The sequence below is a fragment of the Ahaetulla prasina genome, chromosome 9 (genome assembly GCF_028640845.1).
Source record: "Ahaetulla prasina isolate Xishuangbanna chromosome 9, ASM2864084v1, whole genome shotgun sequence".
In the NCBI taxonomy this organism is placed as follows: Eukaryota; Metazoa; Chordata; class Lepidosauria; order Squamata; family Colubridae; genus Ahaetulla; species Ahaetulla prasina.
The window spans coordinates 26,229,528-26,301,616 of NC_080547.1; the positions used below are offsets into that span (position 1 = coordinate 26,229,528).

The 72,089-nt window shown below is 42.1% G+C and overlaps 1 protein-coding gene and 2 long non-coding RNA genes across 6 annotated transcripts; 2 read left to right on the plus strand and 1 right to left on the minus strand.

The window, feature by feature from the left end:
• The first annotated feature begins 7,575 nt into the window (after positions 1-7,575).
• LOC131203663 (interleukin-36 alpha-like) lies at positions 7,576-18,407 on the plus strand. 2 transcript variants are annotated; one of them, XM_058194091.1, is made up of 6 exons: positions 7,622-7,707; positions 9,536-9,645; positions 10,904-11,023; positions 13,241-13,374; positions 13,908-16,366; positions 18,322-18,407. In XM_058194091.1, the coding sequence occupies exons 2-5, from the start codon at positions 9,576-9,578 to the stop codon at positions 14,121-14,123; spliced, it is 540 nt and encodes a 179-aa protein (XP_058050074.1). In that variant the 5' UTR covers positions 7,622-7,707; positions 9,536-9,575; the 3' UTR covers positions 14,124-16,366; positions 18,322-18,407. The 2 variants fall into 2 exon arrangements, with proteins under 2 accessions (XP_058050073.1, XP_058050074.1); XM_058194090.1 differs by lacking the exon at positions 9,536-9,645 and having other exon boundaries at positions 7,576-7,707.
• Positions 18,408-21,324: 2,917 nt separating this feature from the next.
• LOC131203664 (uncharacterized) lies at positions 21,325-28,745 on the plus strand. Of its 2 annotated transcripts, XR_009156444.1 has the most exons (4): positions 21,325-21,592; positions 23,546-23,631; positions 24,443-24,608; positions 25,196-28,745. It is a non-coding gene; the product is annotated as an uncharacterized LOC131203664 (long non-coding RNA). The 2 variants fall into 2 exon arrangements; XR_009156443.1 differs by having other exon boundaries at positions 21,331-23,631; positions 25,196-28,744.
• Positions 26,947-35,873, minus strand: LOC131203665 (uncharacterized). 2 transcript variants are annotated; one of them, XR_009156446.1, is made up of 3 exons: positions 35,790-35,873; positions 29,742-29,877; positions 26,947-27,037 (listed from the first exon to the last, which is right to left on the minus strand). It is a non-coding gene; the product is annotated as an uncharacterized LOC131203665 (long non-coding RNA). The 2 variants fall into 2 exon arrangements; XR_009156445.1 differs by lacking the exon at positions 35,790-35,873 and adding an exon at positions 30,733-31,319.
• Positions 35,874-72,089: the final 36,216 nt, after the last annotated feature.

Sequence of the window (72,089 nt, forward strand, 5' to 3'; positions counted from 1 at the left end):
ACAATGTATACACTTTATCTCACGTGGTTATCATATACATGCCTTTACAAATGTATTTCCTTTTAACAAAAGTAATAACACTTTTATTCCCAAATAGGTTCACTCATTCAATTATGTTTCTCATAACAGGTTTGTTCACAATTTGCAATCCCTCCTTTTTTATCCATTTATCATCTACCTGTTTCACCCCTTTTTCCACCATTTGTTTTTTCTTCCTCATCCGTGAATACAGATTTCACATCAAAGTCCAAAGCAGGAATTAAGATCATCAATTCCTCCCGTAATGATGCTGCTTTCTTTGCAGCTTCATTCGCTAATCTATTCCCCTATTTCCGCTAATCTATTAGTTTAGAAGCCCCCTTATTATGTGCATCAATGTGCGTTATAGCCAGCCATCCTAGGCCTTCGGCCGCCTTTAATAAAGCTATTATAAAATTCACTTGCTTCAGTTCTAACCAGATTTTCCAAAGGTATGTAATATTCCATACACATACTTTGAAAGTATAAATATTACCCACTTCATTTGTTAACAACTTTCACTCTTGTAATAAAGCAAACACTGCACTGCACACAAATAAAGCAACCATTCTGCTTCCAGTACTCCCGTAGTATCTCCATTCACCACTGCATAACCATTCAGTCTCTTCCCCTTCTCCACCCGGGAAGACCAATCAATGAATACATTGATACCACCCACTATAGGACTATCTTCCAAATCCTCTTGGACTTCTGCTTGTAAATCTATTGCTTCCACACAATTGTGTTCCACATTGTCCCATTCTTTTCTTTCCCTTGATAGGAATTCTGCTGGATTTCAATTCCTATCAGTTGAGAGAACTAAGTTCTCTTGAGACAATACAATAACCTCATATTTCAAAAGCCTAGCATTGGACTTTCTGTATCAAAATTGTCTGCACCTGATGGGGACTATTCACCACCAATGCCACCAAAGGTTGATTTTTTTTATTGAAAAAGTTTTTACAAAAATTTTCACCCCCCTTTTTCTTCCCCTCACCCCCACTCCATCCTCTCCCCCCTCCCTCCAAAACCACCCTCCTCCCGCCCCCCTGACTTCCCAGAACAAACACAAGGTATAGTTCAAGGTATGGGGGACATAGAAGGAATTTCTGTATGTTCCCTTCTGTAAATTTCTCTCCTTTGTATTAACAACTCCCCCAAGGGAGAGAGAAGGGGAAAGGAGGGTATTTCACTACTAGTAGTATTCTTAGGATCCTCAACTAACTTCCCATTATGGAGCCTTATGATTGCTTATCCCGTATTCTATTTTTATATTGTTCCAATTAGGTCAAATCACAAATGCCGACACCACCTTCCTTGAATTCCTTTTCCCTTAAAAAACACATTCAACACGCTTAGCCTCTTGTCACTCCAGTCACCCAGATTATAGAACCTCAGAGGAAAGCTCGAATTAGCGGTTTTGACCTATGTACTAACCACAGCTACCGCACCTCAACTTGCACACAGCACCAGACATTCAAGGAGTCAGACCACCCCAGAGAAGCTTAACTTATACTCACTCTGAGACAGTGCACTGTATTCCTGGTCCCTCATGGCACCGGCTTTCCTGCCCAGTTGTTCAGGCTTCCATCACAACAGGTTAGAAAGAGAGCAATCCACCTGGAAGAAAAAAGGTTTCCTGCCCGGAACGCTAAAATCAGTGCTGGTACCCCTGCCCGCAGGTAAACCCCCCTCCAGTTAGAGTCTCCAAGCCCCACGTTGGGCGCCAATTGTGAGAAATACAATAATGGTAAATCCCATAAAAAGGTAATGGCAACCATGAACAAGTGTAAAGCAAGTTTATTTCAAAAAGGTATATTTCAAAAAACTTTTGCAAAAGGGTTTTCTTCAAGGGAGAGAATGTCCGACAGCTCCAAATACATGATTTAAATACATTTTCAGACAATCAGCAGGACAGTTACAATGCCTCCACCTATCATTGTTTTTCACACATTACATAACATTTTTGGCTTATTCAGCTGTGGCTTCTTCCTCTGGAAAGTCTCCCAAAGTTCATACTTTCCCCTTATCTCATTTACAGAAACAATGATTTTACTTGAATCAGCTTGTCCTAGTTGAAGGGTACAGAAATATTTTTGTAGTTTATTTCCACAGAATAGGCATTATACAAACTTCCCCTCATAAATGTCTTACACTGCTAAAATAGCTCAGGTTATCTCAGGTTATAAGAGTACAATATGGTGTTAATTCGGCTATGTTCTTTACCGGAATAATTCCAGGAATAATTCCATTTCTCACAGGGGCCATTGCATACATTTTAGGCTTAGGGAGCTTAGCCCCTGGCAAGATCTCAGTTGCACAGTCTGTCAGCCTCTGCTTCTTATTGATTGATTGCTTTGCTTGTTATAGCTGCCATTGTAGTGGGAGAGGGGGGAGTTGACTTGATTATGGAGGAGGGGGGAAGCGAGCTGGTGGAGATGTCTTGTAACAGAGAGAAAATTGGAGAAACTTTCCCTCAGCATTCTCTCTGCAGCTGGGAGGTGTGATGATAACCAGTCAAGGTCAACCGTTCGGGCATACCAGAAGGATGGGGCCATTTGAAGCTGCACCCCACATGACCCCCTGGAGGAATGTGGATTGGATAATCCTGACTGGACCCTTGGGGGAGGGATTGGGGGACATTTCCTATATGATTTTTGCCCCTATTGCTTTTCTTTGATCGCATTCAGTTCATACTCAGTAAAAGTACCTTTCTCTATGAAAATGGAGTCAGGGTTTTTCTTTCTTGAGTACTGAAAGGAGGCATATCTGACACAGTCCATAGGATGATGTGGGGGGGAGGGGCAGGACATCAGATTCCTTCTCGCTAAACACTTCCATGAGGTCTCTGTACTCCTTGGGGATAATGGTCTCCTGGGGCACAGTTTTGTAGCCATCCTTGTGCACTTTGACCCTTCCTTTCCTCCTGATTGGGGCCAGGGCTCACTACATTTCTTCCCTCTAGGTTTTGGGTTTTCTGGGGCCATGATTAAGCTCCCCCGGTCCCTTCCCCAGTATATTGTTGGGCTCAGTAGTGGGTTCCACTTACCTTCACTACCGGTTTGGAACTAGGAGAGTGTGCGCGCTTGCTTCGCTTGTGTGCAGTGCTTCTGCGCATGCATAGAACCTTCTGCGCATGTGCAGAGCATGCGTGATGGTGTCCGGGTGGGTGGGTGGAGCCTCCCGCCACTGCCACTACCAATTCATCCGAATCGCGGCAAACCAGTAGAAACCCACCACTGGTTGGGCTCCACTTCTTCAGCCATGCCAACCCCAATATTACGGTTTCTGCCATTTTTGGGACCACCACAAATCACATAGTCTCTTTGTTATTCCCAATTCTCAGGCTCATTGACTTGGTCAACTAGGAAGTGGGCAGCTCTCCTACAACTGAGCTATCAACCTGTTTGAACTTCATGAGCTGGGGGAGCTTCATTACTCTCAATCCTAAACTCCTCACTGTCTGCAGGCTGACCAAACATTGGCTGCATCCTGAGTCTATCAGGGCCATTGTGACTCCTCTCATCCATGAATGGGGCACTATGATCGCCACCTGGGCAGAAAAAGTGGTGACAGTTCTATTGGATTACATTGTCCAATTAAGAATCAGCCTTTTGTTTTGATAACAGTCCACATCTTGGCAGACACCTGCAGAAGTGTCCTTGGCTCTTACAGTTGAAGATTGTAGTTTCCACATTCCATTTCACCTTTCCCTCCCCCCAGTTCTTTGGCAAGTTGAAAAGCAATAAGAATCACAGGAAGCTTAAGTGTTTTTCATTCTTGACACTATGTTTTTAGGGCCATTTGGGAATAGGGTGAAGGCCAACTGTACCTTGGGGCAAATGAAGTTCTATAATGAAGGGGCCACCAGTGAGAAGGCCTTTTTTCGTGTCTCCACCAAATGTACATCCCTAATTGATGGGATCCTTTAAATCCCTTCTCTTCCCCACTTGGGGTGGGTGGCTGGGTAGATGTACCAGAGGAAAGGCAGTCCTTGAAATAGCCTGGACCCAAGCCATGTAGGGCTTTAAAGGTGATATCCAACACCTTGAATTGTACCCAGAAACATACTGGCAACCAGTACAATTTCTGCAGAAGAGGTGACACGTGTGTAAGTCTAGACTTCTGCAAAACTGTTTGGGCCACTGAATTCAGAACTAACTGAAGCTTTTGAATGCTTTTCAGGGGTGCCCCCAAGAATCTATTACAATAGTCTGGATGGGAGGTGACTAAGGTGCCTTAGAGAAGGACACATGGTCTAAAAATGGGCATAACTAACACACAACACAAAGTTGTGCAAAGGCCCTCTTGGAGATGACTGCCATTTACTCCCCAAATAAGAGCCTCAAGTCCAGGAGAACCCTGGATTATACACTGGGTCAGCCTGGATACACCCCATCCATGACCAAATACACCAGATACATCTGGTGGGACTCAGAAGAAGGGCCTTCTCCATGATGGCTCCCTCTCTCTGGAACATCATTCTCCCAGAGATTAGAACAGCCCCCACTCTAATACACTTCTGGAAGGTGCTGAAGACCTGGTTCTGCCAGTGGGTCTGGGGAACCCAGAGTGGGATGGAGCCCATTAAATGGCTCATGTGATCTGCTGCCGCCGGAGTGGGTGAGAGTGGGGGTGGGTGATTTATATTATATTATATTATATTAATTATATGATACGATACGATACTATTAATTTATTTGATTCTTTTTATTAGTTTTATTGTTTTAAATGAGGTTTTATATTCTGTAAACCACCTTGAGTTGCCATGGGCGAATAGGCAGCAATATAAATTCAACAAACAAACAAACAAACAAATAAATATGATATTTAGCTATCCAAGAGCCAAACAACTCCATATTGCCAGGGTTCAGTTTTAGACTAATGTTCCCCCACTAGACCTCAAAAGCCTCCAGATACAGGGGAAAGGCAAAACAAAGCGTTGCTTAACTCATCATGGGCAGAGATGTACAGTATCATCAACATACTGATGAGATCTCACCCCCTGGTGACGGATGACCTCCCCCAGCAGTTTCATGTAGGTGTTAAACAGCAGCAGAGAAAGAAGCAAAGGCCAGGGATCTGACCTCTCTCCTCCGATTAATGCTGACTGAGAGTGGCCCCAGAGGAAGAAATGAATGAGGACAACACAGTGACCTCCATCCCTGATCCCTGAAGCCATTCCAGAGGATGTCATAATTGAAATCAAAAGCCACTGAGAGATCAAGTAGAGTGAGAATGGATGCACTACTCTCCCATCTCATTTCTATCAGGTTATTGCCATTAGTACTTTCCCCCATTTAATCGTCTCCTGCTCGATTCCCAAGTGGCATCAATAGATTCCTGTAATCTCCCACTACTGGAGATGCATTTGTGTGAAAGAAGGAGAAAACAAACCAGCCATTGGGGAAAAGAAAGCTGCGGTTTGTCTATCTGGTTAGGTTGCATTCCACCCACTTTCTCTTCTCCAAAGTGAGAAGCAGGATCTGGGGCGGAGAAGGAAGAGAGTGTAATTGGGTAACACTCTGAAAGACACATGCTATAGATGGTTGCAGTTCCAGGAAAAATTGGGCGTCTCCAACTGTGACCTCGATTTGCATGTCTTGGCTGCTTTCAACATCTAATTGCTAGATTGTCAGTGGAAGCATGAAAGGAGGGTAAGAATTTCCTGCAGTAGGTGCAGCATTTTCCACGAGTATCATGAAACTTCATCTTGGAGAAAATCTGGCAGAATTGTAGGATGATGCTCATACAGATATGAAGCATCTCTTTCCTATTTGTCATTAAGAAGACTCATTAGGTACAGTATCTCTTGGTGCCCACATTTTATGGCTCTTTGATCAGAAAGACATGTTTCATTGTGTTGATAGTTAACTACTGTTTGATCAATGAAATTCCATTTGAGAGAAAGAATCTCAGTTCTGATTCAATGCCAATTTCTTTTAATTCTTGCATTGACAAGTTTTGCGGCCCCCAGGGGTAGGGCCTTCTCTGTTGGAGCTCCTACTCTCTGGAACGAACTTCCCCCTGGTTTACGCCAATTGCCTGATCTTCGGACCTTTCGCCGTGAGCTGAAAACGCATTTATTTATTCAAGTGGGACTGGCTTAAAAGTTTTATTAAATTTTTAAATTGGGGTTTTTATGTATCTTAGGGTTTTAAATTATTTTAAATTTTGGCCATTTAAGTTATATGCTTGGTTTTAAGTTTTGTTTTAATGTGTATATTGTGGGGTTTTTACTATTTTGGCTGTACACCGCCCTGAGTCCTTCGGGAGAAGGGCGGTATAAAAATCTAATAAAATAAATAAATAAATAAAATTGCTCCAGTACACTTGAAATGTTTGATTTATTTTAGGAAACATGGAAGCAAAAAGCACTCAGGAAGAAAGAGCAGTTTGCTAGTAACTGAAGGGAAAGGGAAAATTTAGGAACATTTATGAACAAGAAGGTTAAGACGAAGAGGGTCTGCATAACATAAATTGAATCCTCAAGAAAACAAATCTCAAGCCAGTAAACTCAAAGTCAGTGAATTAAGAAATGCAGTTGGAAGACTTCTACCTATTTGTGACCATTTTATTTTAGGTAATATCATCTCCAGTTCATGTGGAACTTGCAGTGCCCCATATTTAAAGCCCTTTATTTCATATGTTAAGGAGAAATTTAACCTTTTCCCTCAAATCACTCCTAAATGTGGAAAAAAATAATAAGATATGCTCCTTGTGTGCCCTATAATAATCTAAATAAGGCTTTGGTATTGGGGTGTAGCTTAGAGTGGCATGAATTAAATAATTGCTTTCAGACTGAATGCTTTCATCATATCAATCCATCCTGACTAAGTTTCAATCCTAATTAAACCCTTCATCATCTTCTCTTCTAATTGTTCCCATCACCCATCTCCTTCCACTTATGACTGTAACTTTGTTGCTGGTATCCTTATGATTTATATTGATATTGATTGTTTCCTGATTGCTTATTTGTACCCAGTGACTATCATTAAGTGTTGCAAATGTTGTACCTTGATGAAGGTATCTTTTCTTTTATGTACACTGAGAGCATATGCACCAAGACAAATTCCTTGTGTGTCCAATCACACTTGGCCAATAAAATTCTACTCTGTTCTATTCTATTCATGGACATGAATGTTCAGATTTATTGTTTGTGACCAAACCATAGGAAAACCTTCTCTGAAGGTAAAATGAAACATTGCTTTTGGACAATAAGAGCTAAATTGAAGTATATGAAGCTGGGGAGGTTAGGGGCTGGATTGTGACTCTTGGCCCCACCTGAACCCTCAAGGGACAAAAGTGTCCTCTATGGTTCAGAAGATGTTGTACTGCATTACAATTTGAAATGGAGTGCAGCAGACCCTGGGTTGTTTACTCAACTCTTGTGAGTAATTTGAGCAAGACGGATGTGATCTCATACATTAGTTGAAGCAAGATCAGGGTGTGTTAATCTTGATTAGGAGACATCAGGCATTGGGGATAAGCAATACTGCAGATATTGGGAACTTTGGATAGTGGGATGTAGTGATAGATGATCTCTTACAGTAGTCATGAGGTAATTCCCAAAATATTCCATGGGCATGTCAGGAAACACCCTCTTTAGATCTTATGTCAGTTCCAGAGATGATCAAACAGAAGGAACCTCCAGCCCAAGAAGGAACATCTCCGCAGGTGTTGTCACAGGTACTGATTTATAGGGTTAGACTACCTACTCCTAGGACCAACTATCTATAGAGCAGACGGCATTTCATTTTCTGTCCAAGAGTCATTGATCTTTTGGTACATTGGGACTAGATGATAACAGCTAGATCTCCTTTTAAGAAAATTACTTTGGAGAAACCCTTGTATTTACTGGTTTAACTATATTTAGCTTGCTTTTCCATTTAGCACTTTTTAAAAACACCTGTATGGCTTGCTTATATTTGCTCTGATTCCATTTTCCTTTCTTATATTTCAAGAGTTATTTTTTAAATTAAAGCAATTTATTAAAACCATGAATGAAGTTGAATATACATGTCCCAAGATAATGTTGCAGCATCCAATCTGGGTCAATCAACGGGACTAGAGGTTTTCCAAGTCATGCTTGGAAGCCCAAAACTCTGGTCTTGGTGACCAACCCAGATTGGATCTCTATTAAAACCATGTAGGTTTAGAAAAAGAAGAAGAGAATAAGTTAAAAAAAATTCAGCCACAACACATTTTATAGTAAGTCAACACACACTGTCTTCTAGAAATCATAAGAAAAATTATTTATGACACCAAAGTTTCCAAATGTATTAGACTGGTGCTGAAATCTGAAGTGTCTTGCCATCAAGTTAAAAGAACTTTGAATATTTTTATTCTGGAATGGCAGGATTCAAAATGTCTTAATAAACTCTCATTCACTACTCTCAAAAAAATTGCTGTAGTGAATAAACCTAGTTTGAATGTTTTTTTACAGATATTTGCTGTAAGTCTACTATAAAGAAAAATAATCAGCAATAATTAATAATCCTAATTTTGATGGTGGCAATGGTTTTATTTGGTTTGGATTTTGTCCATTCAGAAAATGGGAAATTGTAGCACTAGATTTGGAATTTGGAATTTGGAAGGGAAGTACGTCTTTTTCAGCAGGCTACTAGGATGCTATACACTTTCCTAAATTCCTATAAGTCTCCCTCTTGATCACTGATACCTACCTTCTATTCCCTAATCAGTAGAATGACTTGCTTCCAGAAGTCGTAGGTGCTCCAACATTGGTGTTTTAAAGAAGAGATTAGACAACCATTTGCCTGAAATGGTATAGGATTTCCTGCCTAAGAAGGGGGTTGAACTAGAAGACCTCCAAGATCCCTTTCAACTTTGTTATTCTGTTATTCCTACTTTCATCATATGCTGTATGGCTCCCAGCCCAGAAGGAAGGCATTTAGGTTTTCCACTTAGCTTTTCCATTAAGCAAGCAGCTTCAAGAAAGCTAAAACACATTTAAAGATGCAGCAATAAGCAAATATGTAATTTAAAGGAAAACTATCTATAGATTAAAAAAGATTTAGGCCAAGAATTCAGTCAGTGAAACAAAACGCAGCCACAAAGGTTTTCGTAGACCAGGAGTTTCCAAACTTGGTAACTTTAAGTCTTGTGGACTTCAACTCCCAGAATTGCCCAGCCAGCATCACTTAAATCTTAAAGTTACCAAATTTGGAGACCCCTGACTTAGACCCTTCTCTGATGGTGGAAAGACAAAAATTCATGGTTGAATGCTTCTAGCCTATGTGAGTGTTCCCTGTATCTGTGGCTGGTCTTCCATGTTGTCTTTTCCTCAAGTGTTCAAGCATGAGGATAGGTCTCATTTTCAAAACTCCAGTCATACAGAACTGTTTCTTTGTGTTTTTTTTTATTTTTTTGCCGTTTGTGGATACTTTATTTGCCCTTTTACACTGTATTTGAGGAAATCAATCAACCAACATTGTTTGATATTTTCTACCTTTTGTTTGCAAGGAATTTTAACTTAAAATATTCCCTTCTTCTGAAGAACATAGAGAAAACAGAAAAAAGGTAGAAAGGTTGGGGAGATGGCAAGTATGCCTCATAAGAAGACTTGGGATGAAGAAATGGCAGATTTATTTCATGAATCTGAATCAGGTGAGAAAAATGTAGTTCTGTTCATTTGCTGCTTTGGAAATATTGCCCAGTCATACAGGAATCCTGAATTATTTGGCCATTGTAAAAATGAGCTTCATTTGTTCAATCCTGCACAAATAACAATATTCAGTTTTTTACCCTCTGAAGGAAGTTTTCCTATGGCTGAACAAATGTTGTGTACCTATAAATACAGAAAATGTTCACTTTATTCTTTACTTCACTCAGGAGGTATCAAGTATAGATAGTCCTTGACTTACAACAGTTCATTTATTGACTGTTTGAAGTTACAACAGCACTGAAAAATGTGATTTATGGCCATTTTTTCACACAACCATTACAGCATCTCTATGACCACATGATCAAAATTTGCATACTCTGGCCATTGCATCACAGTTTATGATGGTTGCAGTGTTCTGGGGTCATGTGATTCCCTTTGGACAAGCAAAGTCCATGGGAAATCCAGATTCACTTAACAACCATGTTACTAACTTAACAAATGTAATGATTTACTGAAGAATGGTGGCAAGAAAAATAATGAAATGGGGGAAACTCACTTAACAAATGTTTTATTTAGTAACATAAATGTTAGGCTCAATTGTGGTCATAACTTGAGGGCTACCTGTAGATGGTCCATGGATTATTCCACTCATGTACTGTGATCAAATCTGGATTCTAATCTCTCTCTCTCTCTCTCACACACACACACACACATATACACACACACTCTTCTCTATTTAAAAAAATACCTGTACAGCAATTATGTTTTTTAAAGCTTCCATTGATGATGATCTTCTTAAAAGTCCAATTATGGCACACATTTTTAAAGCCCACTCTAAAAAAAGGCCTTTCTTATTTCAAAACTGAATTGCAAAGTTATGCTGGTTTATGATTACAGTATAGATTTGACTGACTGGCTGATTGATTGACTGAATATCAGCAAGGTGAAGATAAAATGGGAGGAGGGAAGAAGTCCCTTGATACTTTGTCAGTTGTTTTCATGTTTACATTCCATAAGACTATTTCCAAGGATTCTCTCCTGCCTCTTGGTATGATATCCACCAAGACCAAACAGCTTTTGATAGACACCGTTGTTTAGTAGACTTGTGCAAATCATTTGAAAAAGGGGAAAATCATTTGTAATTAATTTTTCAGTGAGATATGTATCATTCTAACCTTCTCTGATTGTTCTTTAGAATGTTTCCTTTGTTTGCACATATAATATATGTAATGCATATTTATATTCCTTCCACAAATCCAGTATGGAAGCCTTTAAAAGAAGATAATCCCCGATTGTTTAAATTTTGGGATCTTAATCAGAAATACTTATATTTGGTGGAGAATACATTAGTGGCAGATGTGAAAACTTCTGGTTCACCAGGTACAAATTAAGCTTCTTAGCTTGTGCTTAAAAATTGCAGTCTTCTCTTGGCCAAAATTATTGATGGGATGCCTTGAATGGTGAAAAGCTGATGGTGGATATATCAGGACTCATTACCACATTTAACATTATTGCATTATTAAAGTTGGTTTTTTTAAAAAAATGACTTGTTGCATATTCCATTCTTTAATCCTGGGTCCTCAACATTCTTGCCCTAAGCATCAATGTACCAACAGACATAGCACCTTGCCTTCTGTGGTATTTTAGGGAAAAAGATTTAATTCAGAAACAATAAAGGGAAAGTATTACATGCAGTATTTAAAAGATCCTCCTGCTTTCATATACAGGTAGTCCTTACAACCATTTGTTTAGTTCAAAATTACAATGGCACTGGAAAAAGGGACTCACACCAGTACTCACATTTGCAATAATTGTAGCATTCCCTTGGTCACATGCCAAAATCAGGCATTTTGCAATTGACATATATTTATGACATTTGCAGCATCCCAGGCTCATGTGATCACCATTTGCCACTTGCCCAGCCAGCTTCTGACACGGAAAAACAATAGGGGAAGCCAGATTTACTAAACAACTGTGTTATTAACTTAACAACTACCCATGATTTGCTTAACAACCATGGCAAAAAAGGTGGTAAAATTGGATGTAACTTACTGAATAACTGTCTTGCTTAACTACAGAAATTCTGGTCTCAATTGTAATCACAAAGACCACCTGTATGTCTTAAATATTGGGGATCCTTGGGGCTCTCTGAGCTTGCTTATTTTCTTGCAGACATTTCATTACCCAGACTAGGTAACATCATCAATGCGAGAGGAGAATGGGTTCCCCTCTAGAGGTTCCTCTCTAGCATTCCCCTCTAGTCCTGGTGATATTACCTAGTCTGGGTAATAAAACATCTGAAAGAAAACAAGCAAGCTTAGAGAGCACCAAAGATCCCTCATGTCAATCCTGAACTACAAATATTCTCCTTTATTAGTCTTAGATATTGTTCGAATAAACCATTGTAACTGACTTTTGCCCAATGCTTTGTTTGTAAAACTGACCACCAGCCTAGAAAAGAGACAAAGCTAAACTACTATGACAGATATCAAACTAGGAAGCTATCTGGTTTGAATTCCATAATTTCAGTGTTTACTAATATCTAGAGTGCAAAAGTTGGCTTGAAATTCAATATAAAGAAAACTAAGATCATGGCATCTGGCCCCCTTATTTCCTGGCAAATAGATGGGGAAAAAATAGAGGTAGTGACAGATGTTATTTTCCTGGGCTCCAAGATCACTGCAGATGGGGACTGCAGTCAAGAAATTAAAAGACGATTGCTCCTGGGGAGGAAAACTAAGGCAAATCTAGACATACTAAAAAGCAGAGACATCACTCTGCCAACAAAAGTGCGTATAGTCAAGGCTATGGTTTTCCTAGTTGCAATGTATGGCTGTGAAAGTTAGTTCATAAGAAAGGCTGAGCACCAAAGAATTAAGGCCTTTGAACTATGGTGCTGGAGAAGACTCCTGAGAGTCCCTTGGACTGCAAGACAATCAAACCGGTCTATCCTAGAGGAGATCAAGCCTGACTGCTCTTTAGAAGGCCAGATCCTGAAGATGAAACTCAAATACTTTGGCCACCTAATGAGAAGGGACGACTCCCTGGAGAAAAGCCTAATGCTGGGAAAGATTGAGAGCAAAAGAAGAAGGGGACAACAGAGAATGAGGTGGCTGGAGTCCCTGAAGCAGTAGGCATGAGTTTAAATGGACTCCAGAGGATGGTAGAGGACAGGAAGGCCTGGAGGAACGTTGTCCATTGGGTCGCGATGGGTCGGACACGACTTCGCAACTAAAAACAACAAAAATTTACTAAGTGGAAATGTGAACTATTTTGGTTTTTGTTGTTGTTGTTGTTGTTGATGTACATAGGCTCAGTACAATTTCCTCCAGTTCTCAATATGACAAAACTAGTCAAAATAGGTTGAAGACCACTAAATTACCTTCTGATGAGCTTCAGTCCCTCCCATTGCAAATCATTCCTCTTATATGAAGGCTTATATTTTTTCCCCAGAGGCCTTTTGCTTTTATAAATCATATCCTTAATCAGATACCTGTGGTTCCTCATCCCAAACATCTCCATCAACAGAAAAAAAACCCACCCTTTTATTCTTTCTTAACTCCTTGACCTTGTTTCTCATTTTTTATTCTTCTCCAGAGCAGTTAATTGCCATGCTTCCTAATAAATCTCTAGCTATGGCACAACAACCCTTTTTTATGGGCCCTGAACAGAAGAAGAGCTGCTTGTCTTGTGTGAAGTCTGAGAATGGCCAATATCAGATAGAGTTAAAAGTGAGTGTTTGCCTTACATTACAAACATATTTTGCTTTCTCTAGGGAAATTGTCCTTTTTTATTTATCCTTTTATTCTCAGTGATATATTCTGTACTATTATTGTATGTTAGAAAGACTTCTAGAAGCTTTAGCTGATGGAATGAAATAACATACAATAAAATAGGACCATAATTTACCTGGTAATGATCCCATTTCACTGGCTCATTTTATAGAGAATCCTAATGACACATTTACTGATCGATCATATTTTATATATTTCTTGATACATGGTTTCTCTTGACAAGATTGATGAAAGAGGTTTTTTCATTTTTGGTTTTGCAAGAGAATCTCTTTCAGGACACTTGACACTAAATAAAGTTTAATGGCTGACTTGTGTTATTTTATAAGTAAAAACGGAAAACATGAATCCCATCTTGATAGACCGAAAAATCTTCTAAGGGGCTGCTAATGATCATTTATGCAACTTGCAACCAGGTTGCCTTACTGTTCCTATATAATTTTTTTCTCATGGTCTCTCCCTTTTTTTCCCAGGAGAAAGATATTAAGGATCTTTACCACGATCCAAAAAATGGCAAAGCTTTCACTTTTTATTGTAAGAGCGCAGGCAACGGTAATACCTGCTCTTTTGAATCTGCAGAGTTCCAGGGTTGGTTCCTCAGCACTTCTTCAGAAGCAAAAAAGCCTATTGGTTTGAGTCAAAAAGGAGGACCTCAGAACATCCTGTTCTACTTTGAAAGAAAATCATGAGTCAGAAACACTGTTCTGCATCTATGCTTCTAATAGACCTTGTGTCTTGTGTATACAAATTGGAATGGAGCCAGAATGTATGATTAGGCTGATGAGTAGACTTAGATAGTATCCTTCTTGCAATCAGAAAACTTTGGAAGAACTATGTCATATTTGGGGGAAGGTGCAATACATCTCATGGATGAAATGGACTTGGTTGTATGGCCTTTATTTCTGTAAAACAACATGCTTTCGAACAGTAGGTTTGTTGCCCACGTGAATTAAGTTGGCTGGCTGAGAGTAAAGAGAGTGATCTTTTGGTATCGAGATACCAATAGCTCTTAAATTTATGTACCACTTCATAGTGCTTTACAGCCTCTCTAAGCTGTTTACAGAGTCAGCATATTGCTCCCAACAATCTGGCTCCTCATTTTACTGATCTCAGAAGGATGGAAGGCTGAGTCAACTTTGAGCTTCTCAGGATCGAACTTCTGGCTGTGGATAGAGTTACAGTACTAGTTACAGTACAGTAACATGTTATTCAAGGAGGGTCCAAACTTGGGGACGTTAAGATTGTAGATTTCAATTCTCAGAATTCCCCAGCTAATCAGTCAGAAAAGTCTTAAATTTGCCAAGGTTGGGAACATCTGTGTTATTTCATACTGTTATGAGAATCAGTTTTCTCCATTACCATTTGGTCAGTGGTGAAATCTAAAAATTTTCCCTACCGGCTCTGTGGGCATGGCTTGGTGGGCATGGTTTGCTGGTCATGTGACCGAGTGGCATGGCTTGCTGGGCATGTGACCAGATGGGCGTGGCCAAGTTGCTGTCACTCCGTTGCCCTTATGACCTACAAAAAGAAGATATACCAATTATTTTGTGCATTTAATACTTAAATAAGAATAAATGAAGTACACAAAACAATAAGAGGTAAACAAATACTTACATAAGAGCAATAAAAGTGTTGTCTTCGGCGCCACTTCTTTGCGCCAATGATAATAATTACCTACAAAAAGAAGATATACCATGATATACAAATTTAACCATTTAATACTTAAATTTTATTTATTTATTTATTTATTTTATTTGATTTTTATACCGCCCTTCTCCCGAAGGACTCAGGGCGGTGTACAGGCAGAAGTAAAAAAGACAATACAATGTACAATTTAAAATGTAAATTAAAAAACTTATTATAATTAGCCCGAAACTTTAAAATATATAAAAACTAAAATCCCATTTAAAATTGATATTAAAAATTTAAGAAATTTAAAAAGCCAATAAAATTCAATAAAATTCAAGCCAGCCCCGCGCGAATGAAAAGATGTGTCTTCAGTTCGCGGCGGAAGGTCCGAAGGTCAGGTATTTGGCGTAAACCCGGGGGAAGCTCGTTCCAGAGTGTGGGAGCCCCCACAGAGAAGGACCTTCCCCTGGGGGCCGCCAGCCGGCATTGCTTGGCGGACGGCACCCTGAGAAGTCCCTCTCTGTGAGAGCGTACGGGTCGGTGGGAGGCATGAGGTAACAGCAGGCGGTCCCGTAAGTACCCAGGCCCTAAGCCATGGAGCGCTTTAAAGATCATAACCAAAACCTTAAAGTGCACTCGAAAGGCCACAGGCAGCCAGTGCAGTCTGCGCAGGAGCGGTGTTATATGGGAGCTACGAGTAGCTCCCTCTATCACCCGCGCAGCTGCATTCTGGACTAACTGAAGCCTCCGAGTGCACCTCAAGGGGAGCCCCATGTAGAGAGCATTACAATAATCCAAGCGAGAGGTAACGAGCGCATGAGTGACTGTGCACAAGGCATCCCGATCAAGGAAGGGGCGCAACTGCCGAACCAGGCGAACCTGGTGGAAGGCCCTCCTGGAGACGGCCGTCAAATGATCTTCAAACGACAGCCGTTCATCCAGGAGGACACCTAAGTTGCGCACCCTATCCTTTGGGGCCAATAACTCGCCTCCAACAGTCAGCTGCGGCTGCAGCTGACTGAATCGGGATGCCGGCATCCACAGCCACTCCGTCTTGGAGGGATTAAGCTTGAGCCTGTTTCTCCCCATCCAGACCCGTACGGCCTCCAAACACCGGGACAGCACTTCAACAACTTCATTGGGGTGGCCCGGGGTGGAAAAGTACAGCTGGGTGTCATCAGCGTACTGATCAGCGTACTGCTGGTATCTCACCCCGAAGCCACTGATGATCTCACCCAACGGCTTCATATAGATGTTGAACAGAAGGGCGAGAGAATCGAAACTACACAAGACAATAAAAGCGGTACACAAATACTTACATAAGAGCAATAAAAGTGTTGTCTTTGATATAACTTCTTTGCACCAATGATAATTACCTACAAAAAGAAGATATACCGTGATATACAAATTTAACCATTTAATACTTAAATAAGAATAAAAGAAGTACACAAGACAATAAAAGAGATACACAAATCTTACATAAAAGTGTTACTCTTTAACTTTAAGATGTTTCCACCTCATTTTTTTCATTAGCACTCTCCTCATTTCCACGTTTCTTGATCTTGATTCTCGGATCATTGGCTAAGCAATGGTGTTCTCTTCACCACTTTTTTACTGCAGGAATTGAGTCTCATTTTGGAAGAGCTAGTCCAATAACATTGATAGTCATGATGTTGGTTAAATTAGAAATAGTTAGGTGACTTCTGCTCTCTGAACATATGATGTTCATTTTTGAAAAACCCCTTTCCGCTTCTGCAGAATTTACAGCAATTGTTCTGACAATATCTTTAGCTTTTTTAATACTGTCAGGAATTGCATAGTTCTTTGAATCTTTTAACACATTCTCCACAAAATCTCAATGGTCGTTGATGTTAATGTTGTAATTGAAAATGTCACCAAATGTGCGCAGTTGTTCTTCAGCTGCTGTCCATGGAACTACTACTTCTTCAAAATCCCAGTACTCTGGCACAAAAAAATATAGAAATTGTAATTTATTTGTGGTGTCTTGCAATCGGCTACCTGTTTTTAAAAATTCACAGTCCATTAGTCTTTTCTGCAAATTTGTTACGATGCTTCCTAAAAGTCTTTCCCGATGAAGTCCAACAAATCGATGATTTTCTACAAAGTTTATATTTTTGAAGGTTTCTGAAGTAATTAGTTTGTCAACTTTTCTTTCGTATGGACCCTTTCCCTTTGTAAGCTGTTCAAATGCTTTCATTGATCTACTCACCAGCCTTTATGAGGTCTGTATTGCTTGCCTGCAGTGCAGTTGAAAGAAGTGAGATTTCTTCCAGAATAGCGATCATCAATCCCAAATCATTTAGAAAATATTTATTTTTGGACTTCAAGTTTGATGTCGTGGCAGGAACGAAGTGGAAAATAGCGGGCTCTGATGAGCCTCATGATATCCAGCCGGACAAACCACTGCCAGGAGGCTTTCGGCTATAGCTGTCTTGAAGGGATGGTGAAGAAAGGAGAGGCATTTCGTGGACCGCGAGGAATTGGCTATTTCTTTGCTGGAACAGAAAAAAGCTCTCCTGATAAGCAATGTGGGTGGTGGCCATCTTCTGGTGGCCACCTTGAAGCTGGGACAACCGGACCCAAGAATTGAGCTGGAGTGATGTTTGGATGGAGTGCTGGAACTGGGTGAGATAATTGCCAATCTATACTTAAAGGAAAACTTGAAAGTGGAGTTTTAAAAGAAATTTGGAGCTTGGATTAGTGGCTATCTGGCACTTGGAAAAAATAAAGCACATGCGGAAAAAAATGTGGAGATTGTAGTACAAACAGCCCAAGAAGAAATTCTATACTTGGAAAATTGGGGAAAGCCGAACATTTTAGAAGGAAAAAAAGTGATTTTCAGGAGAAAATAGTATTTTGTATGAGTACCTTAAAATTCCTGGATATTTCAACAATTAGCTGGTTTTAATCGACTATTTTGTATGGAATGGAAATGGAGAGTGCCATCTGCTGGAGGAAAGAAAAGGTACTGTAATACTTTAGTTAAATAGACAAAAGAAGCAGCAACAGCTGGAAGACCTGACCTTGGCCATATAGAAGAAGATAATTTGGACACTGTGAGAACTATTAAGGAGTAATTGTGTTTTCATTTTTTCATTTCTCTCTTTTGGAAGACAGCCTTTTAATTGGATTTGATTATTTCTGATAATTATTATTTATTTATTTATAATTATATATTATTATTATATATGAAAATTATTATTATTAACAACTGAGGACAATATTTTCCTTCTGCAGAAAAGAGGAATAATTGAAAAAAAAGGAAGAAAAGAGGAGAAAAAAGAAAATTAAATAGACTCTAAATTTTGGCTAACTGTGAAGAGGTATAATTGGGGAGTTTTTAATAATTTTTTAAATTGTTCTAAAATGGAGTTGCAGATTTATGGAGAGTTATTTCTGATGTTTCAAAATATATGTGAATCCTTAATAGGCAATTCTTTGAAATTTGTTGAAATATATAGAAAAAGAAACTGACGAGGATTTGGAAGGGGAAAATTTAAATTCACCCACAACTAGGAAACAGCTCTGCCTGACCTAAAATGGCCCCCCGGAGCAAGCAGGAGCAGCTCACAGCCCCAAAAAGCCAAAAAAAAGAAAAAAAAAGAGAAAAAAGCACTTTCACACTTAACACACAACACAACACCACACCACATCACAGACTCACCCACAACTAGGAAACAGCTGTGCCTGACCTAAAACGGCCCCTGAAGCAAGCAGGAGCAGCTCACAGCTCCAAAAAGCCAAAAAAAGAGAAAAAAGCACTTTCACACTTAACACACAACACAACACAACACCACACCAAAGACTCACCCACAACTAGGAAACAGCTGTGCCTGACCTAAAATGGCCCCTGCAGCAAGCAGGAGCAGCTCACAGCCCCAAAAAGCCAAAAAAAGAGGGAAAAAGCACTTTCACACTTAACACACAACACAACACTGACACACACACACACAAAATGCCACATACAGCTTTGTGAGATAGTGTGTGTTTGTGAAACACTACAGAAACACACCAAATCTCAGAAAGCTCTCACAAATATTTATTTTATTTTATTTTTAGATAAAAGCAGCTAAATTTAAAACTTCCTAAACTACAAATAAAAAAAACCCGTCAGTTAACTGTTTTTTTTTAAATCTCCCACCAAAAAAGAAAAAAAACGTAACCAGTTGAAGGATCAGAACAGGCAGAATCAGCAGCTCACAGCCTCCCTGATGAAGAAAGCCTGCTAGCCGATGCAATTGATCACAGGGCTCTCAGGAAGCGAAGGAGGCAGACGTTGTAAGCAGCGGCTGGGGATTTCCTCTCTTCAGAGAAGGTAAGCAAGCTGGAGGCTGGGGGGAGGAAAGGGGGGTGGTTAGCCAGGCCAGGCAGGCAGGCAAGGGGACCAAGGGACCCGGGGGTAGCCCATGGCCGCAAATCATCCCCATGATGGGGACGGCACGCTAGGCCTCAACCGCGATCCTTACCTTTTTCGGTGAGGCATCCAGGCGAGGTCCGAGGCAAGGCAGTGAGGTCCGAGTGGCCAGCAAACGCCTGGGTGAAGTAGCTAGGCCTCAACCGCGATCCTTACCTTTTTCGGTGAGGCATCCAGGCGAGGTCCGAGTGGCCAGCAAACGCCTGGGTGAAGTAGCTAGGCCTCAACCGCGATCCTTACCTTTTTCGGTGAGGCATCCAGGCGAGGTCCGAGGCAAGGCAGTGAGGTCCGAGTGGCCAGCAAACGCCTGGGTGAAGTAGCTAGGCCTCAACCGCGATCCTTACCTTTTTCGGTGAGGCATCCAGGCGAGGTCCGAGTGGCCAGCAAACGCCTGGGTGAAGTAGCTAGGCCTCAACCGCGATCCTTACCTTTTTCGGTGAGGCATCCAGGCGAGGTCCGAGGCAAGGCAGTGAGGTCCGAGTGGCCAGCAAACGCCTGGGTGAAGTAGCTAGGCCTCAACCGCGATCCTTACCTTTTTCGGTGAGGCATCCAGGCGAGGTCCGAGTGGCCAGCAAACGCCTGGGTGAAGTAGCTAGGCCTCAACCGCGATCCTTACCTTTTTCGGTGAGGCATCCAGGCGAGGTCCGAGTGGCCAGCAAACGCCTGGGTGAAGTAGCTAGGCCTCAACCGCGATCCTTACCTTTTTCGGTGAGGCATCCAGGCGAGGTCCGAGGCAAGGCAGTGAGGTCCGAGTGGCCAGCAAACGCCTGGGTGAAGTAGCTAGGCCTCAACCGCGATCCTTACCTTTTTCGGTGAGGCATCCAGGCGAGGTCCGAGGCAAGGCAGTGAGGTCCGAGTGGCCAGCAAACGCCTGGGTGAAGTAGCTAGGCCTCAACCGCGATCCTTACCTTTTTCGGTGAGGCATCCAGGCGAGGTCCGAGTGGCCAGCAAACGCCTGGGTGAAGTAGCTAGGCCTCAACCGCGATCCTTACCTTTTTCGGTGAGGCATCCAGGCGAGGTCCGAGTGGCCAGCAAACGCCTGGGTGAAGTAGCTAGGCCTCAACCGCGATCCTTACCTTTTTCGGTGAGGCATCCAGGCGAGGTCCGAGGCAAGGCAGTGAGGTCCGAGTGGCCAGCAAACGCCTGGGTGAAGTAGCTAGGCCTCAACCGCGATCCTTACCTTTTTCGGTGAGGCATCCAGGCGAGGTCCGAGTGGCCAGCAAACGCCTGGGTGAAGTAGCTAGGCCTCAACCGCGATCCTTACCTTTTTCGGTGAGGCATCCAGGCGAGGTCCGAGGCAAGGCAGTGAGGTCCGAGTGGCCAGCAAACGCCTGGGTGAAGTAGCTAGGCCTCAACCGCGATCCTTACCTTTTTCGGTGAGGCATCCAGGCGAGGTCCGAGGCAAGGCAGTGAGGTCCGAGTGGCCAGCAAACGCCTGGGTGAAGTAGCTAGGCCTCAACCGCGATCCTTACCTTTTTCGGTGAGGCATCCAGGCGAGGTCCGAGGCAAGGCAGTGAGGTCCGAGTGGCCAGCAAACGCCTGGGTGAAGTAGCTAGGCCTCAACCGCGATCCTTACCTTTTTCGGTGAGGCATCCAGGCGAGGTCCGAGTGGCCAGCAAACGCCTGGGTGAAGTAGCTAGGCCTCAACCGCGATCCTTACCTTTTTCGGTGAGGCATCCAGGCGAACCTGGTGGAAGGCCCTCCTGGAGACGGCCGTCAAATGATCTTCAAACGACAGCCGTTCATCCAGGAGGACACCTAAGTTGCGCACCCTATCCTTTGGGGCCAATAACTTGCCTCCAACAGTCACTGAATCGGGATGCCGGCATCCACAGCCACTCCGTCTTGGAGGGATTAAGCTTGAGCCTGTTTCTCCCCATCCAGACCCGTACGGCCTCCAAACACCGGGACAGCACTTCAACAACTTCATTGGGGTGGCCCGGGGTGGAAAAGTACAGCTGGGTGTCATCAGCGTACTGATCAGCGTACTGCTGGTATCTCACCCCGAAGCCACTGATGATCTCACCCAACGGCTTCATATAGATGTTGAACAGAAGGGCGAGAGAATCGAAACTACACAAGACAATAAAAGCGGTACACAAATACTTACATAAGAGCAATAAAAGTGTTGTCTTTGATATAACTTCTTTGCACCAATGATAATTACCTACAAAAAGAAGATATACCGTGATATACAAATTTAACCATTTAATACTTAAATAAGAATAAAAGAAGTACACAAGACAATAAAAGAGATACACAAAAACTTACATAAAAGTGTTACTCTTTAACTTTAAGATGTTTCCACCTCATTTTTTTCATTAGCACTCTCCTCATTTCCACGTTTCTTGATCTTGATTCTCGGATCATTGGCTAAGCAATGGTGTTCTCTTCACCACTTTTTTACTGCAGGAATTGAGTCTCATTTTGGAAGAGCTAGTCCAATAACATTGATAGTCATGATGTTGGTTAAATTAGAAATAGTTAGGTGACTTCTGCTCTCTGAACATATGATGTTCATTTTTGAAAAACCCCTTTCCGCTTCTGCAGAATTTACAGCAATTGTTCTGACAATATCTTTAGCTTTTTTAATACTGTCAGGAATTGCATAGTTCTTTGAATCTTTTAACACATTCTCCACAAAATCTCAATGGTCGTTGATGTTAATGTTGTAATTGAAAATGTGCGCAGTTGTTCTTCAGCTGCTGTCCATGGAACTACTACTTCTTCAAAATCCCAGTACTCTGGCACCAAAAAATATAGAAATTGTAATTTATTTGTGGTGTCTTGCAATCGGCTACCTGTTTTTAAAAATTCACAGTCCATTAGTCTTTTCTGCAAATTTGTTACGATGCTTCCTAAAAGTCTTTCCCGATGAAGTCCAACAAATCGATGATTTTCTACAAAGTTTATATTTTTGAAGGTTTCTGAAGTAATTAGTTTGTCAACTTTTCTTTCGTATGGACCCTTTCCCTTTGTAAGCTGTTCAAATGCTTTCATTGATCTACTCACCAGCCTTTATGAGGTCTGTATTGCTTGCCTGCAGTGCAGTTGAAAGAAGTGAGATTTCTTCCAGAATAGCGATCATCAATCCCAAATCATTTAGAAAATATTTATTTTTGGACTTCAAGTTTGATGTCGTGGCAGGAACGAAGTGGAAAATAGCGGGCTCTGATGAGCCTCATGATATCCAGCCGGACAAACCACTGCCAGGAGGCTTTCGGGCTATAGCTGTCTTGAAGGGATGGTGAAGAAAGGAGAGGCATTTCGTGGACCGCGAGGAATTGGCTATTTCTTTGCTGGAACAGAAAAAAGCTCTCCTGATAAGCAATGTGGGTGGTGGCCATCTTCTGGTGGCCACCTTGAAGCTGGGACAACCGGACCCAAGAATTGAGCTGGAGTGATGTTTGGATGGAGTGCTGGAACTGGGTGAGATAATTGCCAATCTATACTTAAAGGAAAACTTGAAAGTGGAGTTTTAAAAGAAATTTGGAGCTTGGATTAGTGGCTATCTGGCACTTGGAAAAAATAAAGCACATGCGGAAAAAAATGTGGAGATTGTAGTACAAACAGTCCAAGAAGAAATTCTATACTTGGAAAATTGGGGAAAGCCGAACATTTTAGAAGGAAAAAAAGTGATTTTCAGGAGAAAATAGTATTTTGTATGAGTACCTTAAAATTCCTGGATATTTCAACAATTAGCTGGTTTTAATCGACTATTTTGTATGGAATGGAAATGGAGAGTGCCATCTGCTGGAGGAAAGAAAAGGTACTGTAATACTTTAGTTAAATAGACAAAAAAGAAGCAGCAACAGCTGGAAGACCTGACCTTGGCCATATAGAAGAAGATAATTTGGACACTGTGAGAACTATTAAGGAGTAATTGTGTTTTTCATTTTTTTTTCATTTCTCTCTTTTGGAAGACAGCCTTTTAATTGGATTTGATTATTTCTGATAATTATTATTTATTTATTTATAATTATATATTATTATTATATATGAAAATTATTATTATTAACAACTGAGGACAATATTTTCCTTCTGCAGAAAAGAGGAATAATTGAAAAAAAAGGAAGAAAAGAGGAGAAAAAAGAAAATTAAATAGACTCTAAATTTTGGCTAACTGTGAAGAGGTATAATTGGGGAGTTTTTAATAATTTTTTAAATTGTTCTAAAATGGAGTTGCAGATTTATGGAGAGTTATTTCTGATGTTTAAAAATATGTGTGAATCCTTAATAGGCAATTCTTCGAAATTTGTTGAAATATATAGAAAAAGAAACTGACGAGGATTTGGAAGGGGAAAATTTAAATTCACCCACAACTAGGAAACAGCTCTGCCTGACCTAAAATGGCCCCCCGGAGCAAGCAGGAGCAGCTCACAGCCCCAAAAAGCCAAAAAAAGAAGAGAAAAAAGCACTTTCACACTTAACACACAACACAACACCACACCACACCCCAGACTCACCCACAACTAGGAAACAGCTGTGCCTGACCTAAAATGGCCCCTGCAGCAAGCAGGAGCAGCTCACAGCCCCAAAAAGCCAAAAAAAAAGCACTTTCATACTTAAGACACAACACAACACAACACCACACCAAAGACTCACCCACAACTAGGAAACAGCTGTGCCTGACCTAAAATGGCCCCTGCAGCAAGCAGGAGCAGCTCACAGCCCCAAAAAGCCAAAAAAAATTGAAAAAAGCACTTTTACACTTTACACACAACACAACACTGACACACAAACACACAAAATGCCACATACAGCTTTGTGAGATAGTGTGTGTTTGTGAAACACTACAGAAACACACCAAATCTCAGAAAGCTCTCACAAATATTTATTTTATTTTATTTTTAGATAAAAGCAGCTAAATTTAAAACTTCCTAAACTACAAATAAAAAAAACCCGTCAGTTAACTGTTTTTTTTTAAATCTCCCACCAAAAAAGAAAAAAAACGTAACCAGTTGAAGGATCAGAACAGGCAGAATCAGCAGCTCACAGCCTCCCTGATGAAGAAAGCCTGCTAGCCGATGCAATTGATCACAGGGCTCTCAGGAAGCGAAGGAGGCAGACGTTGTATGCAGCGGCTGGGGATTTCGTCTCTTCAGAGAAGGTAAGCAAGCTGGAGGCTGGGGGGAGGAAAGGGGGGTGGTTAGCCAGGCCAGGCAGGCAGGCAAGGGGACCAAGGGACCCTGGGGGGGGTAGCCCATGGCCCGCAAATCATCCCCATGGTGGGGGGGGGGGGGGACGGCACGCTAGGCCTCAACCGGCGATCCTTACCTTTTTCGGTGAGGCATCCAGGCGAGGTCCGAGGCAAGGCAGCGAGGTCCGAGTGGCCAGCAAACTTCTGGGTGAAGTAGCTAGGCCGCGTAGAAAGGGGACCTTATATAGGCCGGGGGTATAGTGGGTGGTGCCTGAAGTGCCGAGTGGCGGGAAAAAAGCACTGAGTGATTGGGAAGAAAAGTGAAAAATAGGCAAGCAGGCGACTGGCGATTGGGGGGCCGATGAGCGGAGGGGGGATGTACGGGGGAATGAGCGGAGAGGTGGGGCCACAGATTTTTGCTACCGGATCGGGGAACCAAAACCAATTTCCGCTATCTACTCGTGCGATCCCGTCCAATCCGGTAGCATTTCACCCCTGCTCTGTGACCTTCTGGTGGCTTCCTCTCTTTGAAATTAAATTGTCCTGTCTTTCTCCAGGGCCTGTTTCCACATTCTCCCTGCCAGGTCCCGTTTCCACGACGATGTAAGAATCCTCTTCGTGCTTCCTTGCTTTCCCTGAAGACCAGCTGGAAGGGAGGTGTCACCCATCAGGTGAAGTTAGGATGTGGGTGAAAGAAGCCAACATGGCAGCTGCAATCGCCTGCTCCTAGACATTGTGGGGGATGGATATCCACCCTCCTGCCTTTGGAGCATGCCGTCCCCACTCTGATATTGACTTTTTTGAGTTTCTCCACTCAAGAGGAGGAGAGAAAGGAAGATCAACAAGGAGCCAGGCAAATTGCTGCACTAAAACATACCGTAGCCATTTTGGAGACGTTATTACAAAACATTGTTGGGCCCGAAATGAAGAAGTCCTCCCTCAGCAAAACTTCTTCAATTTTTCTGGAAGTCACCACATCTGGTTTCATGTATTGTGCACAGCAGCCTAGGCACATAAAAAGAAAAGGCAGCGTCGATGGTTGATGGTTTTTATCACCCTTCTCCATTGGCACCTGTGGCTCTGTGACTTTCTGGTGGCTTCCTCTCTTTGAAATTAAATTGTCCTGGCTGATGGAAGTGACCAGCCTCCTCCAGGACCCCTAAAATTTGTGGCAGGTGGCAATAGGCAACGATGTGAATGCTTTCCGAGATTCCCTAAGCAAAGCAATGTTTGTGAATTAGGACATTTGCACATTTCCTTTTTCTTTATCTTCTGCTTTCTCCTTCCCTTCTGCACCTCCTCTTGCTCCTCCTCCTCTCTTCAAACCCCAGGCCCATCTAGCACTGATGAAATTACCTAGCTGGCTAATGAAATGTCTGCAACAAAACAACCAAGCACAGAGACCACCAAGGGCCCCACAGTCCTCCTCCTCCTCCACCTCCTCCTCTTCCTCCTCCTCCTCCTCCTCCTCTTCCCTGTAACCCCCATTATCTTCTAGTACTGATGATGTTACCTACTTGAGTAATGAAACATCTACAAGAAAACAATCAAGTTAAGAGAGCACCAAAGACCCCACAATTCCCCTCCTTCTCCTCCTCCTCCTCCTCCTCCTCCTCCCTTCACCTCCACTCTGCAAAATCTGTTCCCTTCTAGCACTGATGACATGACCTAGTTGGGTCACTAAACATCTGCAAGAAAACATCCAAGCTCAGAGAGCACTAAGGACCCCACAAAGATAGAAGTCTCAGCCCCCGCAGGCATCCCACTCCCACTCACCTCTCTGTCTGTTTCTTCCTGTAATGAAAAACTTAGAAGTTTTCTGAGCTCCTCCGTCACTAAATCTTTCTGCCTTGATTTTTGCAGCTTCACCCCATAATATTTATATAGCATAATCTGAAGGTGGGAAAAAGAGTCTGTGAGTCCTAGGGAGCTCCACCAATTGGCCAGGAAAAGGAAATATTGGATAAATTATAATCAAAAATGGACTCCCTGCGGTCAAGCACAGGGAAAGTGGTTCCGGGTGACCTGATTGGGCAACATATAAATCTAATAAGTCAAGAATTGCCATTCTTCTTCTTAAAAAGCTACTTTAAACCCCCATTCCCATAGGAGGGTCCAAATGAAATGTGAATGACAAACGTTAAAATGATTTTTAACATTATTGGAAAGAAGGATATTGCTGAATTAACTCATGGCGAGTCTGCCATGGCTTGTGGGCATCGGTGAGTCGGCCACGGCAAGCTGTCTTCTTCTGACATTGCATCTAAGACAATTGCGGCCCTAAAAGTGTAAAACCTCAGCATATTTACCTTGTCTTTAGATGAGAAGTGGGATGTGCTTTGCTGGATGGGGGGCAATCTAGTTGTTTTCTTCCTGGGCAGTTTTTGGTCTGAAGGAATCTGCTTTGACAACAACAACAAGAACAACAAAAATGAAGTTGTGAGAAAGTGAAGGAGCAAAGGAAGGAACAGTTTTATTTTTTTTAATAAAAAAGTTTTATTTTTACATTCATATCCAACAACTCATCCAATGTACAGTTATATACAATTAGTCGGGCTTGCCCAGTCACCACCCCCTCCTTTTAACTCTCTTCCCTCTTCTACCTTCTTCTACTTTCCAGACCTTCCTCCCCTTCTCTTATCTACGTCCTCTCCTCCCTCCGCCCTACACCTTCCTCCTCCCTCTTCTACCCTCTTCCTTCCTCTTCTCCCTCCTCTACCCGTCTTCTCCTCTTTCCTATCTCCTACTCTCTCCTCCTTTCTCCCTCTCCACCATTCTAAAATGGTACCTGGGCAGACCCGACCCTACATTAATTAGCAATTAGATCAACAGATGATGCTGTTAATATGGCTCTGCACTACATCCTACAACATCTTGAGTCTCCAAAGACCTATGCAAGGGTCCTTTTTGTAGACTTTAGTTCAGCATTCAATACCATCATTCCAGACATTCTTCTAACTAAGCTAAACCAGCTACAGGTACCGGAACAGACTTGTAAGTGGATCACAAGCTTCCTAACAAACAGGAAGCAGCAGGTGAAGCTAAGCAAGATCACATCAAATACCTGTACAATTAGCACAGGGGCCTCCCAAGGCTGTGTGCTCTCCCCACTTCTCTTCTCTCTGTATACCAATGACTGCATCTCCAATGATCCATCTGTTAAGCTACTGAAGTTCGCAGATGACACAACAGTGATTGGTCTCATTCGAGACAATGACGAATCCGCATATAGACGAGAGGTCGAACGACTAGCCTTGTGGTGCAACCAAAATAATCTGGAACTGAACACACTCAAAACCGTAGAAATGGTGGTAGACTTTAGGAGAAACCCTTCCATACTTCCACCTCTCACAATACTTGACAACACAGTATCAACAGTAGAAACCTTCAAATTTCTGGGTTCTATCATATCGCAAGATCTCAAATGGACAGCTAACATCAAAAACATCATTAAAAAAGGACAACAAAGAATGTTCTTTCTGCGCCAACTCAGTAAGCTCAAACTGCCCAAGGAGCTGCTGATCCAATTCTACAGAGGAATTATTGAGTCTGTCATTTGCACCTCTATAACTGTCTGGTTCGGTTCTGCAACCCAACAAGAAAAACACAGACTTCAGAGGATAATTAGAACTGCAGAAAAATAATTGCTACCAACTTGCCTTCCATTGAGGACCTGTATACTGCACGAATCAAGAAGAGGGCCGTGAAAATATTTGCAGATCCCTCGCATCCTGGACATAAACTGTTTCAACTCCTACCCTCAAAACGACGCTATAGAGCACTGCACACCAGAACAACTAGACACAAGAACAGTTTTTTCCCCGAAGGCCATCACTCTGCTAAACAAATAATTCCCTCAACACTGTCAGACTATTTACTGAATCTGCACTACTATTAATCGTTTCATAGTTTCCATCACCAATCTCTTTCCACTTATGACTGTATGACTATAACTTGTTGCTGGCAATCCTTATGATTTATATTGATATATTGATCATCAATTGTGTGTTGTAAATGTTGTACCTTGATGAATGTATCTTTTCTTTTATGTACACTGAGAGCATATGCACCAAGACAAATTCCTTGTGTGTCCAATCACACTTGGCCAATAAAATTCTATTCTATTCTATTCTATTATATTTATACATCTTCAATAATCCCTGTACCATCACTCCATCCTCTACCCTCATCCCCCCCCCAGTTCCCCTCCCCCTTACCCCCCACCCACCCCGACTTCCCCGAACAAAATGCAGGGTATCAAAACTAACAATCATAATCCAAAATAAACCTTAAATTATAATCTCTAGTCACTCCACACATAATCACACTCTCAATTCCCCTCTCTTTCAAAGATATCCCTAATACAAAATATTTCCTAAATTTACTCATATGCTATTCGATATTTTTTTATCTGATACTTATTTTGAATATAATCAATCCACATTTTCCATTCTAAAATATATTTTTCTTGTGTATAGTCTTTCAAATAAGCAGAAATTATTTGAATGGTGTCATTTGTGATGTGGTCGAGAAGGGAGGTGTCTGATATCCAATGGATCCTTTTCATTTCTATGGCACGCCAATAGCTTTCGATCCTTGTTGTTGCTGCCCAGCATTTAGTGCCATACAGTGTAACAGGGTGGATGGTTTTTTTGTAGATCTTAGATTTCAGATGGGTTGGCATTCATCTGTCCAGTAACACAGCTCTTGCCAACGCATCCTGGCTGCATTCACCTTTGCTCACACCTCCCCACTGATGTCACTATTGCTTTGAAGGTGGGATCCCAGATACCAAAAAATGTCCATCTTCTTTAGGTTTTCTCCATTGATTTGAAGCATTCCAGGGGTGGTGACAGTCTCTAAGTACCCAGTTGTCTTGATGTTGAGGTGGAGTCCGAAATGGTTGAGGTGATCATTCTATGGTCATTCCATGATCCTTCCACCAAGGGCAACAGAGTTCAGCAAATTCTTGATAATCACATTTGTCTACTTTTGGGATAAAAGTAGACAAATGTGATTTGTCTACTTTTGTCTACCGGCCACTGAGGCAGGCCGAGCTTCTGCAACCTCTGGGCCCACCGCAACATAAATCAAGCTGCTTACCTGGAAAGGACAAAGATTGTCCAAGATGGTCTCCAACATTTCTCTCTCATCCATCAAGTCCAGGAGTTCTTTGACTGGTCTCCTTTCAGTGGCTTCTTTCTCTCCCATAAATGTCGAAAGCATTCATCGGAGAGTTCTGAGAAAAAGAGACAGACTGAGATTGATGGGCAATTCAATGGGAAAAGCCTTCTCAAAGCAGAGAGACACAAGGTGTGTATGGTGGATAACCAGGCTGAGCCAGAGGGAGGGGTCAAATGTGTCATAAGTCTCGAGTTCCTGATCTTCATCTTTTTAGACAACCATCTTATATATGGAATTGGAATTTTCTATTGCTTTGAAATTTCACAGTGTTGTAATTTTATAACTTATTTATAGTCTTTGAAAAAGGCTAAGAGGGAGGAGGTCTTTCCTCACCTCTGAGGGCAAGATGTTCCCTTTTACAGTGGCAGTGGTAGAGAAGACCCTATTCCTAGACCCACCAGTCGAAACCTTTTGACTGATGGAGTCTGCACCATAACTCCCCTGCCGGATGAAGGACGGTTGCAGGATTTGGATTTGGCTAGTCTAGAGAAAAGAAGGAAGGGTGTGTGTGACATGAGAGCAGTCTTCCAGTATTTGAGGGGTTGCCACAAAGAGGAGGGAGTCAACTTCCTGCACCAGAAGGCAGGAAGATAAACAATGGATGGAAGCTGCTCAAGGAGACAAGCAAAATGGAATTCAGGAGAAACTTTCTAACAGTGAGGACAATCAACCAATGGAACAGCTTGCCACCAGAAATCATGGGGGCTTCATCACTGGAGGCTTTTAAGAAGAGACTGCATAGCCATTTGTCTGGGATTGTATAGCATCTCCTGCTTGAGCAGGAGGTTGGACTGGAAGACCTCCAAGGTCTTTTCTGGCTCTGTTGATTGATTGATTGATTGTGTGGGATGGGCTGATGTGATAGGACAAGGCTGGTTCCATAGGTAGCCCAGCCCTGTAGCATCTATACCTGGATATAAAGGCCGGCCAGCATCTGTAGAGCCTTTTCTCATCGGAGCCCTTTCCCTCTCGGGAAAACCCCTTGGCAAGGGAGGGGGCTCTTTCAGGCCAGGCTTGATCTCCCCCTGAGGAGCCCTCAGAGGGGTCCTGAAGGTTGTTCTCTGGGTGAAATCAGGCAGCACCAGCGCTGAAGGCTGAACCTTCTTCTTGACCTCCATTGGAGCTGGGGAAGACTTCAGAAGCAAAGGCAAGACCTGCGTGGCTCTCTGAGTGACTGAGGAACTGGATGGGCGGGAGCCAGAGAAGTCGGCTTCTTGGTTGTCCCACCGCGTGGGTCATTATTGGTGATCTCTGGATGGGACTCCTTGCTGTCCTTCTTCTTCAGAAAGGGCAGCTTTCTCAGCGAATGATCCATCTTGTAGTGCTGAAACTGGAAGGAGATCCTGTCCATAAAGGAGAAGGTTTGTAACTATAGGTTGAAAGGAGGGGTCCGTGGTTTTCCCGTCTGTCTGTCTTTCTATCTCTTTGCCTATCTGTATCATCTATCTATCTATCTATCTATCTATCTATCTATCTATCTATCTATCTATCTATCTATCTATCATCTATCTATCATCTACCTATCTCTCTGTCTACATCATTTATCTATTTCCTTCCCTATCTATCATCTATCTATCTATCTGTCTATCTATCTATCTATCTATCTATCTATCTATCTATCTATCTATCTATCTATCATCTCCTGTCTATCTATTTATCACATGTTCTTCCTGAGTCAACTCAGAAAGCTCAGATTGCCCAAGGAACTGCTGAGCCAGTTCTACAGAGGAATTATGGAGTCTCTCATTTGCACCTCTACAACTGTCTTATTTGGCACAGCAACCAAAGTAAAAGTTCATTAAAGAGAGAAGACAGCAAGGAAGTTGAAGGCAGCAGAGAGAAAGCAGAGCTGCTTAACTCCTTCTTTGCATTGGTCTTCACCCAAAAAGAAACTATAGCCCAACCTACCAAAAAAGAGTGGAAAAGAGTGATTTGGTTCCCATCTCCCCCCAAAAAGGGGGGTGGGTGGGACCCAGGAAATTACAGACCAATCAGCCTAACATCAATACATGGGAAAATACTCGAAAAGACAATCAAAAAAAGAGGTGCCAATATCTAGAAATAAATAAAGTTATAGCTAAAAGCCAGCGTGGGTTTGTTAAAAACAGATCAGGACAAAGCCATCTTATTTCATGATTTGACAAAGTGACTAAATTAGTAGACCAGCGAAATGCTGTGGACATACTATACTTAGACTTCAGCAAGGCATTTGACAAAGTAGACCACAACCTACTTCCTGGTAAGCTAGAAACAAGTGGGATAGATAGCATCAGCATCAGCTAAATTTGTAACTGTCTAACAAACCATACTCAACAAGTAGTCTTTAATGGGTCTTTATCTACATGGAATAGAAGGGGAATTTATCTAATTTGCAGATAATACTAAGCCGGCAGGAATAGCCAACAACCTAGGTATCTTATGATTTATAAATGGTTGTTTGTATCTTATTTTATTTTATTTTATTTTATTTTATTTTATTTTATTTTATTTTATTTTATTTTATTTTATTTTATTTTATTTTATTTTATTTTATTTTATTTTATTTTATTTTATTTTATTTTATTTTATTTTATTTTATTTTATTTTATTTTATTTTATTTTATTTTATTTTATTTTATTTTATTTTATTTTATTTTATTTTATTTTATTTTATTTTATTTTATTTTATTTTATTTTATTTTATTTTATTTTATTTTATTTTATTTTATTTTATTTTATTTTATTTTATTTTATTTTATTTTATTTTATTTTATTTTATTTTATTTTATTTTATTTTATTTTATTTTATTTTATTTTATTTTATTTTATTTTATTTTATTTTATTTTATTTTATTTTATTTTATTTTATTTTATTTTATTTTATTTTATTTTATTTTATTTTATTTTATTTTATTTTATTTTATTTTATTTTATTTTATTTTATTTTATTTTATTTTATTTTATTTTATTTTATTTTATTTTATTTTATTTTATTTTATTTTATTTTATTTTATTTTATTTTATTTTATTTTATTTTATTTTATTTTATTTTATTTTATTTTATTTTATTTTATTTTATTTTATTTTATTTTATTTTATTTTATTTTATTTTATTTTATTTTATTTTATTTTATTTTATTTTATTTTATTTTATTTTATTTTATTTTATTTTATTTTATTTTATTTTATTTTATTTTATTTTATTTTATTTTATTTTATTTTATTTTATTTTATTTTATTTTATTTTATTTTATTTTATTTTATTTTATTTTATTTTATTTTATTTTATTTTATTTTATTTTATTTTATTTTATTTTATTTTATTTTATTTTATTTTATTTTATTTTATTTTATTTTATTTTATTTTATTTTATTTTATTTTATTTTATTTTATTTTATTTTATTTTATTTTATTTTATTTTATTTTATTTTATTTTATTTTATTTTATTTTATTTTATTTTATTTTATTTTATTTTATTTTATTTTATTTTATTTTATTTTATTTTATTTTATTTTATTTTATTTTATTTTATTTTATTTTATTTTATTTTATTTTATTTTATTTTATTTTATTTTATTTTATTTTATTTTATTTTATTTTATTTTATTTTATTTTATTTTATTTTATTTTATTTTATTTTATTTTATTTTATTTTATTTTATTTTATTTTATTTTATTTTATTTTATTTTATTTTATTTTATTTTATTTTATTTTATTTTATTTTATTTTATTTTATTTTATTTTATTTTATTTTATTTTATTTTATTTTATTTTATTTTATTTTATTTTATTTTATTTTATTTTATTTTATTTTATTTTATTTTATTTTATTTTATTTTATTTTATTTTATTTTATTTTATTTTATTTTATTTTATTTTATTTTATTTTATTTTATTTTATTTTATTTTATTTTATTTTATTTTATTTTATTTTATTTTATTTTATTTTATTTTATTTTATTTTATTTTATTTTATTTTATTTTATTTTATTTTATTTTATTTTATTTTATTTTATTTTATTTTATTTTATTTTATTTTATTTTATTTTATTTTATTTTATTTTATTTTATTTTATTTTATTTTATTTTATTTTATTTTATTTTATTTTATTTTATTTTATTTTATTTTATTTTATTTTATTTTATTTTATTTTATTTTATTTTATTTTATTTTATTTTATTTTATTTTATTTTATTTTATTTTATTTTATTTTATTTTATTTTATTTTATTATATTTATACATCTTCAATAATCCCTGTACCATCACTCCATCCTCTACCCTCATCCCCCAGTTCCCTCCCCTTACCCCCACCCACCCCGACTTCCCGAACAAAATGCAGGGTATCAAAACTAACAATCATAATCCAAAATAAATCTTAAATTATAATCTCTAGTCACTCCACACATAATCACACTCTCAATTCCCCTCTCTTTCAAAGATATCTCTAATACAAAATATTTCCTAAATTTACTCATATGCTATTCGATATTTTTTTATCTGATACTTATTTTGAATATAATCAATCCACATTTTCCATTCTAAAATATATTTTTCTTGTGTATAGTCTTTCAAATAAGCAGAAATTATTTGAATGGTGTCATTTGTGATGTGGTCGAGAAGGGAGGTGTCTGATATCCAACGGATCCTTTGCATTTCTATGGCACGCCAATAGCTTTCGATCCTTGTTGTTGCTGCCCAGCATTTAGTGCCATACAGTGTAACAGGGTGGATGGTTTTTTTGTAGATCTTAGATTTCAGATGGGTTGGCATTCATCTGTCCAGTAACACAGCTCTTGCCAACGCATCCTGGCTGCATTCACCTTTGCTCACACCTCCCCACTGATGTCACTATTGCTTTGAAATTTCACAGTGTTGTAATTTTATAACTTATTTATAGTCTTTGAAAAGGCTAAGAGGAGGAGGTCTTTCCTCACCTCTGAGGGCAAGATGTTCCCTTTTACAGTGGCAGTGGTAGAAGACCCTATTCCTAGACCCACCAGTCGAAACCTTTTGACTGATGGAGTCTGCACGATAACTCCCCTGCGGATGAAGGACGGTTGCAGGATTTGGATTTGGCTAGTCTAGAGAAAAGAAGAAAGGGTGTGTGTGTGACATGAGAGCAGTCTTCCAGTATTTGAGGGCTGCCACAAGAGGAGGAGGTCTTTCCTCACCTCTGAGGGCAAGATGTTCCCTTTTACAGTGGCAGTGGTAGAAGACCCTATTCCTAGACCCACCAGTCGAAACCTTTTGACTGATGGAGTCTGCACGATAACTCCCCTGCGGATGAAGGACGGTTGCAGGATTTGGATTTGGCTAGTCTAGAGAAAAGAAGAAAGGGTGTGTGTGTGACATGAGAGCAGTCTTCCAGTATTTGAGGGCTGCCACAAGAGGAGGAGGTCTTTCCTCACCTCTGAGGGCAAGATGTTCCCTTTTACAGTGGCAGTGGTAGAAGACCCTATTCCTAGACCCACCAGTCGAAACCTTTTGACTGATGGAGTCTGCACGATAACTCCCCTGCGGATGAAGGACGGTTGCAGGATTTGGATTTGGCTAGTCTAGAGAAAAGAAGAAAGGGTGTGTGTGTGACATGAGAGCAGTCTTCCAGTATTTGAGGGGCTGCCACAAAGAGGAGGGAGTCAACTTATTTCCCAAAGCACCAGAAGGCAGGAAGAGAAACAATGGATGGAAGCTACTCAAGGAGACAAGCAAATTGGAATTCAGGAGAAACTTTCTAACAGTGAGGACAATCAACCAATGGAACAGCTTGCCACCAGAAATCATGGGGGCTTCATCACTGGAGGCTTTTAAGAAGAGACTGCATAGCCATTTGTCTGGGATTGTATAGCATCTCCTGCTTGAGCAGGAGGTTGGACTGGAAGACCTCCAAGGTCTTTTCTGGCTCTGTTGATTGATTGTGTGGGATGGGCTGATGTGATAGGACAAGGTTGGTTCCATAGATAGCCCAGCTCTGCAGCATCTATACCTGGATATAAAGGCCGGCCGGCATCTGGAGAGCCTTTTCTCACCGGAGCCCTTTCCCTCTCGGGAAAGCCCCTTGGCAAGGGAGGGGGCTCTTTCAGGCCAGGCTTGATCTCCCCCTGAGGAGCCCTCGGAGGGGTCCTGAAGGTTGTTCTCTGGGTGAAATCAGGCAGCACTTCTTGACCTCCATTGGAGCTGGGGAAGACTTCAGAAGCAAAGGCAAGACCTGCGTGGCTCTCTGAGTGACTGAGGAACTGGATGGGCGGGAGCCAGAGAAGTCGGCTTCTTGGTTGTCCCACCGCGTGGGTCATTATTGGTGATCTCTGGATGGGACTCCTTGCTGTCCTTCTTCTTCAGAAGCAGAGGCAAGACCTGCGTGGCTCTCTGAGTGACTGAGGAACTGGATGGGCGGGAGCCAGAGAAGTGGGCTTCTTGGTTGTCCCACCGCCATGGGTCATTATTGGTGATCTCTGGATGGGACTCCTTGCTGTCCTTCTTCTTCAGAAGCAGAGGCAAGACCTGCGTGGCTCTCTGTGTGACTGAGGAACTGGATGGGCGGGAGCCAGAGAAGTGGGCTTCTTGGTTGTCCCACCGCCATGGGTCATTATTGGTGATCTCTGGATGGGACTCCTTGCTGTCCTTCTTCTTCAGAAGCAAAGGCAAGACCTGCGTGGCCCCCTGAGTGACTGAGGAACTGGATGGGCGGGAGCCAGAGAAGTCGGCTTCTTGGTTGTCCCACCGCGTGGGTCATTATTGGTGATCTCTGGATGGGACTCCTTGCTGTCCTTCTTCTTCAGAAGCAGAGGCAAGACCTGCGTGGCTCTCTGAGTGACTGAGGAACTGGATGGGCGGGAGCCAGAGAAGGGGTCAAATGTGTCATAAGTCTCGAGTTCCTGATCTTCATCTTTTTAGACAACCATCTTATATATGGAATTGGAATTTTCTATTGCTTTGAAATTTCACAGTGTTGTAATTTTATAACTTATTTATAGTCTTTGAAAAAGGCTAAGAGGGAGGAGGTCTTTCCTCACCTCTGAGGGCAAGATGTTCCCTTTTACAGTGGCAGTGGTAGAGAAGACCCTATTCCTAGACCCACCAGTCGAAACCTTTTGACTGATGGAGTCTGCACGATAACTCCCCTGCCGGATGAAGGACGGTTGCAGGATTTGGATTTGGCTAGTCTAGAGAAAAGAAGAAAGGGTGTGTGTGTGACATGAGAGCAGTCTTCCAGTATTTGAGGGGCTGCCACAAAGAGGAGGGAGTCAACTTATTTCCCAAAGCACCAGAAGGCAGGAAGAGAAACAATGGATGGAAGCTACTCAAGGAGACAAGCAAATTGGAATTCAGGAGAAACTTTCTAACAGTGAGGACAATCAACCAATGGAACAGCTTGCCACCAGAAATCATGGGGGCTTCATCACTGGAGGCTTTTAAGAAGAGACTGCATAGCCATTTGTCTGGGATTGTATAGCATCTCCTGCTTGAGCAGGAGGTTGGACTGGAAGACCTCCAAGGTCTTTTCTGGCTCTGTTGATTGATTGATTGATTGTGTGGGATGGGCTGATGTGATAGGACAAGGTTGGTTCCATAGATAGCCCAGCTCTGCAGCATCTATACCTGGATATAAAGGCCGGCCGGCATCTGGAGAGCCTTTTCTCACCGGAGCCCTTTCCCTCTCGGGAAAGCCCCTTGGCAAGGGAGGGGGCTCTTTCAGGCCAGGCTTGATCGCCGCCTGAGGAGCCCTCGGAGGGGTCCTGAAGGTTGTTCTCTGGCTGAAATCAGACAGCACCAGCGCTGAAGGCTGAACCTTCTTCTTGACCTCCGTTGGAGCTGGGGAAGACTTCAGAAGCAGAGGCAAGACCTGCGTGGCTCTCTGAGTGACTGAGGAACTGGATGGGCGGGAGCCAGAGAAGTGGGCTTCTTGGTTGTCCCACCGCCATGGGTCATTATTGGTGATCTCTGGATGGGACTCCTTGCTGTCCTTCTTCTTCAGAAAGGGCAGCTTTCTCAGCGAATGATCCATCTTGTCGTGCTGAAACTGGAAGGAGATCCTGTCCATAAAGGAGAAGGTTTGTAACTATAGGTTGAAAGGAAGGGTCCGTGGTTATCCCGTCTGTCTGTCTTTCTATCTCTTTGCCTATCTGTATCATCTATCTATCTATCTATCTATCTATCTATCTATCTATCTATCTATCTATCTATCTATCATCTATCTATCATCTACCTATCTCTCTGTCTACATCATTTATCTATTTCCTTCCCTATCTATCATCTATCTATCTATCTGTCTGTCTGTCTGTCTGTCTGTCTGTCTGTCTGTCTGTCTGTCTATCTATCTATCTCCTATCTATCTATTTATCACATGTTCTTCCTGAGTCAACTTAGAAAGTTCAGATTTCCCAAGGAACTGCTGAGCCAGTTCTACAGAGGAATTATGGAGTCTCTCATTTGCACCTCTACAACTGTCTTGTTTGGCACAGCAACCAAAGTAAAAGTCCACTAAAGAGAGAAGACAGCAAGGAAGTTGAAGGCAGCAGAGAGAAAGCAGAGCTGCTTAACTCCTTCTTTGCATTGGTCTTCACCCAAAAAGAAACTATAGCCCAACCTACCAAAAAAGATTGGAAAAGAGTGATTTGGTTCCCATCTCCCCAAAAAAAGGGGGGGTTGGGACCCAGGAAATTACAGACCAATCAGCCTAACATCAATACATGGGAAAATACTCGAAAAGACAATCAAAATAGAGGTGCCAATATCTAGAAATAAATAAAGTTATAGCTAAAAGCCAGCGTGGGTTTGTTAAAAACAGATCAGGACAAAGCAATCTTATTTCATTCTTTGACAAAGTGATTAAATTAGTAGACCAGCGAAATGCTGTGGACATACTATACTCAGACTTCAGCAAGGCATTTGACAAAGTAGACCACAACCTACTTCCTGGTAAGCTAGAAACAAGTGGGATAGATAGCATCAGCATCAGCATCAGCATCAGCATCAGCATCAGCGAAATTTGTAACTGTCTAACAAACTATACTCAACAAGTAATCTTTAATGGGTCTTTATCTACATGGAATAGAAGGGGAACTTATCTAATTTGCAGATAATACTAAGCCAGCAGGAATAGGCAATAACCTATGTATCTAATGATTTATAAATTGTTGTTTGTATCTTATGATTAATGATTGTAACTATGATTTATGAACTATGACCTATCACTTTGTTGTTTGCATGTACACTGTAAGCTTATGCAGCAGAGACAAATTCCTTGTGTGTCCAATTACACCTGGCCAATAAAGAATTCTATTCATTCTATTCTATTCTATTCTATTCTATTCTATTCTATTCTATTCTATTCTATTCTATTCTATTCTATTCTATTCTATCTCATCTCATCTCATCCCATCCCATCCCATCCCATCCCATCCTGCAGAATGAAGGTGCAACTTTACCTGATATACTAATATTCCAAAGTTTGCAAGGGTCTACTCTTCACTCGTTCCAAATTCATGAATGCTTGATTAAGACACTATGAAAACTTTCTTAATCAACTGGAGCAAGCAGAACTCCAGTTGCATGGGCGGTTGGCACGTGGTGTGTGAGTGCATGAAAATCTGTTTGTCTGAGCAGAGGGTGCATTACCTGCTGCTGTACAAATGGAGCTGTGCGCATAAGTGCGCGCAAAGCTGCTTGCACAGAACCATGCCTTCTCCCCCTCTCTGCCACAGCTGCTGGTCTACACAGCCGGAAGCTGGGGAGGTTTGCATTACAGCCCTCTCTAAGCAGTTTACAGAGTCAGCATATTGCCCCTAACAATCTGGGTCCTCATTTTACTGACCGTAGAGAAGGATAGAAGGCTGAATCAGCCTTAAGCCAGTCAGGATCAAACTCCTGGCTGTGGGCCAAGTCAGCCTGCAATGCTGCATTGTAACTATTGCACCACCTCGACTCTTAAATACAAGTACCGATTATAAGCCACTGTTTTCAATGGCATTCTAACTCTGAAAAGTCACTAAATAAATGGTTTTAAGTCGAGGACTGCCTGTAATCTCTGCCTCAGAAGTTATGGTTTAAATCAGTGGTAGTCAACCTGGTCCCTACCGCCCACTAGTGGGCGTTCCAGCTTTCATGGTGGGCAGTAGGGATTTTGTCCGATACTGAAACACTGTTTTTAAATTTAATTGACTTTTTAAAAAATTTTCATAGCATTATTTAAAAATATTTTCATTAGGTTTTCATAAAATTCCCCGTGACAATTTAAATTTCTGAAAATATACTATTTGTTTCGCCCGTGCATAAGTTTAGTTCACGTTACATAAGTGAAACTAAATGGCGCTATAGTATGACCGCAAACAAAAGAGCCTCATCCCAGAATAGCTCGCACATCTCCCCCCACACCATCCAGCTGTAAACAGAGCTGGTAGCCGGCGCCCCCTCCAAAACCAATCCATGATGTGCGAGAGGCATGCGTAGACGACGATACATGGCACATTACTGTGGAACTGGTGAGTGGTTAGAAAATTTTACTACTAACAGAGATACAAAAGTGGGTGGTAGGTATAAAAAGGTTGACTATGCCTGATTTAAATTATATTGCTTAGGTAAAGGTTACAAATGCCATAAAATGTGCAAAGATCCCTACCATCATATTTGCTTCCACTCAAATAATGATACAATAATACTGTATCAGTGCTAATACCTGAGTTTCTCTAGATTATTTTCTGAAAGAAAGGGTTTCCTTAAGTGCATCATCCTTAATAAGTTATTTCTTTTGCTTCACAGGGAAAGTTCCTCTATTTCATATCCTGGCCTGTGCCCCAAATGTACCGAAGACTTTGAATGGCCCCAAGATCAAAATATCACTCAGTTTGTTACCTGTTGTTTTTACCAAGATCTCTGCAACGTTTAAGTAAGGAGTGAAAGAAGGGTTGGATACATCCAACTGAAGATGAAATGATATTGCATGAACCTGAGTTATCTTACTATATAAACCAGGGGTCTCCAACCTTGGCAACTTTTAAGACTTGTGGACTTCAAATCTCAGAATTCCTCAGCCAGCAAAGCCACAAGTCTTAAAAGTTGCCAAGGTTGGAGAATCAAGCTTTCACATCATTACAGCAATGGATTGATCAGATCATTTTCTGCCGCATAGTCTTTAGAAGCTTGAGGAAAGAAAAAACAATTGAAAAAAAAAGTAAAGAAAAAATATGTGCTGAATTGGTGGTGATGTCGGAACAGCATGAATTGTTTTCTTATGGTGCTTTGAAGAAGTCATGATGCTCACAACATTTGCTTTCAAAAGTACCCAATTTTCTCATTACTTCAGTCAAATTGCATTGTGTTGGCTTAATGCATGCTTCTGAATATACCTTGCATCCTGAAAAAACTAACATCAAAAACGTCATCAAAAAACCACAACAAAGAATGTTCTTTCTGCGCCAACTCAGAAAGCTCAAACTGCCCAAGGAGCTGCTGGTACAGTTCTACAGAGGAATTCTTGAGTCTGTCATCTGCACCTCTATAACTGTCTGGTTCGGTTCTGCAACCCAACAAGACAGACACAGACTTCAGAGAATAATTAGAACGGCAGAAAAAACAATGGCTACCAACCTGCCTTCCATTGAGGACCTGTATACTGCACGAGTCAAAAAGAGGGCTGTGAAAATATTTACAGACCCCTCACATCCTGGATTTTGTAAAAGAATTACATTTGTAAGAAAAAAATGGTTTTAAAAGGTAAAAAAAAGAGGCTCTGACTATCCCAGGTGAGCTGCCTGATCATCAGAGCCTTTTTTTACTTTTAAAAGCATCCTATTCATCCAAATAGGTTGTAAAAAAAATGCTTTTAAAAGTAAAAAAAAAAATCACGCGCCATAGCTGATCCCCCCCCTGTGCAGTTCTACTTACCCCATGCCTCCTTTTGGTGTGCATTGCACATGCACGCGCACACCTTGTACTTAGTGCGTGGTGCACACTGCACATGCATGCACAGCGCACATGTGCAGCCAGCGAACCAGTAGTAAACCGGTTGAGATTTCACCACTGTCCTGACCTGTTATTAAACTCAGTATTACAACTTACAAACATGTACTGTATTTTCTGAGCAAGTCACAGATGGATGTACCTTCTCTGGATAATAAAGGTGGTATTATAAATGTTGCAAAATTACAATAAAAATGTTATGACCAAGAATCAGCAATAGCCCAGGGCAGTATGTTCTGTGCCTTGTTGTAGGCCACACCTGAATGCTTGAGCAAGTCATTATGAACACGTTCTAAATCAACTGGAAAATACACTGAAATTAGATTCACCTTTTATGTATTTGAATTTTTGGTGGGAAATTTGGGTGGGAAAAAACACGTTTCTGGTGCCTCAGCCAAAAGACTATATAAAGAGGGCTGTTTGCCAGTTGCTGTTGCTGGGTTCTCACAATAAACTTAAGAGCTGTTGTCACCAATGACTGTCTCCTGCCTCCTCATTGCCCAAACTTAATATCACCCAAAGATATTTTACCAAGATTGGTACGATTCAAATTCTGTTAGAACCGTTTTTTTCCCCATTCTGTGTGTATCTTTAGAATAGAATAGAATAGAATAGAATAGAATAGAATAGAATAGAATAGAATAGAATAGAATTTTATTGGCCAAGTGTGATTGGACACACAAGGAATTTGTCTTGGTGCATATGCTCTCAGTGTATATAAAAGAAAAGATACGTTCATCAAGGTACAACATTTACAACACAATTGATGATCAATATATCAATATAAATCATAAGGATTGCCAGCAACAAGTTATAGTCATACAGTCATAAGTGGAAAGAGATTGGTGATGGGAACTATGAAACGATTAATAGTAATGCAGATTCAGTAAATAGTCTGACAGTGTTGAGGGAATTATTTGTTTAGCAGAGTGATGGCCTTCGGGAAAAAACTGTTCTTGTGTCTAGTTGTTCTGGTGTGCAGTGCTCTATAGCGTCGTTTTGAGGGTAGGAGTTGAAACAGTTTATGTCCAGGATGCGAGGGATCTGCAAATATTTTCACGGCCCTCTTCTTGATTCGTGCAGTATACAGGTCCTCAATGGAAGGCAAGTTGGTAGCAATTATTTTTCTGCGATATGATAACACTTGTACCATTGCGATATGATAACACTTGTACCATACCATTATGATAACACTTGTACCATTTCCAAAGTTATTGAAGGTATTCTTGGGGCAAACATTTGCCTTGAAATGGCCAGATTAACAGTAGAAAGATATTCTGAAGCCAAAAGGAGCATATTTAAGAAAATTTCTTTCTTTTATTTCCTATTCTGCTGCTTTTCCTCTCCAAATGGTGGCCTCCAACAGCTATCTTCCATTTTAAAATTCAACCATCCCTTTATTCTTGCAAACTAATAATATTCTAACACTATTTCAGTTTATTCCTGAACACCTATGAGTGTATGCATTAACAACAGGTGTTTATGCAAATTCTCAGTCATCCAGGTCATGTTTGTCCCAAAGGTGCTTTTTCAAGAGGCAACTGGACTTTGTTTTTCCTTGATGACGTTTAATTTCTCATCCAAGAGGTTTCTTCATATTATTTGAAAGAAAATTCTTTGGAGAACTTAATAAAATTACCACAAAATTTGTCTGGGCAGGAAAGAAGGCAAGAATTAAATTATCCATTCTTCAAGATAGTAGAGATAGAGGTGGCTTTGGACTTCCAGCATGGGAACTTTACCACAAGGCGGCATCTTTGGTTTGGATAAGGGAATGGGTCAATTTAAATAATAGAAGAATCATAGCATTGGAAGGCCATGACTTACAAAAGGGGTGGCACGCCTTCATGTGGGATAAAGGAAGTAAGACACATTCATATTTTTACAGACAAATCAATTAGACAAATTATTGATAGGCCCAGAAGGAAAATTAATATCTAAATTATACTAATACCTACTAGAGTTTGATAGAATGGAAGAGGTGGTGAAAGAACCGATGATTGCATGGGCAAAGAATATAGGCCACAATATAGATTTAGATAATTGGGAAACAATCTGGAATAAAAATTTAAAATTAACCAAATCTACTGCTTACAAAGAAAATCAATATAAAATGCTTTACCGCTGATATCTAGCGAGAGATCGGTTGGCCAAAATGTACCAGGCAGCTTAAAGGCACTTTTCAAGCTGTGGTGTCGGCTTGGTGCTAATCAGCCCTTTTCCTCTCATCTCCTTCCAGGATTCTTGAATCGGGCCTATAGTGACTTGAAAATTTATTTGAGGCTTCCACTGACTCCAGGCCTCTGTTCCAAAATGGCGGACTGCAGCAGGTCTTCTTCCCAGGCTTCTTCCTCACCCTCCCAGGGACACCATTCCAATGTGGCCCCAGCCCCTCATAGAAGCAGATCCAAATCTAGGGTACCTTCTACCAGATCCAAATCTTCTGCCTCTCATCATACCTCTGCTGCTGCAGAAAGGGCTGCCTTAAGAAGGCAGCGGGCCCTGGATAGGCAATTTGATAAGGCCAAACAAAAATTAGCAGAGGATTGCAGGGAAGATCCTGTCCCCCCAGTGGGCATGAGAGACTCTACCTCTCCTCAGCAGACTGAGGCTTCTCATCAGCCCCTGTTATTTTTTTTTTTTTGTTTACATTTATACCCCGCCCTTCTCCGAAGACTCAGGGCGGCTTACAGTGTATAAGGCAATAGTCTCATTCTATTTGTATATTTTTACAAAGTCAACTTATTGCCCCCCCAACAATCTGGGTCCTCATTTTACCTACCTTGTAAAGGATGGAAGGCTGAGTCAACCTTGGGCCGGGCTCGAACCTGCAGTAATTGCAGGCTTTGTGTTCTTAATAACAGGCTTTTACCAGCCTGCGCCATTCACCGGCCTGGATGGTCTCCCACTCTCCCAAGTGGGTCAGGAGAAAACCAGGAGACAGTCACTGCAGTATTTGGGGACACTTCCAGACCCATGCCAGAACCACCTCATCAGGCACCTTCTGCCACCTTTACCCCCACAGCAGCAGGGAGCCTTCAGACAGAGGACAGCAATCCTAGTATTCCTCAGGACATACGCCATCTTATTATTCAAACTATTTCTCAAGGCATTGATTCAGCCTTTACTCAGAGAGGTTTTCCAGCCCCTTTTCCAACTGGATCTTCAGGCCAGAGATCCCACTCTGAAAGCCATCACGCCAGACAACGCGTTCAACGCACACATTCTTCCACCCCTTCCCACCACAGTGAGGATTCCTTTTTGGGGGGGAAAGAAGACATGGCAGATTTTAACTTATCAGAGGATGAGGAATCTGCCCCAGACAAGCCTGCCCCCACTGGGCTTTTTCGCCATGAACTTTTTCATATCTTATTACACAAGGCCAAAATCACAGCCAACATGGGGGTTGCTTCACGCCAATTGGAAGGTGTTTCAGATACATCTGACCCCACCAAATTCCTTTTCACTGAACCAGTTTCAGAGCAACGGGTAATTCCATCACCTAAGCTCTTCTTAGACATCATTCAGCATCAATGGGGTCACCCAGGTACCATTCCCACACCTAGTGGTTCAGACAAGAAAATGTACACAACAGATCAGGAGCTCGAGGACCTTCTTAAGGTTCCAACCATAGATACCCCCGTAGCCACCTTGGCCTCCTCCTCCAACATAATTCCTTCAGGTGCAGCAGAGGGACTTCTGCTTGATGTTGCTTATATCCTTACGATTTATATAGCTCTGGATTGTTTCCTGATTGCTTATTTGTACCCTACAACTATCATTAAGTGTTGTACCTTAGAATTCTTGATGATCTTTTCTTTTATGAGAGCCTATGCACCAAGACAAATTCCTTGTGTGTCCAATCACACTTGGCCAATAAAAAATTATATTCTATTCTAAGAAAAAGACATAATTTGAGGATGATAGAAGGCATTCTTGGGAGAAGAGGAGCATCAGAGCATCGATTCAGCCACTCTTGGTTCAGTGGAGATCTCCCATGCCCTGAGGTGGTAGCAGCTGTGGTGCTAAATACCACAGGGAATAATGCTGAAGTGCCACCAAACCACTGCACTCGCTCCCCTCTGCACAAATCAACATCTTCATCAACGACTTGGACGAGGGGATAGATGGGGAACTCATCATATTTGCAGATGACATCAAGCTGGCAGGAATAGCCAACACTCCAGAAGATAGGCTCAAGTTACAGAAAGATGTTGACAGACTTGAACATTGGGCGCTATCTAACAAAATGAAATTTAACAGTGAAAAAAGTAAGGTTCTACATTTAGGCAAAAAAAATATATAAATGCACAGGTACTGTATATGTGGTACCTTGCTCAATAGTAGTACCTGTGAGAGGGATCTTGGAGTCCTAATGGATAACCATTTAGATATGAGCCAGCAGTGTGCAGCAGCTGCTAAAAAAACCAACACAGTTCTGGGCTGCATAAACAGAGGGATAGAATCAAGATCACGTGAAGTGTTAGTGCCACTTTATAATGCCTTGGTAAGGCCACACTTGGAATACTGCATTCAGTTTTGGTCACCGCGATGTAAAAAAGATGCTGAGACTCTAGAAAGAGTGCAGAGAAGAGCAACAAAGATGATTAGGGAACTGGAAGCTAAAACATATCAAGAACGGTTGCAGAAACTGGGTATGTCTAGTTTAATAAAAAGAAGGACTAGGGGAGACATGATAGCAGTGTTCCAATATCTCAGGGGTTGCCACAAAGAAGAGGGAGTCGGGCTGTTCTCCAAAGCACCTGAGGATAGAACAAGAAGCAATGGGTGGAAACTAATCAAGGAAAGAAGCAACTTAGAACTAAGGGGAAATTTCCTGACAGTTAGAGCAATTAATAAGTGGAACGATTTGCCTGCAGAAGTTGTGAATGCTCCAAACACTGGAAATTTTTAAGAAAATGTTGGGTAACCATCTGACTGAGATGGTGTAGGGCAGGGGTGTCCAAACTTGGTCCCTTTAAGACTTTTGGACTTCAACTCCCAGAGTTCCTCAGCCAGCTTTGCTGGCTGAGGGACTCTGGGAGTTGAAGTCCAAAAGTCTTAAAGGGACCAAGTTTGGACACCCCTGGTGTAGGGTTTCCTGCCTGGGCAGGGGGTTGGACTAGAAGGCCTCCAAGGTCCCTTCCAACTCTGTTGTTATATATTACATATATATAAATACCAGAGATGTTGTCTCTGACATATGCAGCCTCAGGGTCCGTATGAAGAACAATGGTGGGGAATGGAGACCAAGTGACATCAAATGCAGATGTCGTGTCCCACTCCTCCTCTGATGGCCGGGTCGGGGAAGTCTGTATCAAGCGTGGCCACAAAACCTCTGCAGCTTTGCCAAAGTTCTGTCAGAGTTCTCAGAGCAGGCAGGAGTCCAAGATGTGATTTCAGCAATCCAAATTAGACTTTGCCTGACTCAAAGAATGCCAGAAAGCAGATCCTTTATATAGGCCATGGGGTGTGGCTCCATGACTCAGCACTTATCCAGGCCTGCCCCTCCCTTCCTTTTGCTGACGTCGCCTCTCCATTCTCTGGAAGTGTGGATCCATCCATCCTCCAGCTGCCGGCAATTCCAGCTCGTGACTGGCTTCATGCTCCTCATGTTCACATGCTGTGGGGGAGGGGTTTATTTTCTCGGTCTATCTGGGCATGGTGCCAGGACTGGGGGCTGGAGGCATGCCAGGCCGTTCGTCTGCACTATCAGTCCCTGGCTGAGATAACAGGAGATGAGAGGGGCCCGGCTGCGGAGAGGGGGGCAGGCGAGGCACAACAGCAAATGGTGTCTTCATGCAAACGAAACACATCAGGTAATTAACTTCCTTTGTGTCGTCAAGACGATGCCCCAAGGGTGATGCCAGGCATCTCGGAAAGTGAAATAAAATGGCTGCCAGAGGATGCAAAGTTAATGCAATTTCTAAGAGAAGGATTGAAGAGTTGTAGCAGGCTCAGAATATACGCTCCAATTCAGGGGTGAAATATAAAATTTGTTATTACCAGTTCTGTGGGCATGGCTTGGTGGGGGGGGGGGGTAATGTGACTGGGTGGGTGTGGCCAACTTTTTTTTTTTACTTTTAAAAGCATTTTTTGTACAACCTCTTCGGCCAAAGAGGCTGTAAAAAAATTTGCTTTTAAAGGGATCAGCCTACTCAGCTGGGATTGCCAGAACCCTTTATAAGGAATTTTTTTACAGCCTCTTCGTCCAAAGAGGCTGTAGAAAAAATGCTTCTAAAGGGTTCTGATAATCCCAGCTGAGCCGCGTGATCATTAGAGGCTTTTTATTTTACTTTTAAAAGCATTTTTCTGCCGAAGAAAAAAATCTTTTAAAAGTAAAAAAAAAACCACTTCTGCCCTCCCCAGACTCCTAGAAATGCTCTGGAGCCTGGGGAGAGTGAATAATGGGCCTTCCTGTCCCAATTGAAGTCAGCATAGAGGCCATTTCCAGCCTCTGGAGGGCCTCCAGGGGGATGGGGAAGGTCATTTTCACTCTTCTCAGACTCCTAGGAGCCTGGGGAGAGCGAAAAATGGGTGTAACGGGCCCACCGTGCCATCGTGTGCAAAAAGCATGGGGAGCGTGTGGGGTAATGTGTGCATGTGAGGGGGGCGGGGCACATAGAATTATGCGTGTGGACACACGCGCGCGTGTGAACCCCTTTTGCTCCCCCCGCTTTTGGCACGCGATGGCAAAAAGGTTAGCCATCACTGGTGTAGGCTGTCCTGTTTGAGCAGGGAGTTGGATTAGAAGACCTCCAAGGTCCCTTCCAACTCTATCATTCTGTTGCTCTGTTAAAATTTGGCAATTTAGAAGCAAGACACACCGTACAGTATCTTGTACATACCATACAAGAGCTGTGGTGGCACAGTGATTAGAATGCAGTACTGTATGGGACATCGATAAAATAAAATATATATATATATAAAGATCTACTAAATGGGCAGGGGGAAGTGAAAACAAGAACTAAAAGAACAGGGTATAAACATCGATTGGTGGCCATATATGCAGATTCAAACCAGATACAGAAAGGATTTAGAACAATATGGATTTCAAAAAGAACCACAAGAATTAGATAGGATTTTACAAGGCTCAGAGGACAAATTGATTAAGAAAGTTTACAATTATTTATTGAGATATAAAATGGAGGAGGAGGTAGTCAAAGAAACTATGATAACCTATGCCAAAAATTTCGGCTATAATATTGAATTGGACAAATGGGAGAAATTATGGAATAAAAACTATAAATTGACAATGTCAGTAGCCTATAAGGAAAATACGTATAAAATGTTTTATAGGTGGCATCTTCCACCAGCGAGACTGGTCAAAATGTTCCCAAATACCCCATCAACATGTTGGAAATGTAAATAAAATCAGGGAACATATTACCATGTGTGGTGGACATGCCCCAAAGTAAAACAATATTGGAATAGAATAAGAATACATTTAGAAGAGATAACCAAACAGTAAATAGATATGAAACCAGAATTATTTTTGTTAGGAATACTTCCAGCGAATTATGGAAAAAAACCCTAATATTTAATTATACATATCACAACAGTAGCTTGAATAAAATATGCACAAAATTGGAAGAATAACGCTATACCATCAGAGCAAAATGTGATAAGAAAAGTTTTAGAATGTGCAGAGATGGATAAACTCACAAAAGAAATACAAGATCAGAGAGAAACAGAGTACTACATGGTATGGAATAAACTAACCATGGTATGGTTAGAGGAGAGATACAAAGGGTAAGGAAAGATTAAGTGAGGAAGATACAGGAGTTTGAACATAGTAACAAACTTGTAGAAATGCAAATGACACATAATGTATGATTGTAATTTAGTACACTGATATATTAATATCTATAAATAAATAACAGAACTACATGTATAGATAAAGGTAAATTGAAGTAAGGGAGAAAATGGATATATAGGAAATGGATAGCGATGTGAAAATGTTGTAAAGAAGAAAATTGTAAAAAAAAAATGTTTTAATAAAAAGTATTTAAGAAAAAAAAAAGAATTAGTATTGTAGGCTACTTCTGCTGACTTCTGGCTGCCAGCAATTTGGCAGTTCAAATCTTACCAGGCTCAAGGTTGACTCAGCCTTCCAACTTTCCAAGGTCGGTAAAATGAGGACCCAGATTGTTGGGGGCAAGAGGCTGACTCTATAAACTGCTTAGAGAAGGCTGTAAAGCACTATGAAGTGGTATATAAGCAGTGGTGGGATTCAGCCAGTTCGCACCACTTGTTAACTTTCTGAGCAGTTTGGTGAACTGGTTGTTGGAAGAAATCATTAGGGCAGAGAACCGGTTGTTAAATTATTTGAATCTTTATTTATTTATTTATTTTTATTTTATTTATTTTGTCATAGCAATATATGTAGGTATCATACAAAAAGATTATATAATATATAAACACATATATGAGTAAATATAAGGAGGTATAAGCATATATGTATATAGGAAGAAGAAAAGAAAAACAATAGGACAGGAACGGTAGGAACTTTTGTGCGCTTATGCACGCCCCTTATGGTCCTCTTAGGAATGGGGTGAGGTTAATAGTACAGAGTTTTTGGTTAAAGCTTTTATTTATTTTTATTTATTTATTTTGTCACAACAATACATGTAACTATCATACAGAAAGGTTATATAGTATATAAAGGTATAAGCATATATATATAGGAAAAAGAAAAGAATTTTTTAGGATTATGGGAAGAGACCACAGAGTCAGGTAAAGTATTCCAAGCACTGATGATTCTGTTACAGAAGTCATATTTTCTGAAATCTAGATTAAAGCGGTTGACATTAAGTTTAAATCTATTGGTTGCTCTAGTATTATTGCAATTGAAGCTGAAGTAGTCTTTAACAGGAAGGACATTACAATAGATGATTCTGTGAGTTAAACTTAGGTCTTGTCGAAGGCGACGGAGTTCCAAGTTTTCTAAGCTGTATATAAATTTAAGTGCTACTTCTATTACTATTAATCTTCTCATTGTTCCTATCACCTATCTCCTCCCACTTACGACTGTATGACTGTAACTTGTTGCTGGTATCCCTACGATTTATATTGATGGTTTCCTAGTATGAGTTGATTGCTTATTTGAACCCAATGACTATCATTAAGTGTTGTACCTTATGGATTCTTGACGACTCTTGTATCTTTTCTTTTTATGTACACTGAGAGCATATGCACCAAAGACAAATTCTATGTGTGTCCAATCACACTTGAAGAATTCTAATCTAATCTAATCTAATCTAATCTAATCTAATCTAATCTAATCTAATCTAATCTAATCTATTGCTGCATTGCTAGGACTTGCTCAACAGTATAGACCTTTCCAAGACAGTGTTTTTGTTTTGTTAGGGAAGGACTTGGAGCCAATTGTGTAAATATCAACTGAAGCATTAGAGACAGTGAAACCCACACCTGGTGAGGGACAATTAAAACCTTCAGGTCCAAGGTCAGCATCCTACTTGCTCTACACTATTGCTAAATCAGAGCGCCATGCTTCTGGGAAATGAACGAATCAATTGCCGAAACCCTTTTGAGATGTTCAGATCTGATATGAAATAGCAGAGCATCGCACCAAATCTCGCTAGCAATTAGTTATCCGGAAAGGCAATTACACAGCAAAATAGAGATGACGGGAGGTGGGGGAAGAGGAAGGGGAAGGGAAGTGAGCCTGGATGTAACTAGAACCTGCGAGGTGAACTGCCAGTCTTCTCTCTGGAGTCTGGAGAGGGCAAAAACAGCCTTCCCCCCCCCCACCAAGAGGCCCTCCAGAGGCCAAAAATGGCCCGTTTCCTGACTTCTGGAAGTCAGCAAATGGGCTGTTTCATCACCAGAAGCCTTCAAGAAGAGATTGGACTGCCATTTGTTAGAAATGAGGTAGGGTCTCCTGTTTGGGCTAGGGGGTTGTACTAGAAGACCTACAAGGTTCCTTCCAACTCTGTTAATCTGTATCTGCATCTTATTTCTCTCAATCTCTTCTCTTACGGGAGAAAAATCTCTTCCATGAAAGCAGAACCAGGAGGAGAAAATATCAAAAAACATCTCTGTGTGAAGTTTTTGGCCAACATCGTTTATCTGAGTATTCTACCTTTTTTGACCATTGCACTAAACCATCAAAACACAGTAAAACAATGTGGTTGGCTCCATCACCAGAGGTTTTCAAGAAGAGACTGAACAACTGTTTTCCTGCAATAGTGTAGACCAGCGGTTCTCAACCTGTGGGTCGCGACCCCATTGGGGGTCGAATGACGATTTGCCAGGGGTTGCCGAAGACCATCAGAAATATGGGAAGTATACTTGCGAGTCCAATGGTTGATTCCACAAGCCAGCTGCAGGCTCTTCAAATCGCTAGCCGAATTCGGCTTCAGGCGCGATGAATTAAAAAAGAGAGAAATCTTTGCTCTGATGTCTCCCTCTCAAGCCAGCTGCAATCACTCCCAATCGCTAGTCTAATCTGGCTTCAGGTGCGATAAACTTAACAGGGGAGGAGTCTCCGCTTTAATGCCTCCGTCCTCAAGGCAATCGCAAGCAGTTCAGATTGCTAGCCAATACGGCTTCAGGTGTGATAAATTCAAAACGAAAATAATTTTATGGTTTGGCTCGCCACATCGTGGGGAATTGTATTAAAGGGGTCGCCACATTGTGTATTAAAGGGGTTGCAGCACTATAAAGGTTGAGAACCACTGGTGTAGAACCTCTTGCTTGGGGAGGAGTTTCGATTAGAAAACTTCCAAGATCTTTTCCAACCTTACTATTCTATGTTCTACGGTCAACTTAAAAAAACCAACATTAAAGCCATAAAAATAATATTTTCCTGTGTAAGACTTATTTTCCTCGGTGGGTGGTGGCATAGAAGAACTTATTTTTACCAAATATCAAAAGACTGTTTCAGAGAGCACAGTTTTCATCTATTTTGTACTTCAGCATGGGAACGCACACTGCCTAGTTGCAGTTGATTTTTTAAAAATGTGTTTACACACACACACACACACACACACACACACGCACAAATAATTCACATGTTACTGTTTTCTCCCTGCTGTTTTTGGAGAAGCCCTCCAAAACCCTGTTTGGGTTTTTATACTTCCTGATAGCTTAATCTCCCATCTCTACTCTCTTCTTCTTAGGAATCCGATCAAGGAATCCTCTCTCCATATGCTATTCTGTTACAGCTGCATTAGATAAGAATGGGGAATTCTTTTCAAAGAGACATAAGCTGGCAGTTGCGATTTGTGGGACGCGAGCCATATTGAGTCATCTTGAGTAGGAAGCTACTCAGTAGGAGACGCAGCCAAATATTCAAGGATTAGCTGGATTGTTGCCATGTGCTGGTCCCATGGATTTTGTTAAATAATATGAAGGGGGGAGAGAGAGGGGAGATGGAGAGAAAGAAGGGGAGAGGGAGAGGAGAGAGAGAGAGAGGGGAGATGGAGAGAAAGAAGGGGAGAGGGAGAAGAGAGGAGGGACAGAGAGAAGGAGAGGGAGAGAGAGGGAGGGAGAGGGAGAAAGAGAGAGAGGGAGGGAGGGAGGGAGAGAGGAGGAGGGAAAGAGAAAGAGGGAAAGAGAGAAGAGTGGGAGGGAGGGAGGGAGGAGAAGAGAGATAAGGAGAGAAAGAGAGAGAGGGGGGGAGGGAGGGAGGGAGGGAGGGAGGGAGGGAGAGCGCATATGGCCAATACAAAACTGTGCAAATTGCTTCACCAGAGGGTAACTTGCAAAAAATTAAAACAAAAAACAAAAACATTGTAGTGTTTTTACAGACACAGTTTGTGCATGTCGAAATGGCAGACACTATTTTTAGTCCATCTTCCAGATATTCAAATGGGAGAGAAAAGCTAGAGTGCTTTTCCCTGCAACTGTCACATTTTGAGCTAATTAATGAGTCGGTTGGGATTACTGATGTTATTTAAGAAGAAGAAACTGTTACAAGCTTAAACAACAACAACAAAAAGAAGACAAGACGCTTCCAAAGGATTCCAGAACGATCCCGAATTCACAATCAATGGCGATTGTCTCCCGCCATCAACTTCAAAATTGTGTATGTGTGTTTTCTTTCTTTGTTTTCCGGTTTTGCGGGGGGGGGGGGGTTGAAGCTCACTAGAGGATGAGGAAGAATGATAATAATTTGCATAATAATGAACAGTGCAGCAGACGAGAGAAAGGAACAAAAATAGCGGCAACTTAACTCATCCTTTGTGATTAAGATGTTAAAAAGTTTAGTTAGGTTATTGGGAAAAGTGTCAGATTTGGACAGAGATAATGACTTTAAGGATGATTGCATTATACTTTTTCTTCAAGGTGGGAGAAACATAGAAAACAGTTCAACCTCTGTTGAAATCCGGAGAGATTCTATCAGTGTTAATACTATAACAGAATTTAAAGGGACCTTGGAGGTCTTCTAGTCCATGGGTCTCCAACCTTGGCAACTTTAAGCCTGGAGGACTTCAACTCCTAGAATTCTGGGAGTTGAAGTCCTCCAGGCTTAAAGTTGCCAAGGTTGGAGACCCCTGTTCTAGTCCAAACCCCGGTTCAATCAGGAGACCCTATACCATTTCTGACAAGTGGCCATTCAGTCTCTTCTTGAAAGCCTCTAGTGATGAAGCTCCCACAATTTCTGGAGGTTCCAATGGTTTTTCTTCTAGCTGCCAGGAAATGTCTCCTTTGTTCTAGGTTGTTTCTCTCCGTGATTCATTTCCATTCATTGCTTCTTGTCTTGCCTTCTGGTGCTTTGGAAAGTTTATTTATTTATTTATTTATTTATTTATTTATTTATTTATTTTATTTTATTTTTATACCGCCCTTCTCCCGAAGGACTCAGGGCGGTGTACAGGCAGAAGTAAAAAAGACAATACAATGTACAATTTAAAATGTAAATTAAAAAACTTATTATAATTAGCCTGAAACTTTAAAATATATAAAAAACTAAAATCCCATTTAAAATTGATATTAAAAATTTAAGAAATTTAAAAGACCAATAAAATTCAAGCCAGCCCCGCGCGAATGAAAAGATGTGTCTTCAGTTCGCGGCGGAAGGTCCGAAGGTCAGGTATTTGGCGTAAACCCGGGGGAAGCTCGTTCCAGAGTGTGGGAGCCCCCACAGAGAAGGACCTTCCCCTGGGGGCCGCCAGCCGGCATTGCTTGGCGGACGGCACCCTGAGAAGTCCCTCTCTGTGAGAGCGTACGGGTCGGTGGGAGGCATGAGGTAACAGCAGGCGGTCCCGTAAGTACCCAGGTCCTAAGCCATGGAGCGCTTTAAAGGTCGTAACCAAAACCTTAAAGTGCACTCGAAAGGCCACAGGTAGCCAGTGCAGTCTGCGCAGGAGCGGTGTTACGTGGGAGCTACGAGTAGCTCCCTCTATCACCCGCGCAGCTGCATTCTGGACTAACTGAAGCCTCCGAGTGCACCTCAAGGGGAGCCCCATGTAGAGAGCATTACAATAATCCAAGCGAGAGATAACGAGCGCGTGAGTGACTGTGCACAAGGCATCCCGATCAAGGAAGGGGCGCAACTGCCGAACCAGGCGAACCTGGTGGAAGGCCCTCCTGGAGACGGCCGTCAAATGATCTTCAAACGACAGCCGTTCATCCAGGAGGACACCTAAGTTGCGCACCCTATCCTTTGGGGCCAATAACTCGCCTCCAACAGTCAGCTGCGGCTGCAGCTGACTGAATCGGGATGCCGGCATCCACAGCCACTCCGTCTTGGAGGGATTAAGCTTGAGCCTGTTTCTCCCCATCCAGACCCGTACGGCTTCCAAACACCGGGACAGCACTTCAACAACTTCATTGGGGTGGCCCGGAGTGGAAAAGTACAGCTGGGTGTCATCAGCGTACTGCTGGTATCTCACCCCGAAGCCACTGATGATCTCACCCAACGGCTTCATATAGATGTTGAACAGAAGGGGCGAGAGAATCGACCCCTGCGGCACCCCACAAGTGAGGCACCTCGCGGTCGACCTCTGCTCTGAAAATAGGCTGACCCCCCTCTTCTTCGTGGCAGCCCCTCAAATATTGAAACACTGCTATCATGTCACCCTAGTCCTTCTTTGCACTAGACTTTGTTGTTTTTGTTGTTAGTGGCAAAGTCATGCCCGACCCATCGCGACCCCATGGATAACATTCCTCCAGGCTTCTACCATCCTCTGGAGTCCATTTAAGATCACACCGACTACTTCAATGACTCCATCCTGCCACCTCATTCTCTGCCGTCCCCTTTTTCTTTTGCCCTCAATCGTTCCCAGCTTTTCTTAGGCTCTGTAGGAAGTTAGCACCCACCCACCTCCTAGAAGAATGAAATATTTTAGAAAATATTTAAAAGGCAGAATATTTTTCCCTGGATGAGAAATGGAGAAAAATGTTTTAAAGACAAAACAGCTTCCTGACTCCCCACACCTTTGTCAATGGGTCAGAGACAGAAACTCACTCCCCCCACCTTTGTCAATGGGTCAGAGACAGAAACTCATTCTCCCCACCTTTGTCAATGGGCCATCATCTGCAACATAATATGACCCATCTAGCAACTGAAACTCACCACATGACACCTGGGAAGATTACATCAGCCAGCAAGGCTAGCTAAGACCCCACCCCCTGGGAGTCTGACAGCCAATCAAGATACTCTTCCTGTGCCCCAGAAAGTTCAAAGTTCAGAAAAAGCATAAAACCAGGGAGTGCACGGCATCTCATCCCTTTTCTGTTCGGGAACTCAAGCCATGTGATCCTGACCACCATTAAACCATCTTTCCAAGCAGCCTCCATGTTTCCAGTGTCTTTGTCCCCGCTTGGAACTGAACCCAGATGGATATTTCTTCCAACAGCTCTTCTCCAGTGAGTCCTTCCTTCTCATTAGGTGGCCAAAATATTTGAGTTTGCACTAGACTAGACATAATTCTTGCAACTGTTCTTCATATCTTCTAGCCTCCATCTCCCTGATTATCTTGGTTGCTCTTCTCTGCACTCTTTCCAGACTCTCAACATCTTTTTTATATTGAGGTGACAAAAACTGGATGCAGGATTCTGAGTGTGGTCTTATCAAGACCTTCTTGAGCCCTCCCTTTCACAATATAGAGATTTCTTACAACTGCAGTGACCTAAACGTCTGGAGAATAGTGGCCACAACAGAGAGACAGAACAAGAAGCAATGGATGGAAACTGATCAAGGAGAGAACCAATGTAGAACTAAGGAGAAATTTCCTGGCAGCTAGAACAATGAACCAATGGAACGGCTTGTCTACAGAAACTGTGTGTTTTGGAGCACACACATTGCTCCATTATGAAGAGATTGGACAACCATGTGTCTGAAATGGTACAGGATCTCTAGAAGACTTTCAAGCACCCTTCCAACTCTGTTATTTTGAGGTTCTGCAGATAGGTGAATATTTCCTTTCATCCTACTTAGTGGCGGAACGCTAGGCAGGTCTTCTCGCTATGTTTGCAACACATAATTACTTGCTGGGTTGGTGATGGTTGAGAAACTGAGTCATCTTGCTCCTAGTCCCGGACCTTCATGACTATACCACATTGGTCTATAGCCGTGATGGTGAACCTATGGCACGCATGCCGGAAGTGGCATGCAGAGCCATTTTTCTGGGCACACAAGCTGTCACCCAATTCACCTGCAGCTGCACATGTGTGCATGCCCCAGCTGATGGTCGGGCATCTGGTGTGCATGTGTGCAATGCAGGGGAGACAGCTGGTCTTTGAAGCTCTCCTGCGCATGCGTGCGTGTTTGTGCATGCGCAGGAGAGTGCTGGTGCGCAGTGCACACATGTGCAGACGGTGTTTGCATGCGCGCATTGCGTGCACAAAAACTACGTGCATGCACAGATGGAATGGTTGTGCGTGCAGCACACAAGGGAGTCACGTGAAACCTGCGTGCATGTGCAGATGGTGCAATTGTGTGCACAGTGCATGGTGGGGCACATGCACAAAAGCTGTGCACATGCGCAGATGTGCGGCTGCGCACACAGCGCATGGAGAGGAGATATGCATTAGTGCAGATGGCAGCGCGCATGTGAAGCGCATGAAGCACATATCTATTCGGCACTCAGTGAGTAAAGGGTTCGCCACCACTGGTCTATAGGCTGACATAGGAAGTTTTTCACTCATTACTTCACCTCCTTTGCATACTTTTACGCTTACTTTTGCCCTTGAAAGTTACACCTCAAAATTTGGCACTCATAACAAGGATGCTTTCTATTCACAAAGGTTCCCAAGTCACAATGTCAGAGTTCCAAGGAACACCCCCAACGAAATAAAGCTCTGAGGCTTGAGGTTCCTCAAAGTTCCACTTTATCAGAGATGTCATGTTGGCACAGCTGGGAAAACCCAAAACTGAAAGCTTCCAGGTTTTCCACACCCAGTTGACAGATCACAGCCCTGTCCCACACCCAAAAGTTCACATTGTCCAATCAACTCTTCACACTCAATTGGATATAATCTTCAGGCAGTCTGCATCAGATGCAGGATGTCTTTGAATACGGAATGTTGTTATGACTAACTTTCTACCACTCCAACAACAACCCCCTCCCAACTTCCCCAGCTAAAATATGTGGCAGTTAAGAAGCAAAAAGAAAATTGCCTTCCAAAACTGACACACAACTTGTGTTAGTCAAGTACTATCTGATCCATTTTTAGCTATGGTTTTTATCCTGAACTCTGAGGATGCTGTATGGGGGGGACACGCAATTCTAATAAATACAATGCAGATAACAGGGAGAGAGAGAAAAAGCCCACACTGTGACACATTCATCGCACATGATTTTCCCTAGACAATTTCTACTGACTCATCAGAAGAAGCACACCCATCAAAAATGCACGGTATCAACTCACAGAGGTATAAATTACCAACATTTTGTTGAGCCGCGTGAACACATTTGTTTTCCTTCCCCCCCCCAAAAAAAAGCACAAAACCAAATATTTGTTTGGCTTCAGTAATTGGATAACAACACATTCAAGAGTGTACATAGTGTGTTCTGTATCTCCATAATAGAAGATCAGCTTGTCTCTGTGTTTTCCCCTCATTAAGAAAAAGGGATATGTAACAACCCTTCAAAGCTATAAGCTCAAAGTAACTCTGACCCTAACAAAAGACCAGATGCCGAACCAGCTTAGTCCCAGACACCATAATTAAACCCAAGGAAGCAGATGCTCACCACTGAGGTCAAATATGGACAGAGAATACCTTCTCTGTTTACCAACCATGTTGGTAAACTTATACCAACCATGTTTACTCAGCATCTGTTATAGCATTTGTATAGTCAGCATACTAAAAAGCAGAGACATCACCCTGCCAACAAAAGTGTGTATAGTCAAGGCTCTGGTTTTCCCAGTTGCAATGGATGGCTATGAAAGTTGGACCATAAGGAAGGTCGAGCGCCAAAGAATTGAGGTCTTTGAACTCTGGTGCTGGAGAAGACTCCTGTGAGTCCCTTGGACTGCAAGGTGATCCAACTGGTCAGTCCCAGAGGAGATCAACCTTGACTGCTCTTTAGAAGGCCAGATCCTGAAGACGAAACTCAAATACTTTGCCACTTAATGAGAAGGAAGGACTCACTGGTGAAGTGCCTAATGCTGGGAAAGATGGAGGGCAATATAAGAAGGGGATGGCAGAGAACGAGGTGGCTGGATGGAGTCACTAAAGCAGTTGGCATGAGCGTAAATGGACCCCAGAGGATGGTAGAGGACAGGAAGGCCTGAAGGAATATTGTCCATGGGGTTGCGATGGGTCAGACATGACTTTGTGACTAACAACAACATAGCATTTGTCCAGTGATGAATAAAAGTTTATGTTCAGTTATTTTCTGAATTCAGTTATCATCTGCCAGACATGAAGGGGGAGGAAGCCTACACCCAAAAGATAATATATTCCATACATTTTTTAAAAATCCTCTCTTTTCATGGATGCAGGGCTCTATATTTGCTAGGCCCATCAAAATACAAGGCAATCAAATTTTTAGCGACCATGGAAAATCTGAGCGGTTTTGTTCTTTCTCAGCAGTTTAAGCAGAAAACCCACCGCATCCTCCAAAGGCGAAGGAAAGGCTTGAAATATAATGCAATGGCCTCTCACTGATGTTCCTGTAAAATAACTTAAGCACTCTGAAATGAAAGGCAGATTCTTTCGGAAAGGGCTTCTGTGTTTTTGTTTTCAGATTATTATTTAAAAAAAAAAAATAGCTGGGGTCTACACTTGCTCTTCTGTGGATGGAGGGGTTTATAAAGGAATTGGTATTAGAAATGATCTGTTTGTCAGAGGAAGAAGATGGAGAAATATACCTATTTGCCTTCTCCTTTCTGCAGTCTCTCCAAGGATCATGGTCAACATTGGTTTGAAACAGCCCTCACTGTCCAGATCAAGGAGGAGGATAAAAAAGAGGGAAGGGAAGGAAAGGAAAGGAAAGGAAAGGAAAAGAAAGGAAAGGGGAAAGGAAAGGAAAAAAAGGGGAAAGGAAAGGAAAGGAAAGGAAAAAGAGGGAAAGGAAAAGAAAGGAAAGGAAAGGAAAGGAAAGGAAAGGGGAAAGGAAAGGAAAAGAAAAAGAGGGAAAGGAAAAGAAAGGAAAGGAAAGGAAAGGAAAGGGGAAAGGAAAGGAAAGGAAAAAAAGGGGAAAGGAAAGGAAAGGAAAGGAAAAAGAGGGGAAGGGAAGATGTCAGTGGTGGGTTGCTACTGGTTCACCCTGGTTCGGGCGAAATGATAGCAGCGGCGGGAGCCTTTGCCCACTTGCCCAGATGTCTCTGTGCATGCGCATAAGTGTTGCACACATGCATGCGTGAGCGCACGCACGCTCACGAGCGAACCGGTAGTGGCTGAAATAGAAACCCACTTCTGGAAGATGTGTCATCAGCTTGGAGACAATCTTCAGTGACAATATAGTGACATTTTTCTCCAGGATGATCTGCCCACCAACCAGATCCTTCAGATTTTCTCACAGATTTTGCCCCTGTAACTTAGCCTATCCACCTTTTTGTCTGCCTTCCTCCTTCTTCTTCCTTTCCCAGCATCAGAGCCTTCGCCAGATGGCTGTACGTACAAGTAGGGCTAGCAACATACTTTTAAAAATAGAACCACTCTCAAATTCTACTTTTTTTTGTTTTGTTTACATTTATACCCCGCCCTTCTCCGAAGACTCAGGGCGGCTTACAATGTATAAAGCAATAGTCTCATTCTATTTGTATATTTTTTACAAAGTCAACTTATTGCCCCCCCAACAATCTGGGTCCTCATTTTACCTACCTTATAAAGGGTGGAAGGCTGAGTCAACCTTGGGCCGGGCTCGAACCTGCAGTAATTGCAGGCTTTGTGTTCTAATAACAGGCTTCTCTATTGCCTGAGCTATCCCGGCCCCTTCATTCATAAATATATTTACACATGTAAGTACATTCTAAATAATAGATAAAATAAGCCAACAAAGTATCATTTTATCTCAGCTGTACTTGTGTACCTTTTGCTCTAGAAGCTGCACTTTTAAATTTTTTAAAAAAATATTTGCACCTCTATAACTGTCTGGTTCGGTTCTGCCACCCAACAAGAAAAACACAGACTTCAGAGGAGAATTAGAACTGCAGAAAAAACAGTGGCTATCAACCTGCCTTCCATTGAGGACCTCTATACTGCACGAATCAAGAAGAGGGCCATGAAAATATTTACAGACCCCTCGCATCCTGGACATAAACTCTTTCAACTCCTACCCTCAAAACGACGCTATAGAGCACTGCACACCAGAACAACTAGACACAAGAACAGTTTTTTCCCGAAGGCCATCACTCTGCTAAACAAACAATTCCATCAACACTGTCAGACTATTTACTGAATCTGCACTACTATTAATCGTTTCATAGTTCCCATCACCAATCTCTTTCCACTTATGACTGTATGACTATAACTTGTTGCTGGTAATCCTTATGATTTATATTGATATATTGACCATCAATTGTGTTGTAAATGTTGTACCTTGATGAACGTATCTTTTCCTTTATGTACACTGAGAGCATATGCACCAAGACAAATTCCTTGTGTGTCCAATCACACTTGGCCAATAAATTCTATTCTATTCTATTCTATTCTATTCTATTCTATTCTATTCTATTCTATTCTATTCTATTCTATTCTATAAAGTCTGTCCACTTCTGATGGCTATGAGCTTAGCAGCTGTGTTGTGATCTTGCCATAATGGTGATATTTTTGCCGATTTCCTTAGCTTTTGAGGGAGATTTCGCAAAATAAAGGATGAACAGACCAAGACGTTTATTTTAAACCTTTAAACTTTTAGGGAATGAGAGAGAAAATAAACATTATAAAAAACCACACACACAAAAAAAAAACACCCGGATTTTGTTGCCAAACGGTCATGTATGACCTGAAGTGGACTTTGATGCAACAAACTAAGATTGGAATGAAGTTGGTTTGGGCCTTTTTTGACATTTGCTTCCAAATGATATTCAATAAAGATATTGTTATTTATTTATTTATTTATTTATTTATTTATTTATTTATTTATTTATTTATTATATTTGTATACCGCCCATCTCCCGAAGGACTCAGGGCGGTTCACAGCCAATAAACAACAGAAAATATATAATACATATAAAACAGCAAAAAGAATAGAAAATTAATTCAATTGATGGCCTAAAACTTTTAAATACAAATTTAAAACCCCGTTTAAAACCCCTGATTTAAATTTAAAACTACGTTCACGCTAGTCCTGCTCTTCGAAACAGCAACGTCTTCAGCTCGCGGCAGAAGGACCTGAGGTCGGGGAGTTGACGAAACCCCAGAGGGAGCTCGTTCCAAAGGGTAGGAGCCCCCACAGAGAAGGCCCTCCCCCTGGAGGTCGCCAGCCGACATTGTTTAGCTGACGGTATCCGAAGGAGGCCCTCTCTGTGAGAGCACACTGGTCAGTGAGAGGCTAATGGTGGCAGTAGGCAGTCCCTACTGTTGTGGCCTAACAGCTGCCAGCAGAGCTGGTGGCAGACTCGGACGATGTGGAGGTTGGGGAGGAACTTGGGCCAGTCCTGGAGCCTGGGGAAGGCTGTGATAGATGCTCTGCGTCGGAAGCAGAAACAGAGCCAGGGCCGTCCAAAATTTCCCAGCTGCCTTCGGAGTTGGAGATAAGTGGGGAAGAAGAACAGCTGGGGCCTGTTCCAGATGCGCGTATGCACAGACCTGTCAGGAGAGGAAAACAACTGAGGAACAGGGGCTGACTCAGGAAGAAAGGCACACGTGGATGCTGAATGGACCCTCCCTGGCTGGGGAATAAATAGAAGCAAAAGGGGAGTAGTGCTTGTAGGAGACAACCGTTCGGATTTCTTTTGGAAGATACGCTAATCGTGGTTCCTGCCTCAGAGACTTCTTGCCAGGAATTAATTTAAGCGTTGCAACTGGAAGCTCTCCGCCTGGAAATTATCCAAGGACTGATAAGGTCTGTTATTGCAAATAACCCTTGGAAGGATTATTGCCTGGACTTTTCTATGTGTGAATGCCATGAATCCACGGTAGCTAAATAAAGAGAGGTTTTTTTTTTCCTGGACAAGGAGTCTGTTTCTTGGTTCTGCTAAGGCTGGGTCAAAACAGATATGCCATCAAGTGCAAAGAATCAGGACCATTCATAAGATTGTAGCAAAGGGGATTTATCAAGTCTATAGTTGAGAGTCTGCTCAGTTAAAATTCAACACTGAATTGGTGCCAGATAAGGATCAACAGAATTCAGGAAGGGTGAGATTTGGAGCACTTGCGGGAATGCAAGGTTTTAAGATTGAAAATCAGGCTTGTCAGATGTTACATCTTTTCTATCCTGCTCTTTGGAGGGGAGTGCTGGTCTCTGACAGAAAGCCACTTGAAGAGACTAGAAGCATTTGACATGTGGATTTACAGGCGGCTGTTATGTATAAGCCGGGTTGACAAAATCAGAAATGAGGAGGGGATAAGCCTCCTGGGAAAGCCAAGGGAAATCATCAAAACCATTAAAAAAAATGAAAGTTAGAATATTTTGGACATGGGATGCGACACCCGGAAAAATACGGCATCCTTCACTTAAATCTCCAGGGAAAAATTGAAGGCAAACGAGTTCCAGGCAGAAGAAGAACATCATGGCTTCAAAATCTATGGGGCCAGTTTGGAGAAAACTCAGCAGCCCTTTTTTTTTTTTTTTTTTTTTTATCATATTTATATACCGCCCTATCTCCCTAAGGACTCAGGGCGGTTTACAGGCAGTTAAAACACATATAAATACAGATTAAAACGACAATTAAAAAACTTATTCTAAAGCCCAAATCATTAAAACAGTATAAATAATAAAAAACCCCTTAAAACCAATTACTTTAAAAACCTAATCCAGTCCCGCGCAGATGAATAAGTATGTTTTAAGCTCGCGACGAAAGGTTCGGAGATCCGGAAGTTGACGTAGTCCTGGAGGGAGTTCGTTCCAGAGGGTGGGAGCCCCCACAGAGAAGGCCCTTCCCCTGGGTGTCGCCAGACGGCACTGCCTAGCTGACGGCACCCTGAGGAGTCCCTCTCTGTGAGAGCGCACGGGTCGGTAGAGGTATTTGGTAGCAGTAGGCGGTCCCGTAAATAACCCAGCCCTATGCCATGGAGCGCTTTAAAGATTGTCACCAACACCTTGAAGCGCACCCGGAAGGCCACAGGTAGCCAGTGCAGTCTGCGCAGGAGAGGTGTCACACGGGAGCCACGAGGGGCTCTCTCTATAACCCGCGCAGCCGCATTCTGGACTAACTGAAGCCTCCGGATGCCCCTCAAGGGGAGCCCCATGTAGAGAGCATTGCAGTAATCCAGGCGAGACGTCACGAGGGCGTGAGTGACCGTGCATAAGGCATCCCGGTCTAGAAAGGGGCGCAACTGGCGCACCAGGCGAACCTGGTGGAAAGCTCTCCCGGAGACGGCCGTCAAATGGTCTTCAAAAGACAGCCGTTCATCCAGGAGAACACCCAGATTGCGCACCCTCTCCATCGGGGCCAATGACTCGCCCCCAACAGTCAGCCGAGGACTCAGCTGACTGTACCGGGATGCCGCATCCACAGCCACCCTGTCTTGGAAGGATTGAGCTTGAGCCTGTTTCTCCCCATCCAGACCCGTACGGCTTCCAAACACCGGGACAGCACTTCGATAGCTTCATTGGGGTGTCCCGGTGTGGAAAAGTACAGCTGGGTGTCATCAGCGTACAGCTGGTACCTCACACCGAAGCCACTGATGATCTCACCCAGCGGCTTCATGTAGATGTTGAACAGAAGGGGCGAGAGAATCGAACCCCGCGGGCCCCCCCAAGCGAGGCGCCCCCGGGCCGACCTCTGCCCCCCTGTCAACACCGTCTGCGACCGGTCGGAGAGATAGGAGGAGAACCACCGATAAACGGTGCCTCCCACTCCCAATCCTCTAACCGCGCAGCAGGATACCATGGTCGATGGTATCGAAAGCCGCTGAGAGGTCTAATAGGACCAGGACAGAGGAACAACCCCTATCCCTGGCCCTCCAGAGATCATCCACCAACGCGACCAAAGCCGTCTCCGTGCTGTAACCGGGCCGGAAACCGGACTGGAACGGGTCCAGATAGACAGTTTCATCCAGGTGCAGGGAAACTGATATGCCACCATATTTCTACAACCTTCGCCGCGGGTTGGAGACCGGACGATAATTACCTAAAACAGCCGGGTCCAGGAGGGCTTCTTGAGGAGGGCCTCACCACCGCCTCTTTCAAGGTGGCCGGAAAGACTCCCTCCAACAAGGAGGCACTCGTAATCGCCTGGAGCCAGCCTCGTGTCACCTCCTGAGTGGCCAGCACCAACCAGGAGGGGCACGGGTCCAGTAAACACGTGGTGGCATTCAGCCTACCCAGCAACCTGTCCATGTCCTCGGGAGCCACAGGGTCAAACTCATCCCAAAAAATATCACCAAGACCACCCTCAGACGCCTCATCTGAATCGCCGCAATTTTGGTCTAAACCGTCTCGAAGCTGAACGATTTTATCGTATAGATAACCGTTAAACTCCTCAGCACGTCCCTGCAACGGGTCATCCCGCTCCCCCTGGTGAAGGAGGGAACGGGTCACCCGAAACAGGGCGGCTGGGCGGTTATCTGCCGACGCAATGAGGGAGGAGGCGTAGCAACGTCTCGCTTCCCTCAGTGCCACCAGGTAGGTCCTAGTATAGGACCTAACTAGTGTCCGATCAGCCTCTAAACGGCTAGACCTCCAGGAGCTCTCTAGGCGTCTTCGCCGGCGTTTCATCCCCCTCAGCTCCTCGGAGAACCAAGGAGCCGGTTGGGATCTGCGCCGGGTCAGAGGCCGCAGAGGCACGACACGGTCTAAAGCCCCAGCCGCAGCCCGTTGCCAGGCTGCGGCTAGTTCCTCTGCCGTGCCGTGAGCCAGACCCTCAGGAAGTGGCCCAAGCTCCGTCCGGAACCTCTCCGGGTCCATCAGGCGCCTGGGACGGAACCAACGTTGTGGTTCCGTCTCCCTGCGGTGGTGAGTGGCGGTCAGAAAGTCCAGGCGAAGGAGAGAGTGATCTGACCATGACAAAGGTTCTATGACTACATCTCTCAAATCCAGATCCTTCAACCACTGACCAGAGATAAAAATAAGGTCCAGAGTGTGAGTGGGGCCATCCACTACTTGAGTCAGGTCCAAGGCCGTCATGGAAGCCATGAACTCCCGAGCCACTGTCGATGACACGCCGGCAGATGGCAAGTTAAAGTCCCCCATGACTAAAAGTCTGGGGGTCTCCACTGCCACCCCGGCAAGCACCTCCAGGAGCTCAGGCAGGGCAGCTGTCACGCAGCAAGGAGCCAGGTACGTGACCAGCAAGCCCATCTGACACCTATGACCCCATCTCACAAAGAGGGATTCACACCCAGCAATCTGAGGTACAGTGGTCTCCCTCGGCTCTAGACTCTCTTTAATAGCAACCGCAACCCCCCCACCCCTACCCTGGGCCCTCGGCTGATGGAATGCACGGAAACCCGGTGGGCACATTTCGACCAGGGGGACACCCCCTTCAGTGCCCAACCAGGTCTCCGTAACGCCTATAAGATCCGGCGCCCCTGAATAAGATCATATTAGGGGGCCTTATTGGCCACGGACCGTGCGTTGCATAACATCAGACGAAGGCCCAGGCTCTGAGGGTCTTGACCATCCGGGAACGGGAAAAGTCAGAGGATCGGGCACGCGATCGCTTGCAGACATCGAACGCGTGACCCCTAAACCGATACGATCCCCCTTCCGCCATATCTGCCCCTCCCACTTACCGTGCAAATGGAACCACCCTCACAAAAGGAACACTTTCCCCCATAACCTCCGAACCCACTAAATAATCGCCACGAGCCCGCGCAGGGACTGGTTTCCCTCCCGACGGGTTACCCCCAACACCCGCCCTAACCCTCCCACCCCTTAAAAATGCCCTATCTAAAAAACCCCAAAGGCTCTTTCTCTTCGCATGCCACCTCTGTGGGTCCCAAGACCCGTCATTGAGGCCGGCCTTAGGTAAAGTAACAGGCCGTTCCCACGAGGCGGGGGCACCTCGCAGGCGCAAGAGTTCGGATCTAGAATAGCACATGCAATAAACAATAAAAGTCAGCAGAAAATAGATTGTCCCAGACTAACAGAGATGTTAACAGAGATGTTCTCATGAGGTAGCTCTCTAATTAGGATCCAGATATAAGATGACATAAGATGTAAAAATGGACAGTCAGCATCCATGGTACAAATGGGATATAAGATGTAAAATATATTCTAACCATCAGACCCATGGTACGGTCCTGGTAAGTCCATACTCCAGAACCAATAGTCCAGGGCTTAAATAGCATAATCTGTCCAGAGAAATATCCGGGTCCCAAAAAGAGGGGGGGAAGGGAAAGGCGCTCCATAGCTGTCATCCAAGTCGCCTTCCAAGTCCAACGCTGTCTCCAGATGGAGCTCCCAACAACTCCCAGCAGCTCCCAGAACTCCAGTCCGACTCCAATATGGCCCAGCAACAGCTCCCAAAAAGATCACAAAGTGCCCAGAGGATGTTATACGTCCCAAAGCCCCCACCAAACGGGGGAAGGGAGAGGGCGCGGCCGACATCGCCGCTATTAGGGAGCCAGACCAAACCAGGCCAAACAGGCGGCCGAAACGTCCTCCTCCTCCCCGATATCGAAGGGGGCGCAGCTGTTGATAAAAATTTTCATGCAGCTGTTGATAAAAATAGGATTGCCAACATGATCGCCAGCATCCAGTGATGGATATGGCACAAGAGGAAGAAGAAGTGGGAATGCAAGTACTCTAAACGGATGACAAGCTTAACTCCGCCACTGAGCTCTGCCTGCTCTTCTCCTAGATATGTGATGTCTCAGATCTAATTCCTAAATGATGCTTTGGGGTAGATAGAAATGTGAAGGCGATGACTGTTTAGGACAGGGGTCTCCAACCTTGGCAGCCTGGAGGACTTCAACTCCCAGAATTCCCCAGCCAGCCAAGCTGGGAGTTGAAGTCCTCCAGGCTTAGAGTTGCCAAGGTTGGAGATCCCTGATTTAGGTCACTTCAAAACCATAAAAATCCAGTCTCCATATGACCCTGAGAAAAAGCACAAATGCATTAAGGTTTTGCAGGCAGGCGCCAGGTTAATGTCCTCAGATGCACCAAACCATCATTTTTGGAATTGAACGTCAGTTCCTTTCACTGGGAATAGTTGATACGATGTGGGTGGGTGGAGGAAAGAAAGGGGAAATGAGAGAAAGATTTAAACCACATGGGAAAATCTTGAAATCTCTGGGGAAATCTTGCAGAGAAGAGCAACCAAAACCATATAAAGAACAGTTGGTGAAAAGAAGGACTAGGGGAGACCTGAGAGCAGTGTTCCAATATCTCAGGGGCTGCCCCAAAGAAGAGGGAGTCAAGCTCTTCTCCAAAGCACCTGCAGGTAGGACAAGAAATAAAGGGTGGAAACTCATCAATGAGAGAAGCAACTTAGAACTAAGGAGAAATTTCCTGACAGAACAATTAATCATTGGAACATCTTGCCTCTGGAAGTTGTAAATGCCTTCCAACACAGGAAGATTTTTAAGAAGCTGTTGGATAACCATTTGTCAGAAATGATGTAGGGACTCCTCTTGGCCAGGGGGGTTGGACTAGATGACTTCCAAGGTCCCTTCCAACTCTGTTAATCTGAAAATCTCAGATGAACGCTCGCTGAAAAACAAGTCTCTTTCTGGAGAAACATTGTCAGGATTTAATACAGTAGTAGGTGTTGCTAACGTCACATGGAACAATCAGCTAAGCTACTTCCAGGGTACAAATTTCTTCCATAAAATTGACATCTGGGTAATTAACAAAAGGAGAAAAAGCAGAGGATCCTGGGGGAAGGCAATATTTGTTTCTTGCACACTTTCCCCCCCATTCTGTTTTGCAAATAAAATCAGCATTACCCTAATTTTACCATGTGCATTATGCTAAAAACTAGTGCCCCAGTGAGTGTTATGGCATTTTTATCTTAGCTAAAAGACACACTTACTTTGTTTACTGCAAGCACAGATTTCCTTGGTGCATTCCTGCCCTACCCCCAGGGATTATGCATTAAGGCAAGAGAAACTGGTGGATAATATGATCTGCATCTCTTTATGCAAATAAACTTCCACCTCCACACCAGCCTATTTTTGTACACAGCCCTGCCACAAAGTAGAAATACCAAATGGAAACAACAGCAGCAGCAGCAGCAGCAACTAATGGAAGGAAAACACCTGTGCGAAGACAGCCGATCAACCTTAAAACGGCCCGAGATAGATCTCATCCAGCAGTTCATTCGTTCTTTAGAGAAATGCAATGGAAAGATTCCTAGATAAATCAGAATTGTGAGAGGGTGAGAAAGAGAAAGGGAAGGGATCCCATTAGTTCGCTTTGAAATGCTTTTAAAGCCCTAAACTGGGTTGATTTATGAAGGTAGCAAACCAGCACATTAAGCAAAATAGCTTGGAGTGCCAATGGGACCTTCTCCCTTGCCCTGCACAGTGGCAATCGACACCACCCTGAAATTTCATTAATAGACACACATTACACACACAGGAACCAGCCTCTCTGGAAGAAAAAAAGAAAGAAAGAAAGAAAGAAAGAAAGAAAGAAAGAAAGAAAGAAAGAAAGAAAGAAAGAAAGAAAGAAAGAAAGAAAGAAAGAGAGAGAGAAAGTGAAGGAAGGAAGGACAGGGAGGGAGGGAGGGAGGAAGGAAGGAAGGAAGGAAGGAAGGAAGGAAGGAAGAAAGAATGACAGAGGGAAGGGGAGGAAGGAGGAAGAAAGTGGGAGGGAGGAAGAAAGAAAGAAAGAAAGAAAGGAAGGAAGGAAGGAAGGAGGAAGGAGGAAAGGGAGGGAGGAAGGAAGGAAGGAGGAAGAAAGTGGGAGGGAGGAAGAAAGAAAAAGAAAGAAAGAAAGAAAGAAAGAAAGAAAGAGGGAGGGAGGAAAGGGAGGGAGGAAAGGGAGGGAAGGAGGAAAGGGAGGGAAGGAGGAAGAAATTGGGAAGGAGGAAGAAAGAAAGAGAAAAAAGAAAGAAAAAGAAAGAAAGAAAGAAAAAGAGAAAGAAAGAAAGAAAGAAAGAGGGAGGGAAGGAAGGAAGGAGGAAGAAAGTGGGAGGGAGGAAGAACGAAAGAGAAAAATGAAAGAAAGAAAAAGAAAGAAAGAAAGAAAGAAAGAAAGAAAGAAAGAGAAAGAAAGAAAGAAAGAAAGAACGAACCCCCACTTTCAAATTATATTGTCTATCTTAGCCCTATAGAGTCTTTGGACTTGGATCATTCCAACTGACAAGGGCACTGGAAAAAAACCAAAAAAAACATTTACAACCTGTCGTTGCACATCCCTAAGGTCACCTGATCAAAATCCACCCATCTGGCAACCAGCATGTATGTACAACGTTTGCAGCCTTTTACGGTCGTGGCATCGCCATTTGCAACCTTCCCAGCCAGCTTCTGAACATCAGTGTCAATGGGGGAAGCCGGAATCGCTCAATGACCGTTTGGTTCACTTAACAACCATGACCAAAAACAGTTTGGAAGATTGGGCACGACTCACTTCACAAGCGCCTTACTTTTAGCAAGAGAAATGTTGGTCTCAACTGCGGTCGTAAGTCGAGGACAACTTATAGGTAGGGGAAGCCGCGTGTATGTTTCTATATCAGAACTGCTCCAGCATATCTCGTTCCTGGGCTATGGACAAAATGAAGGCAGAACCATGAGAACATGGCTAATGAAAGAGGTTGCTAGGGCAGGTGAGTGTCCTGCTTAGGTGTAAGGGGCTGCCAAAAAAAGAGCGGGGGTGGTGGTGGGTGTCAGCCTATTTTCCAAAGAACCAGAAGGCAAGATAAGAAAAAACCAGAAAACAACCAGAAAAAAATATGACAAAGGGAATGTATATTTAATATTACATGTTTTGACAGCAGCGAAAATTGTGTTTGCGCAACACTGGAAAAATGAGGAAATTCCTACCTATGAAAATATAATTAAAAAAAATATTAGACTGCGCAGGACAAAGAAGACACAGAATATTTTTTAACATGGGGCTTGTTTTACCAATGGTTAGATAATAAAGGTAGAAATTAGAAGTTGGAAGAAAACCACTATATACAAGTAATTATTATTATTTACTTTATTCATTAAACATGAAACTCAGTCAACTGAACATTTAAAATGTATCACAAATATTATTGATTGGCACTGATGATTGATATGGGTTGCTGTCAGTGTCTTAGGTATCCACCAAGTATCTTCTTAAAATATATGAAATTCCGAGTAGCGCAGGTTTTTTTGCAGTTCCATTGGTGTTATTGCAATTCGTTGATGTATCTTATAAAATTCTTGGACATGGTACCAGGTGCCCTGATGACAATGAATAGAATAGAATAGAATAGAATTTTTTATTGGCCAAGTGTGATTGGACACACAAGGAATTTGTCTTGGTGCATATGCTCTCAGTGTACATAAAAGAAAAGATACGTTCATCAAGGTACAACATTTACAACACAATTGATGATCAGTATATCAATATAAATCATAAGGATTGCCAGCAACAAGTTATAGTCATACAGTCATAAGTGGAAAGAGATTGGTGATGGGAACTATGAGAAGATTAATAGTAGTGCAGATTCAGTAAATAGTTTGACAGTGTTGATGGAATTATTTGTTTAGCAGAGTGATGTTCTTGTGTCTAGTTGTTCTGGGGTGCAGTGCTCTATAGCGTCGTTTTGAGGGTAGGAGTTGAAACAGTTTATGTCCAGGATGTGAGGGGTCTGTAAATATTTTCACGGCCCTCTTCTTGATTCGTGCAGTATAGAGGTCCTCAATGGAAGGCAGGTTGGT

Bases quoted from the DNA above. Each gene is read 5' to 3' on its own strand.
- LOC131203663 (XM_058194090.1), top strand. From the start codon at position 7,599: ATGGGCATGTCAGGAAACACCCTCTTTAGATCTTATGTCAGTTCCAGA. The intron at 11,024-13,240 runs GTACAAATTAAG...ATTCTTCTCCAG, and splicing joins GAAAACTTCTGGTTCACCAG to AGCAGTTAATTGCCATGCTT. The intron at 13,375-13,907 runs GTGAGTGTTTGC...TTTTTTTCCCAG, and splicing joins AATATCAGATAGAGTTAAAA to GAGAAAGATATTAAGGATCT.